Source organism: Rhipicephalus sanguineus, chromosome 11 (assembly GCF_013339695.2).
Source record: "Rhipicephalus sanguineus isolate Rsan-2018 chromosome 11, BIME_Rsan_1.4, whole genome shotgun sequence".
NCBI lineage: Eukaryota > Metazoa > Arthropoda > Arachnida > Ixodida > Ixodidae > Rhipicephalus > Rhipicephalus sanguineus.
The window spans coordinates 74,770,439-74,842,527 of NC_051186.1; the positions used below are offsets into that span (position 1 = coordinate 74,770,439).

General features: G+C 45.7%; 1 protein-coding gene and 1 long non-coding RNA gene across 2 annotated transcripts; one reads left to right on the plus strand and one right to left on the minus strand.

Moving 5' to 3' along the window:
- Positions 1–2,554: 2,554 nt before the first annotated feature.
- Positions 2,555–28,599, plus strand: LOC119373954 (uncharacterized). The gene is made up of 4 exons (XR_005180031.1): positions 2,555–2,633; positions 10,210–10,314; positions 16,127–16,483; positions 27,913–28,599. It is a non-coding gene; the product is annotated as an uncharacterized LOC119373954 (long non-coding RNA).
- Positions 28,600–33,540: 4,941 nt separating this feature from the next.
- On the minus strand, positions 33,541–47,072 carry LOC119375155 (uncharacterized). The gene is made up of 4 exons (XM_037645347.2): positions 46,902–47,072; positions 45,970–46,254; positions 34,829–34,967; positions 33,541–33,722 (listed from the first exon to the last, which is right to left on the minus strand). Exons 1-4 carry the CDS (start codon positions 47,070–47,072, stop codon positions 33,541–33,543), a joined length of 777 nt encoding a protein of 258 aa, XP_037501275.2.
- Between the last annotated feature and the right edge of the window lie 25,017 nt (positions 47,073–72,089).

The window sequence follows — 72,089 nt, forward strand, 5'->3', positions numbered from 1 at the left end:
ATAACGTTAGGTATATGAATCATGTTAGATCGGCTGGCTCCTGGCCACACCGGCAATGCACTTATCGAATGTTGCGTATCTTGAATATGGTTACGTCAGAGTTACATGAGACATTAAATCTATTAAATAGCTCATTTTCATTATAAGTTAAGACTCACTGGTCAATGTATCGCTTGCGCGTATATCCACTAGCCAGGCACGCGAACGCTAAGGGCGTTATCTGCGTGTCATGCATTGCTGGCACACATTCAATGGAATCCAACTAACAGTATACGCCAAGAAAAGCATGGGTGCATTAATTGTTGTCTTGAACTGTAGTGTAGTAATTACGACGTAAAGTGAAATAAATTAAATCGGACGAAAAACACTTTACGTCGGTTGCATCCGAACTCACAACCTTAAAATTGCGCGCAAATCGAAGGTTGTGGGTTTGATCTCACTGACGAAAAGGGATTTCTTTCGGCCACGTTAATTCATTTACTTTTACGTAATATTTACTACACTACAGTTAGAGACAGCAATTAATGTCCTCTATGCTTTCATTAGCCTAACTGTCAGTTGTAATCACTTGGTTGTGTCTAACGAAGAAACGAGCCTTACGAAAAAATTCCCCTTCTTTCGTTCATTCACTGTTGGGAGGAAAGCAGCAGGCTCTGATTTTACGAGAGTGAAACGCTAGTAAGAAAGATGCAACAAATATTGTTGTGGAAGCGATACGCGCCAAAGTGATGCGCAGTATTTAAAGTGCTGAGATCGCTTCCGCGGCTATTCTCTTTAAATTTAAATCCTGGTTTGCTCTCTTCTGGAGGATAGCATACTCTCCAATAGCGACAAAGCTAAAACAATGACGCATTTATTTTTACTTTACCAGTTCGCCACCTTTTGTTGCATGTATCAGAAATGGCTACGTCTCGTGACTAGGCAAAATCGTGATAAGACACAAAACGTACATAACATGCATGTTTTCGTGTTGTTAGTAAGGTAAGGAAGCAAAAACGTGCGTTGACATTTTGTATTAAATACGCAAGGCCACGCAAGGCCACAATAAAAATATTGTGCTCTACGCTAGAGCTCTTTCAAGATGTGAAGTTAACGTGGCACTTCAGCTTACATTGCTATTTTTGTGACGTACACAGCACGAAAGTAAGTACGTCACGCATTTAACGAGGCAGCGCAACTTGCCCTGCGTATTTTGTGTGGTTTTTGTAGCGTGAGCAACGTAGACGCTTGGGGGCATGGCGGCGTCTGCACTCATACATTTGCAAATGCAAGAACACGCGAAATTTTCCAGAATAACAGTTCGCCCTTAATTTATAACATGGAAGCTTTGGTGCATGACCGTTGGTGGCGGAGCAAGATATAGCAAGAAAGCAGAAAATTGCTCATCGTGAACGCCAGGGTTAGGCGAATGTTATCGAGAAGAAAAGATAGTTTACCGTAGATGTGGTGAGTAACTGAGTGCCATAGCCCGCAAATCGCCATTACAGATATGTGCAGAAGTCTAATATCGATAAAAGTTTTCTTAGAACGACTGCTCTTCTGCTCCAGCTACAAATCAAGAGAACACCTGGTTCCGCGAATGTGAGCTTCATGCTTAGTCAAGGTCAACGCCGGCGAAAGAGCTTCGGCGAAATGGTTGTGCGGCGCTTTCGCGAAAACGAGCAGTGGCTCAAGTTTAGTCCTTCGTGTTGTCAACGCCAGAGACGCTGGCTGCATCCGAATTCACTGCGCGTTCGTGCCGAGAGCGCCGTCGGCGCCGCGCAACGTCTGTGTGTTGTTTTGTGGCGCAACACGTTGGCTCCCTGGTCGCGGCGTGTAGTCGAAGCAGGTAAACTTCTCCCCTTCCTTGCCTAAGCGAAGACACGCAATAAAGTTAAATTCCTGCAAACCAGTGGCCTCGTCCTTTCCCAAAGCGAGCAAAACTGAGCTATATCGCTCAACAAACTTGGCTTAACCGCGTTCAACCACGTCAAAATTTTGCAACTATGTTGAAGGGATCTTTCATGTAATCACCTCAGCGGCCTTCTTTCAACTTCCGTGTATCTCTTCCTGCTTGCCCAAGGAGTAGATTGTATTCATTAAGGGAATGGATATGGTGTAACTTAGCACATTTTCTTTCAGACTAATCGAACTCTACTATTGGTTAACTGCGAGCGTAGACGAAAGAGGTATGAGGAATTAGTTGACAGGCACTGAAGACAAAATCTGACGCGTATAGAGGTAGCTCGGGTTTGTTGACTTGAGAAATGGTATTAAAAGTGCACTCTGGTACTTCGACTGACGGAGGAGGCCTTTAACTCGGGACTTTAACCCTTAAAATGTTGGGCGTCTAATCGAATTAATACTTTCCAAGGAAAGTAGCCACAAGAAGAGTGTGAAGTAGCTACATGTCAGCAGCGGTCGCTGGTCTGGAAGCAAAAGTGCACAGAACCTACACCTTGGCGCTTGAGTACAAGAGGGAAGTCAAAGCAGAAAAAGGTTGAAAAAGAGCTACGAAACAATCACAGTGATGAGTTTGCTATTCAATTCAAAAGTTTTCAGAGCTGAAAGCTTGGATGTTCTGAATGAATGCAATTAAAAAACTAAGGCAGCTTCACACTAGGGGTGCCTAGCAGGGATGCAGAACTATAGATGTAAGTACGTCGCGCATTTAACGAGGCAGCGCAACTTGCCCTGCGTATTTTGTGCGGTGTTTGTAGCGTGAGCAACGTAGATATTTGGGATACTTGGGGTACTAGTGCGTAGGTACTATCGAACTATCGATGGTGAGAACGAACTATCGATAGTGCTATCGATAGTAAATTCGATAGCACTATCAATAGTATACGATCAACCACGCGAACTCATTGAAGCATACACTTGGTTCCCCGAGTGCGTAGTATATAGTTGAGCGGGAGGAGCAGGCCGAAGGGCAAGAAAGTTTACATGTTTGCGTTGTTTTACCTGAATGCTTGGCTGACATATGATAATTAGGTTAAAACTGCTCAGCTGTAGCGGAAAGGAAGCCGTTACATGTGGCGGAACTGCGTGGCTTCAAATTTATATAGCGTTTTATTATTTCAAAATAACAAAAAATATCAAGAACTAAGTTTGTTATTCTAAGGTGCAACTGCTTGTTATTGAATATGAATTTATTGATCGACATCATCCGCCATTTTCACTCCGGAAAAAATTTTTTCTCGCAAAAAATTGCTCACAAATTAAGCGAACTGAGTATTGCTGATAGTACTGATAGTAAGCTGTCGCAAATGTTTTGGCAATATCGCCGGCCAGCCACAGCATTCATTATTCACAACCACTATCGATATCGCACTCATAGAAAAAAAAGGCAAGCATATTCACTAATAGTGAGATGCAGGTTAGTGAAATTCGCTGTCTTGTCAGTTAATGAATTGTACTAACTGTAATGGTTAGTTCGTTATTAAATCGTTAGTAACCGCACCAGCAACTTAGTTACCGTACAAACTCTAGCGGGCTACAATTAGCCAACTAGAGGTTTACGCCTATTTCGTTTATATGTGCCTGTCCAAATTGCCATATCAAGTTGATTGTTCCGCAAAAACATGTATAAGGTGAAATAAAATAATGGCATGGCTTGGCATGGTACCAATTAACAACCGCTAATTTATTTAATTAAAACCACGGTTAGTATGCATCATAACAGCGTAGATTGAGTCATGAACGGATTGTAAGCGAGAACACACACAAGTGCACAATATCAAGGCTTCAGTGCACGCGCCATCTACTCTAATGACAGCTTGACGGCTATCTATGTACCTACAAAGGAATAGTACACACTGTACCAGTTAGCAGTCATAGAATTTAGAGAAAGTGAGTGAGTGAGTGAATAAACTTTATTACTAGATCCCGCATGTTTGTGGTCCGGGCTAGTCCGCACAGGTAGACACCAGGAGACCTTGTCTCCCTATAGCCGCCCTGGCCTGCTGGATAGGCTCTCCAAGCATCGCTTAGTGGCGCTGCTGCTCTTGACAGGCAGCGCCATCTCTAGCATAAAAATGCAAACTGGGTGCAAGCAACTTTTATTTATTCTACTTTCCGTAATATGAGCCATGCTGATATTGGTATTATTGATACACTTAGCATTTCTTTCAGCCAGTTTGAAGCGATGAGTATTTCTGAAGATATCGATCCTTAACTTAATTATTGAGTAATCTTTTTACAATGTGGATCACGCGTTTTGTGCCGTTAAAAAAAAAAGAAGAATACAGAGCTGCCTTGGATCACACGGAAAAATTTGCACCTTTCACGACGACTTGGGCGTTTGCGGCGTGCTAAACGCACTGGTGATGCTGTTGTTGCTGCTCTCTTTCCTCTCCATCTTTAAATCTCCCCCACCCTGTCCCCATGTGTAGGGTAGCAAACCGGTTGTCCTATACTGGTTAACCACCCTGCCTTTCCTTCTCTACTATTTCTTCTCTCTCTGTTGTTGCTGCACAATTTATTGCTCTAAAGGAGGAACTTCGAAGCAAAACTAATGATGCTCGAGATTTTTACTTTCAATTTACACTTCCGGGTTCGCTCAGAAATAATCCACGTAAATTTTGGAGGTCTGTCATACCAATGAAATCTACCACTGGCACATTTGAAATAGATGACACAGTACTGCTCTGATTGCAAATGCATTTAATGATTACTTTAAATCTGTTTTTACACTTTATACCTCCGTTGTTCCTCTGTTTATAGGGCAGACTCGTAGTTTTGTTGACGACATTATTGTTTCCAAACCAGGGTGTGCTGAATCTCATATTAAAACTCAATCCGAAGAAGATAGGTAGTCCGGATAATATAGACAATGCATTCCTCATTAGATACTCCTCCTGGAATAGTCGATATTTAACCATTATCTTTCATAAAGCGCTCTCGACGTCTGTTGTCCCAGCATGGAAATTGGCTAAAATTCTTCCGTTATTCAAATTCGGAAACAAGCAGTCCTTATTGAACTATAGACCCATATCTATCACATCCCATTCTTGTGAAATACTCGAACACATAGTTTTCAAACATATCATAGAATTTTTAGACTGCAATAGTATTTTATCTGATGCCCAGCACGGTTTTCGACGCGGGTACCCAGCTCAGTGAATTCACTCATGACATCATCCAGAGCCTTGATGCAGGTGATCATATTGACCCAATATTCATAGATTTTTCCAGAACTTTCGACACTGTGTCACATGCAAAACTGCTAAAAAAAGATCCCTGTTATTCTTAAAAACAAAACATTAGTAAACTGGATTTCTTTTTTCCTATCCATTAGATCTCTTTACTAGGCTTCAGGTCTTCTCATTCCTCCACTTGCACTGTAACGTCTAACGTCCCCCAAGGTTCGATGTTAGGCCCACTCCCCTTTCTGATTTTCATTAATTATCTGCCAAGTAATATTCCTGGTAAAAATCCGCGTATGCTGATGATTGTGTTTTGTATCATACGATTAAACTCCTCATGAACAGATCATACTTAATGGTTCATTTGCATAATTTCAATTATGGTTTGACACTTCGCAAATGCAAATCAACTTCCGGAAAACGGTATCCATGCCATTTACCAAGTGTTCTTCCCCCTTCCATTTACCTTTTCGTTTAATGGTTGCCCTCTCGGAAATGTTTCACAATACAAATATCTAGATCTGCTTTTCCCTCAGGATTTATCTTGGTCTCATCACATCGAACTCATGTTCAACCGTGCGCTCAGAAATTTAGGCTACCTGCGACGCACATTACGTTCAGCACCTCTCAGCATACGACTCCTCGCTTATAAAACTCTGGTTCGTCCAATACTGGAATATGGGTAAAACCCATACAAAATTTTTTATATCAACAAAATAGAATCTGTTCGGAAGAAAGCTGTACGCTTCATTTATCGTCGCTTTGACTGGTATTTTTCAGCTAGTTACCATCTTCCTATTCTTCCGCTTACCAGTCCCTCTTCTTGTCGTCACGTTGAATGTTTGAAGTTCCTTTATACCTTAACTCCCCACGATTCCCCCTACTCGTCAAATACATCGCACCCGCTATACCAAGAACCACCAGAAATTACCATGAGTTAACATGTCTACTTTTATCCATCGTACAGTGGCGTTTAAATACAGTTTTTGTTCATTCTACAGAATTGTGGAATGGTCTGCCTCGTTATATGTTCGACCTTCATCATTCGATGACTCCTTATTGTATATTACTAATCATTGATGTTCAGCGCACTTTTTATGCTCTTTTATGTATTGTATTTGCCCACTCTGCGATAGCCCTTCGGGGCTACAGTATGTTGAAATAAACAAATAAATAATAAATAAAGGGAAGTGAGGGTGAGGAGGAGGAAAAGGAGGTGGGAGAGTGTAATGCGTAGCATAGACAAAGTTAGCAAGAGAGAAAGTGAAAGAGAGAAAACAAATGTAGAAAGAGAAAGAAAGAGTGAAAGAGAGAGAATCAAAGAATGAGAGAGCGAGAAATAGAGAGAGAAAAAAAAGATAGAAATAAAGAGTAAGCACGCGAGAAATAGAGAGAGCAAAAAAAGGAAGAAATAGGAATAAACATAGAAAGAGCAAGAAAGAGAAAGAAATAGATAGAGAGAAAAGGAAATAAATAGAAATAAAGAAATGAAAAAGACAGAAAAAACAGAAAGAGAAAAAAATAGAGGAGCGAACGAAGAGAAAACTGAAGAGAAGCAAAGAAAGCCGCCCATCTCCACACTTCCTTCAGGTTGGCGCCACTAGCGCGAAGCTGCCTTAATTTTTTTTTTGTCTCTGAAACTTATTTCGCTCTTGTGCTTCACACATTCGCAACCGTTCGCTCACTGTTTTTCATGTTTGTCTTCGATTACAATGATAGCAATGAAATGTGGGTGCAAGGAAACTCTTCCCACACACTCAAACGTAATACGACGGTAAGAAATCTTAGCCTACATATGTATGCTAAATATTATGTGAAGAAGGCGCTTCAAATGTTATGACATATCAACATATCTTCTGTGTAGATATATCATATAGGAACATCATAAGGTTGTGCAGTCGTGAAGTCGATATGTATAATTTAATATCCTGCACCCTTTCTGATATGAAGACCAACGTACTCAATACACGAATCAAGGTAAAGGTAACTGGTCGTTATCTTTCTTTAGCACACCATTATCCTCGGGAAATAAAGCTGAGATGTTCTTGTTATCGGCCAAATCAAGATCAAGGAAGTACATCAATGGACACTTTTTTTTTATTCTAAAGGGTGCTCTCTTCATGGGCATGTTCATCAGCGGGAAGTGATTCTCCCTCAAGAAAATTATGTTTGAATGTGTATTCATACAATACATACGGCGAACGCTCTTTCAGAGAAAGGGCGTATTTCCGCTTAACATCCATTTGGTGTTTCGCTATGTATTTCGGGTTCAAGGAAAAGTTTATGACATGGTAATAAAACACACCCAACCATAATTTGTCCCACGTTTCAAATTTCGATGAGTTGGATACAAAACGCTCCTGTATGTACTTTGAGCAAGTAGTTTATTAAAGGCAAAAATATTAGTAAACAGTTATGGTAAAGGTTACTTCAGTGCCATTATAACTCTAACACTTTTATTACCCTTTGGCGAAATTTTCAATCATGGGCTTCGCGGCATAAAAACCAGAGAGCACCCGTTTCAAGCGTCACTACTCACATTTTGACCTGGGACGTCTCGGAGCGGCTGGGGTTGATGCCACTTTTCGATCGAGCATTCGTGGCTTATCAGTTTATTAAGGACATCGGACTCCAGGTATTAGAATGTCACTGCTGTTTCTTTTATCAGCGAAGCTGTTTAGCAAATCGTTCCTTGTGCGGGGAACCAAAAAAGTAACATAATCATAAACGGGCATCTGCCACAGAAATTGGGTAAATCCCACTACTCACCACAAGTCCACTAAACATGAAGAAGGCAATAGTTAGCCGAACAAATGGCTGCGAAGCGACGGCGGCGAGCCGAAGACCCCGAGTACGTAGAACGAGAGAATACTAGGAAACGGCAAAGCAACGGCGGCTACGAGAAGACCCCGAAGCGATGGAAGGCCTACGCTTGGTTTCAGCGCGAGTTTCTGCATCTGGAGTTTGGACATCCGTGTCGTGTCTGTGACTCTCTGTGGTTTAACTCGAACCTCTAATCGCTGAGAATAAACGTATAAACAACCTAGCATTACCTAGCTAAGGCCAAGCAACGACCGAGAAGCAACCTAAAAACAACCTGCATCAGCTAAGGCCAAGAAACTATCTAAAAACAACGAGATTAGTCAACGAGATTAGTCTTCGGAATCGTCCAGTTTCGCTGTTCCAAGCCTTGCGCGTCTTAGCGTAAGCTGCGCCAATTTTTTTTCTTTCTGCAGATTCGTGTAAATGTTTTTCGGCGATACTTGGTGTAACTTTCTCGCGTCATTTGTCGCGCACGTATTGCTTTTTATGCTGATGTCTAAAAGCTGATGTCTTACGCTTATTGCGGAAATCTCACGATGAAGGATATTTGCTAATATATTACAAGTTATTCCATGAAAAAAATTGAGCTCTGCTGTTATACTTGATTTTAGCCTATACTTAAGTACCGGCCTAACAGTCTTCGCGCTGGAAATTGGTTATAAATTTGTCGAAATATTTCACTTGGCGGTGCCTTACCATGATTCTCTCATCCCGCTTTTCGATTTTGCAGCGAAAGCTGTTATGAGATCACAACAGCCAATTTTGGCGCGGTAGTTGTCCGCCGCCGCCGGCGCCGCTGCCGGTGTCCATAATCGCTATCGCGCGAATTAAGAAAAACATATCCAGGATGTAACGGGATTGGAACCTGGGCCGTCTGCGTGGCAGCCCAGTATTCTACCACTGAACCATGCCGGTGCTTGGAGTTGCTTTGCAAAAAGACCCTATACAGGCTTCATGTCGGGAAGGAACGATACTAACATATGTAATATAGCGTGGTAGAAGAGCAAAATGAAGTTCTCTCCCTCTCTCTTTCTCTTTGTCACGTTAAGATATGTAATATTGTATGATAGGTGAGTAAAATAACGACCGGGCGTCACACAATGCGAATAGTTACGTAACTAGTGGGTCGTTTAAAGCTTACAGCCCGCTACGAAGGGCTCAGCCAAAATTCTTCATCGTCATCAGATGCCGCATCATCAAAGTGGCCATAATGTCTTACATATGTGTAGCGGGTACCTCGCTTCTTCGCATAATGACGAATAATGGCGTAGTGGGTGCCTGCCAACTTCACAAAAATTATGATTTATGATGTAGTGGATACCTTGCAAGTGTACTTGCATTAGTAGCGCCAAGAGAGTTTACAGCGGACTCTAGAAATGCCGCTGTTCCAGCCGCTGCTACGAAATACGTCATTATGTTTTACGTAATATATTTTGCAGTGCATAGTAATTGATAACTTTATAAAACGTTATTACTATACTCATTTGTGGTTTTGTGAGACGTGTGAAGCGTGCAAGTGACCCAGAAGTGTACAAGTCGTCAGTCTGTATAACATATGATTTAGGCATCCATTTCTTAGCTTGTACGTAATCATACGATCATCTGGGAGCCCTGGAACCTCTGGGCCCAAAGACGGCGTGATTTGATTTCGTTTTAATTTTAGCAATTGGTTTCTTGTGCTCAGCAGTTCATTTCGTAGCTAAACAAATTTCTAAACTGGAATATAATGTGGCTGAATTTCCACATCCATTCTATGTGTAACATTTCATGTACTGCCCGTAATAATTGGAATCAACAGCAACATGCGCAATTTATAGTCCTTAAAAATCACGTTCATTAGCGATCTCACGAAAGATTGCTGTATAATGTCATAGCTGAAGGAATAAATAATGCTCTTGAGGAACGTTTCTTGGATGTACGGGCCATGTGGAAGCATGCATAACAGAAGCTCCGGGAGTGTAAATGTTACTAACAGCATATTCAGGGCATTGTGGCGGTTCGGCTGCTGTACAGCGACTAATTGGCAACCTGTTGCCCTTTCACAGATATTTTGGAGCCGCTCAAAGGGCACTCTTCTTACCACGATGATCAGAAGAGTGTACTTGCCTTAATCCGCAAATATACAACTTCCCAAATGATCACTTGTTACTTGCCCGTTCGCTGCTCTTTTACACACTTCTACAATAGCAAAAAATCTGGAAAGTATTTCTTTTTCCTCACGAAGCATCACGTGTGTTTTTCTATTCCTTTTTAAACGTAGGTACTCAATGAATTCGGAGCCCTCAGACGAACACACTGAAGCGCACAATGAAGGAGATCCCAGCAGCTTTTGCGGTTTGGCTGCTATGTGCGACTATGGCACAAGGTAACGTAAATTACGTTCACGAGGGCTTGTTGATTAGTTCTGTAAACAACTCTTCATGCAGGATATAATCGTCTAGTGAATTGATCTTTTATTTCAATGTTATCTTGACACTCTCTCTTTGTTAAGAATGTTTAATAATATTACGTCCTACGTACGCACTGATGCTTGTCTGGAGAGGATATATTAGTATAACATATGTAACAAACCAGGTATAATGCACAAATAATGTAAGCAGCCTTTACTTTCTAGCTACCCGCCGAGTAAGATTAGCAGGCAGAGGTGTTACGCTGCTAAGCGCGAGATCGCGAGTGCGAATCCTGGTAACGGTGGTGCATTTCGGCAGGGGCGAAATGCAATAACACCCGTGCACTTAGATTCAGGCGCAAGTTAAACAACCCCGGTGGTCGAAATCGACCCGGAGTCTCTCTCGCTGCGGCGCGCCTCATAACCATATCGTAGATTTGGCGCGTGTAAACTCGAGCAATGATTATTGTTTTCTTTTAGATGCGAAGCATCTTATGGCGGTGTTCAAACCGGTGGTGGTGGTGGTGTGCGGCGTGACCACCCTCACTGAGCATGCGCGAACCCTCTCCACACATCCCCTCTCCACTTCCACTCTCCCACTTCCCCCCTCTCCCCTCCCTCTCTTCGCTTCCCCTCTCCCCTCCCTCTCTTCACTACCCCTCTCCACTTTCCCTCTCCCTTCTCCCTCTCCACTTCTCCTCTGAAACGCCGGCTCGTCATGCCGAAACTCTGCTTCGCATCGCGTCATGGTCCCCTTTAGCGGGAAATGGTGTGATTTTTCTAGCTGTCACCTTGTTTCGCGTGCTCTGAATGAGAGTAGGCGAATAGCTTAACTGCTTTTAGAACGCACCACCCTCTTTTCTGGAGCTCTTTCTGGGCTGTAGTTCAAATTATTATACAGAACTTTCATGTCCAAGATTTTGAAGGCTCCACGGGTTGGTAACATGACAGCAAGAAACTTCAAGAACATTTATGCTATTCTGTCACTTGGTGTTATGCTCTCTTGTGTCTGCCCTGGAACACTAAATGACTACTTTAAATCACTCCGAAATGTCTTTTTTTTCTTCTCATAAGCACGCGTTGCACAGTAACAAAGATATGAAGGCAATTAGTACATACAAAAACGAAGGTTAGTGTTATTACCTGTTGTTTTTATTGAGAGGAATATTTATTCATAAATTTAAGTGTAACTCGCTGAATAGGTTCTGGACTGTGTTCACAAAAGGCTCTCACGCTTGAATTGAAAGATGAAATTTCAGTCCGTGTTTATAACGAACGGGCACTTAGTGAAATTGGCTACCCAATGGCGAGACAACAGTTTTGACGAGGTCTTTTACTACCAACTGAGCTCTGATCTCGGCTTTATGCTGAGGTTGGGCGATCGGATCCTGCCGGACGCCGGTTGAATTCCTCTTCCGCTAATTGCATCTGATGCGCACCCCCCTTTTCGCGCAACCGCGGTAACCTCACTTTTCGAAATTATACATTGAGAAAAGATGTTACCGATAAGAAGCCTTAGTTTATATCTTATGAGGTAGGATATTGTTACGTAGCTAGCACAATCCAACAGAGACCTTCTGCCTACAGAATACGACAAAGAGGACTGGCCTGTCCGGTGTGTGTGCTGTCCCCCAGCTTGGTCGATGCTGTTACCCTCAGTTTATTTTAAATACACTTTTATGAAATCACGCCTCGTGCTATTTTTACGTAACAATATAACAAATATAGAGATCCATTACTGTAAGAGAAGCATGAATGTGCGTTCCTTAATAAAAAGTAAGAACAACAACAACCAATGCAAGTATTTTCCTTACTAAATAGATAAAATATGTAGATTTTTTCGATAGCGTAGAACAAAGGGCACTTTTAGGTATTATCCAGATCCCCTTGCATATTCATGAAATATATTGTCGTATTCGGTGTGCGTTTACTAACTTCGCCCCCACAATATCAAAGCTTTTGTGTGCAGTTTCAACAGCGGAGCTGTTAAAGCGTTTCGTTCAGCGTGCGGCATTCGCAAAAACTCGGTTGGTATGCGCCACTGAAAGCGGATATGCGCCAAACAGCTCCTATCATATCATAGCCATGCATAATATTCACGCATAGTAGTCATGCAAGAGGCTGGGAAAGGGAAGTGAGGGTGAAGAGGATTGATGTGAGCGTGAGGAGGAAGGAAAGGAGAAGGAGAGAGTAAAGTGGGTATGAGCCACGTGAAAGCGGCTCTGTGACAAGGAGCTCCTAGGATAGCGTGGCCGACATAATATAGTAGAGCAGGGGTTTGGGAAAAGGAATTGAGAGTGACGAGGAGGGAAAGAAAGATGTGAGACGGCAAAGCATATCAGAGTCCTGTATACTATAGTAATGTAACGGGAGGGAAAAGAAGGTGAGCGAGAGGAGGAGTGTTGTGAGGGTGAAGAGGAGATGAAGAAGGGGGTTAAAGCTTTGTACAGTCATGTATAGTATACATATTATAGCAAGTAGCCAGAAGTGGGAAAGGGAAGTGAGAGTGAGGATGAGGGGAAAAAGGAGGGGAATGTTACCAGCTCTGATGTATCCTCAGTCTTCGCAACACTAGTGCGTAGCTGCCCCATTTTTATCATATGATAGTCCTACCACATGGAAATATACACGGTTCGTGAAGTGATTTTGTCTAATTGACGCACATCAGCCGCGGGGATCTTATTGCGAGAGCAATTATATGGACAGTCTCGACGGGTTTTTGCCGTCGCCGTCGCCGTCATGTCCCTTCCGTATGAAGTCCAAATTGATAAGATCTCCCAGCGCATCCTATGTACTACCGCGGTTAAAAGCGCGCGAGCGGGGGCGAAGAACGCGGCCGAAGCAGAGATTCCGTCGCTCGGAGGGTGCATGCGATAACATCACCCCGCTCGCGAGGCCTGCCGTCGAAGCAGACAGGAAACGCCCCGCCCATCTTTAACGACCACGAAAAGACGTGAGGGGGGGGGGGGGGCAAGTGTCGCGCGAGCAGCGACTTTGAACTTTGAATCTAAGGGCGCAGTCGCGATCGCTGGCGCGCGCGCTATCTCGACAGCCATCACAGCGGGCAGCTCGTATACCCGTCTACGTGCTGCGCTCTCAACGCGAAGTGACTATGCGGAGAGCATCTCTCCTTGGAGCGGCCGTATTAGATGCGAAGTATCTTAAGGCCGAGCTCAATCCGGTGGTGGTGGTGGTGGTGGTGTGCGGCGTGACCACCCTTACTGCGCATGCGCATACTCTCTCCACACACCTCCTCTCCACTCCCCCTCATCATTCCCCATGTCATCTACCCCTCTCCCCTTTCCCTCTCCACTCACCCTCTCCCCTTCCTCTCTCCCCTCCCCCTCTCCCCTTTCCCTCTCCACTCACCCACTCCCCTCTCCACTTTCCCTCTCCTCTCCCCTCTCCACTTACCCTCTCCACTTTCCATCTCCCCTCCCCCTCTCCACTTTCCATCTCCCTCCCCCTTTCCACTTCCCCTCTCCACTTCCCCTCTCCCCTCCCCCTTTCCACTCTTCCTCTGAAACGCGGGCTAGACATGCCGAAATCCTCTCCTGCGCAACGCCGCGATGAGCTCGAGCGCATGCGCGTCCCCTCCCCTTCTCTCTCCTCTCCTACGCTGCTCCCCTCTCACCCGCCTGTCGACCGCGTTCCCCGCTCGCCCTGTGAGAATTAACGGCCAGGCTAGATGGAAGATACGACGCGCGTAGCGTCCCTCTTCGCGTTCCACAACGCGAGGTCGGTAGTATGCCCAACGAACGCCAACGGAACGCGATCGTGCAAGTGCTCCGGCTTCGCATCGCCTCATGGTCCCCTTTAGCGGGAGATGGTGTAATTTTCTCTTACACCAGCGTTTTGTAGTTACGCCAGATTGAGTACAAAGCAGTTACTAGCTGCCAGCCTCACTTCGTATAACACTACAATTTGTTGCTATCGCATTCATTGCCTCGCCCTTGCGGTGAAACTGACTCTTTTGTGTACAGTGAATAAGTGCTCCTCTGAATACAGTCGAACCCCCTCATTGCGAAGCAGCACGGGGACCATAAATGAGATCGTTATATGGGATATTCGTTGTAAAAGTGGAGATAGAAATTGGCATAACGAATTGGCAGCCTGGCTCGCGCGACAATCTTAGATACAAAAAAGAATTATTCTGGGCTTCAAGCTCACTGCAAACGAGGTAATCCTTACCTGGCTCCTTGTGGCACTTTAAAATAAGCAGACCGAAACATAAAAAGGTGAAATTACAACGGAACAAAGTTCGTTTGACAAAACGGGCCTGCGTTTACATTTATTTGAAAAAGGGTGTGACCGCATCTGTAAGCAAAGTTTTAGTGTCAAAACCATATTTTAAATAAATGCCGTTGTGAACTGTCTTTCAATATTTATTTTGCTTTTTATGCTACCTTGCCACGTTTGAGCCTTCAGCAAAGCAAACATTTTTTTTCGTTATAGTCCATATCGTAGCGGCGCTCGCGTTTTTGGTTTCGTATACAAATAATAAATGTCATTGAAATGAAGCGTGGCCAACCAAATCTCGTATTCAGTCCGCTAAAAGAGATAATTCACTATATTTGTGTTTGTTATAACGACGTTCAACTGTACTGATATCTTCGCTAACAATAACTTAAAAGTGCAATGCAAAAAAATACGTGTTGTAGTATCAGCGTGTTTTCTTTGTTCACGCTCCGAAGCACCTTATCAGTGTGTCCGGCCTCTCATTCATTGAGTGAAGCATAAAGCATGAGGTCAACATTTACATCGAGAGCTGCTGAAGTCACGAAGCTGAGGCATCACGTTAGACAAGCAAATGATCTATAACATTTGAAACCCCGCTACGAATGATCAGCTAACGGCTGTCAACGGGACCGTGAGGTAACCTGTATGTGAATTTTACCAGCGGTCCCCACGTGTGACTGTCCTCATGTATGAGTGAACCGGGTGCACGAACCCGTCGCTTTCCGCAAGAAGTTATTTTCAATTCGATTCAATCAAAGATTAGGTTTCATAATCGAAAAGAAAAGGCGGCTTTTCGCAATAATTGTTCACAATACCTAATAAAAAGAAACGCGGATAGCAGTAATTATACGATGACCTCAGTCTAGCTATTCTTAAGTTGTAAACATGATGGTGGGGTTAGGAACGACTAGAATTTCCTTATAAAGAATAAATTATTCTACGATTTTCAAAATTTCAAAAAGTGGAAACTGAACAGCAAGTTTTCAGAAGCCTAGTTCACAAAGATTTCTTTTTATATTACTTTGTCATTGGTCAGCCGCCTTCGCTCATATAGTATAATGTGTCATGACTTGTTGGCATCTGCTTTTTAGAACAGCGCTAGCCTGATAAATGTTTAGTGAACACAAGCCTAAGATTTTTATCTACTCGCAAAGATTAATGATGCAGAAATTAAGCACTTACAAGCCTTACAGTCTTGTTCATTTCCTGCTTTTTGTTTATATTCGCAGCCCCTCACTTATGAACATGGATTGTCATACCCTTTACGTTCCTTTAACTCAGCGGTATTATAACGGCCGTTAATTTCTTAATTAAAAGTTGCAACTAAGAAACAAATGGCGGTCTCACTGCATCATTTTCATTAGGATGCGGTTATTTATGCTAAATATTTATATGTTGTGTCTCTTACATATCAGGTTGAGCTTATCAGTTACTGTTACTATTTCTTTAAACGAGTATTACCGCATTTTACTTTTATGAAGGAAGGTGCCTGACATTTCATGTAGCTCTAGAGCTCCACGATTATGAATTGCTTTCTTTCCTACCACAGGTCGGTATTACTTTGACACAGATGTCAATGATTATGTTGACGCGTCACTGGGGAAGCTCGCAAAAACTATCGAAGAGAAGACAACAAAAAATTCCGTCATAATTAAAGATTTTGTGCGACCTTCCAATGACTCAGGCCGTACAATCGTTGTACCACAAATTTCTCTTGGGGTCGTGAGAGGACTACATACTCTGCAAAGAGCCCGGGACTGCAAGATTACGGAGAAAACCATGCGCTACAATGTACGATGCCCTGTTAAGTTTCTGGATCTTGAGTGTGTGCTTCCAAGACTGAACAAGATAAAATATACCTTAAAAGTGGAAGTGGACGGAATACTCTCCTTCAGTCTTTACAAGGGTAAGTAAAATATTCGTGCTCTTTACACATTGTACAATTTTTCGAGACCTCGGAACCATTTTGCAGTTTTCACAAACTTGACTTTCATGAATAATCAGGCTGGGCCACAAAATAAATTGCAATAATTACGTCATTGAACTTTAAGCCATTGTCTTCATATTGCCAAATTGCTTCGTATGAATGACTAAAGCTCAAGCCCCCAGTAGACCACCAAAATTATTTTTCTCTCCCAATTTCTCTATCTTCGTGTCGCGTGATAGAGAGAGAGAGAGAGAGAGAGAGAAAGAGAGAGAGTACAACTTTATTGAGAGTCCAGTGCAGACGCAGAGGTTGCCCCGCGCCACCCGGCTACTCCCACGTTCGGACCGGCAGGTCTAGCCTAACGGCCCTGTCACGGGCGCACTGGACGGCCAGGATTTGGTCCTGTAGGTATGGCCTGCGCAAAAGCGCATCCATTGATTTATCTAGTGCAGGGGTGGGTAACCCTTTGAGGTGGAGGGCAGAGTTGCATGAAACGGCAGGGGCCGCCCGCACGGCAAAGCACGGAGGACGGGGGGAAGTGGGCTTTGCTGGCAAAGAGGAAAAATTCGGCGTATCGATAAAGACGTAAAAAAAACTGGAATAGAAATATAGCTATTACGGTTATTTTCAGCACGCATGTCACAACGTTGCAATTTAGAGACATAAGTTACAAGTAAAAACCACATTTCACGTCGAAACTGCGATGTCAGCCTTCAGATAAGAAGTTACAAGGGGAGGGGGGAAGAGCTCTGACGTCATGCCGGGGGCCGCATAATACTGCCCCGCGGGCCGCATGTGGCCAGCGGGCCGCAGCTTTCTGATCCCTGATCTAGTGATTCAAGTGGAGAAGCGTAAAACACGCACTTCTACTTGACAAGGAAATAGTGATGCAGAACTATCGGTAAATTGACTATCAATAGTATCGACAGTTTTTTTCAAAGTATCGATAGTGTAGACAAACTATCGGTAGTGCTACTATCGACAAACTATCGATAGTGCAATAGGTAGTACCATCATAATATTACTAGCGATATTACTGCCACGCGGGTTTATTGATTAGTTTTGACTTATTCGGGTTTCACCCACAAAGAGTGCTGGCAACGTTTGACGCAGACCGCGCCGTAACGTTTGAGAAGCTTCACAATTGTTTGAGATCATGCTGTTAAGATTACGCGCCGGACGCGAATAGTCAAGTTTATTAGAGAGCTTACGCGAGCGCCAGCGATAACGCTGGAAGGTTTGATGACTGATGTATAAAGGACGACGCGTTCCACCGATGATCAGATTACTCGACGGCTGACGACTGCTCTCGCCGCTATCAGTGCGCAGCACATATCGCTTGTATCTTGAGCTTTGATTTTCTGGGCACAAGTTCGCCCAAAGAGCTCCGTATTTCCCAGTCTTGCTGCAGCATTCTCAACCGTCACAACCACGTGACAATACTATCGATAGTGGTGTGAATAACTATGCGGTTGTTGGCCGGCCATATTGCGAAGATATTGCCACGTGCGTTTCTTATTACCACTTTTGCTGTATTCAGTTTTCGCCCCAAAGACTGTCAGCAACGCTCAGCGCAAACCGCGCCTCATTGTTCGAGAAGCTTCGTTATTATTGTAGATCGTTTTGTTAAGATTTCGCGCAAGACGCGAACACTCGAGCTTATTATATAGTTTGCGCGATAACCAGCGATAGCGCTGTAATATTCGACGGCACGTGTATAAATGCCGACGCGCTTCACCGCTAGTCAGTTGATCGATCGGTCGACGCTCTGTTTGCCGCTATCAGTGCATACCATGTGTATTGCTGTAAATTAACTTTCCGTTTCTCGGCCACAAGTTCGGCCAAATAAAGAGTTTCATCTTGGACACCTCGCCTGCGGTCTTCGTCGACGTCACAACCACGTGACAACATTTGCGATAGCCTACTACCAGCTTCGCTTAATTTATGAGCAATTTTTGGCAGAGAAATTAATTATTTCCGTAGTGGGAATGGCTGAAAATATTAATCAATAAATTCGTATTCAAAAGCAATCAGTTCGACCTTACAATTAACTTCTTGATATTTTTTTATTTTGAAATCATAAAACGCAATATCAATTTGAAGCAGCGCAGTCCCACCACATGTAAAGGCTTCCTTTCTGCTACAGCTGAACAGTTTGTCTTTATAATCATGTGTCAGCACAGCACTCTGGTGAAGAACTCAATCATGTCAACTTTCTTGCCCCTCAGCCTGCTCCCCCGGCCGGCTTCCCTATGTACCACGAGAGCGGGGAACCAAGTTTACTCTGCAGTGAGTCCGCGCTGTTGATTTTATACTATCGATAGTACCATCGAATTTTTCACTATCGATAGCGCTATCGATAGTATTTTTCACCATCGATAGTTCGATAGTGACTCAGCTATCGATAGTATCGACAGTACCATCGATAGTTCTGCATCACTACAAGGAAAACGTTTTTTAGTGCACTGAAAAAGTTTTCATTTTCAAGTATGTTGTACCGACATGACAAAGCAGCCATCTTGGCGCACTTGCTACAACTCGTGGCTTTAAATTCGCATTCGAAACGTATGTCATAAAATTTAATGGACTTAAAACTTGTCAGTGAACATGTTTAATTAGCAGCAGTGAAACTGTTAGTTCTCGTACAGCTCGAGGCTATCATCTCCACTTTTATAAATCCCACTGAAAAAGTAGAAAACCACTGCAGTTACAGACGATGTCTTAAGATTATGTTTCAACTAAAGATAAGACTGGTGGCGTAACGCGGCGATTAGAGGTGGCCTACGAATTAAAGTTAGACGAAAAATTATTCTTCGTTATTTATTTTTTCGACAACGCTCCCTTTAGAAAAGGAAGGTTGTCGTAAGTTGAAACTGTAAAACAGATTTCGCTAAGACTTTGGAATGGCGCTTTGTCAGAGTAAGGAAGGCCAACAGGGCATTTGTCTTGTTTTGGAAGTGACTGAGACCGACGCCTTTCTGGGGCGTTTCCTCTACGATCCGACATAACCAGGGGCTATATCGAATTCCAGTGGATTTGTACAGAATTTGTTTGCTATTTTAAATACTCGCTGGGTCCGTGCGCTCTGAGTCGTTAATAACACATGGCCTTCCTCTCCTGATTACCTTAGGTTGTAGGGTGCCCTCCCCTTAGAGACACTGGTCCCGCTGGATGGAAACGCACACGTTTCCATCCAGCGGCCGTGTTCTAACCAAGATAAAGATCACTTCAAAGGGGAAACTCCCTTTCTGAAAAATTGGCATGATTTTCCTTTTTACGTTCATGGACTATGTACTCAAAGAGTGGATGACTAACGTTTCTATTTGTGAGGCAGACTCTATCTTGCGAAGACTTGCAGAATAAACTTGACGTACTCGAACTCTTTGTACATTAGAGCATGGCAGGTGGTCGAACTTTATGAAGGACCTTCCAAAACGGTGTCTAATAACCAGTGTTACAATGGAACGTTTTACTGAGGGTGTGAATGAGACATTTACGCAGATGAGTCGCCGACGATTTACAGTGCAGTCGACTTCAACAAAATCTTCCAAATGCGCTTTGTAAACAGTAATTAAAACTTTTTTTCCTTATTTGATTTATTTGTAGGTTAAATATCGTAGTCGTGTAGGTTGCAATTGCATATTTTTATAGCATATATGACTTTAGGAAGCGTGAAATAAAATAAGGGTATTTAGCCGGCTTCCTTACGTAGCATGCCAGATCATGTAATTTACTTTACTAATTACGGTGCTTTCTTAGTTATGGAGAAAAAGGATCAGAGCTATGACCGGTTTCAGGGAACAAGCTTCACTGTATTACATTTAGGAATATAGCAGTTCAGAACCCTTTTTCTTACTTTTTGTAAGTAAATTATACCACGGTGTTTGCCAGTAAGGCTAACAATTCTTGTCAATGACAAACGTTATGCAGTGTATCTCATGCAGGTGAAGCCGTTAAATCATAGTGCAGCGCAATGGTGTAGCTCACGTGACTTGAGCTTGCGGAATAGCAAAGATTTGTTTTTATTGATATATTCTAAAGTCAATACACGAATTTTTGGATCGCGGTTAAGTCATAAAGATTACATACAGAGAGAGATAATAAACTTCATGAAGAACACATGAGTAAGCGAGCATAGCCAGCTTCTACGTTCTACCGTGACTTGTTCCCTCTGTCGTGGAATCCAGCGGCGTTATCTGCCCCTCTAGTTCCGCAGGGCAGTTTCTTCGTTGCTTAGTCGAGTTCGCAATGGATATCGCTGCGTCCCATTGCCGTGTGGTGGCATATCTAATTATTGTGAGCTGTTACGTATTTATTAACAGCGAAGCTGTTAAGACTAGCCTTAATTTATGCAGCCTACGGGTTTGTGGCGTGGGGCCTACGCGAAAACTATCATCATCATAAAAGGGTATGTGCCACAGAAATTGGGTAAATCCCACTACTCACCACTGGTCCACTAAAAATGAAAAAGGCAACAGTTAGCCCAACAACAAATGGCTGCGGAGCGACGGCGGCGAGCCGAAGACCCCGAGTATGTACAACGAGATAATACTAGGTAACGAGAAAGGCAACGGCGGCTGCGAGGAAACCCCGAAGCGATGAAAGACCTACGCCAACGACTACGTGCCCGCACATTTGAGAGGTGCGAACGCTTGGTTTCCGCGCGAGGTTCTGTCTCTGGAGCTGGACATCCGTGTCATGTCTGTGACTGTCTGTGGTTTAATTCGAACCTCTCTGCGCTGTGAATCAACGTAGAAACAACCTAGCATCACTTAGCTAAAGCCTAGCAACGACCTATAAGCAACCTAAAAACAAGCACATTAGTCTTCAGATTACGTGCAGTTTCGCTGTTTCAAGCCACGCCCGGCTTAGTGCAAGCCTCGCAATTTATTTATTTATTTATTTATTTACACATACTGCAACCCTTCATAGGGCAACAGCCCACAGCCGGAGTGGGGGAATACAAAATTAAGAATGTCATTAAAAGGAACACCCAATGGCAATCACAAGTTTTTTCTTTGTCAAGGACGGGAAGTACCAACAGAATCTTCCAGAATTCAATAGTCCTGAGGAAGAAACTGTATTTGAAAGTGTTAGTGCGAGGGAAAACGACCGATAAGTTTAGCTCTATACTGCTCGTCGTGACTGGGGTGTGCACTTGATAGATATATATATAAGAAGATGAGCAATGTGAGTGAAACAGTGAGTGCAAGAGTTTCAGAAAGTCAATTTGACGACAGTGAGGAAGAAGAGTTAAACCAAGCAGAGCCAATTAAGTGACATGACGGTGAAAAAGATTTTATCATAGCGGCAATATATAGTCACGGGGTTGTGACACCGACGAAGGCACCGGTCGGCGTGTCCAAGATGAAATTCTTTATTTGGCCGAACTTGTGGCCGGGAAGCGGAAAGCCAAACTACAGCAATGCACAGAGTGAACAGAGCGCCGGCCATCGATAATCTGATCTGCGGTAAGGCGCGTCGGTATTTATACAAGCGGCATCGAAGCTTCTAGCGTTATCGCTGGCGCTTAAGCTCTCGAAAAAACTGGACTATTCGCGTCCTGCGCGTAATCTTGACAGAATGATCTCAGACAACCGTCAAGCTTCACGAACATTGCGGCGCGGTCTGTGCCGAGCGTTGCTAACAGCTTTTGTGGGTGAGACACGAATACGTGAAAATAAAACAAGAAGCGGGCGTGGCAATGCCACCCTCGAAAACGCATAGTCCCGATGCGTAAACCAGAACATGAAAGCAAAAAAAAAATGCATGTAACTCGAAAGAAAAACAATAAAGCAAGCAAAAGCAGAGCCCTCAGGTTCCTCAACGCGCATAAAACGGCTCGAGGCGCACGACGTGAACGACCTAAGGTCGTGCGCTGCGCCGCTGAGATTTTGTGATGCCGTCCGGAACAACCTCGTAGTTCAGTGCACCGAGACGTCGTACCACGTTGTATGGCCGGAAGTATCGCTGAAGAAGCTTTTCACCGAGTCCACGCCGGCGTATCGGTGTCCAGACCCGCACACGGTCACAGGGCTGGTATTCAATGTGGCGTTGCCGAAGATTATAGTGACGGCGTCGATCCTCCGCTGGTTCTTGATACGCAAACGGGTGAGCTGTGGAGCTTCTTCGGCACGTTACAAATAAGTGGCGACGTCAAGATTGTCTTCTGCGCTGGTAGCTGGTAGCATTGCGTCGAGATTCCTTTCCGGACTGCTTCCGTAGACCAACATGTACGGCAGCTGCGCCGTTTCTTGTACAGCCGTGTTGCATGCGGAAGTCACGTAAGGAAGGATGGCATCCCACGTCTTGTGCTCGACGTCGACGTAAGTGGCCAGCTTGTCGGCGATGGTCTTGTTTAGACTCTCGATGAGGCCATTGGTCTATGGGTGGTAGACGGTGGTCCGGCGGTGGCTTGTCTGGCTGTATCTCAAGATCACCTGAGCTAGCTCCGCAGTAAAGGCCGTACCTCTGTCGTTGATGAGGACCTCTGGGGCGCCACGTCAGAAGACGATGTCTTCAACGAAGAACTTCGCTACCTCGGCGGCACTGCCTCTAGGTAAGGCCCCTGTTTCGGTGTAGCGGGTGAGGTAGTCGGTTGCTATGACGATCCATTTACTTCCGCAAGTCGACGTAGAGAGCGGCCCCAGTAGGTCCATACGAATTTGCTGGAACGGTCGGCGAGGTGATTAATCGGCTGAAGAAAGCCTGCTGGCCTTGTCGGCGGTGCCTTGCGTCGCTAACAGTCTCGGCATGTCCTTAAGGCCGAACCATATAGAGCGCTTTTGCCGGCGTTTTCCCGGCGTTTCGTACGCCGGCGTCCCTCGACGTCGACGCTACCGGTGACGGTGGCCGAACCGTCCACCTCTGGACGGTCCAGACATCACGGGCGGCAGCGTCGACGCCGGAAGCAGTTCGATGGACGCAGAACCAATCAGCGTGCGGCTGGCAGCAACTTCCGCTACGTAACGGCGTCGTCGGTGCTGCCAAAATGGCTGCCGCCCGCCTCGGATCTAATAAGTCGTCGCCGTGCACTGTGTGGCCCTTAAGTTCTCAACTGATGCTTGTATTTGACTTAGCTTGTTCCCTAGAAGCTTCGACAGCAAAGGGATTGTGATATCTTTGAAGTCTTTCCGAGTGCCGTACTCAAGTTCATCGGTAGGCTTAGCAGGAATGAGTGTATTGGCCAAATACGTGGCCTCAAAGATATACGGCAGCTTCAAGCTCACAGGCCATATATTACAAGTTTGTGCTTCTTCTTAATGCCAATAGCTGGCGCTACAAGTCAAATAAAAAAAATAGACTTTTCGGTGGCGTTGTGTCACTGTGACTCGTTTTCTGCACCACAGAACTGCTAATGAGACATAAAAGCTATAATCAGGAATATATCTTGTTGGTCCATTGACGGAAACTGTACACTGCTTTACAAGGTGTCAGATTCATTCCCTCTGGTCACACTGTGTGACGCTGAGCTAACGCTCTTCATATGGTTTGCCGCCATCTCTGACGGCGTTGATGCGACGACGCCGAGGGACGCAACGCCAGGAAACGCCGGCAAAAACGCTCTATATGGTTCGGCCTTTACGTAGCGAGCGGCGTCGGCGGCAAGGCGCGGCCAGTAGTACTTTTCTTGTATTCTCGCGAGTGTGCGGTAAACACCGAGATGTTCAGCCGTCGGGTCGTCGCGTAGGGCCTGGAGGTGTTTTGGTCTCAATGCTGAAGGTACCACGAGAAGGAAAATGGCTCCAAGGGGCGAGAAGTTCTTCATTTGAAGGACGCCGTTTCGCAAGAAATACGACGCCTGTCCTCGCTTGAATACATTCGGAACAGCGGCGACTGCCCTCGAGGTATTTCACAAGGCCCCTGAGTTTCTGGTCGGCTCGCTGTCGTTCGAAGTCGTCGGCACTTATGGTTGCCAAAAAAACAGTCATCCTCCAGGTCGTCCTGCGGCGGTGGGTCGACGGGGGCGCGAGACAGGCATTGAGCGTCGGAGTGTTTTCTTCCGGACTTGTATACGACGGTAATGTCGAATTCTTGAAGTCTTAGGCTCCACCGTGCGAGGCGACCCTGAAGGGTTCTTCAAGTTAGCTATCCAACACAAGGCATGGTGGTCGCTCACAACTTTGAGGGGCCTGCCGTAGAGGTAGAGGCGAAACTTGGATGTAACCCATATCGGCCTCGCTGATGCCTTCAAGGTCGGAGGGTTCTTCGGCACCGACGAAAATGATGACGCTGGAGAGAGGCGGAGCCGTGACGTGCTCTTCTATCACATTCAATGTGTGGTTCCCTGGCACCGTGTGCGACGGCAGCGCTTTTTCTGATGTTAGTGTTATTGATTCAGAGCTCAGATTGACGACGGCGCCGTGGTGACTAGGGAAGTTCATCCCAAGTATCACATCCATGGAGCAATGTTGTGAGATTGCAAAACTGGCAGAATAAGTTTGGTTATTTGGAATAAGTTTAGACTCCAGCCGGCGTTATTAGATGGCCTCTAGCGGTCCGGATGTCGGGACCTTGCCAAGCAGTCCTAACTTTCTTCAATTTTTTCGTGAACGGTCCATTGCCGACGGAATAGTCGGCTCCAGTGTGGACGAGAGTGGTGACGTTGTGGCCGTCGAATAGTACGTCGAGGTCGCTAGTCCGTCGTCTTTCGTTGCGGTCAAGTCGCGGCGTCGGGTCATGGCTAGGTCGGCTTGTCCCGCTGCTTCTACATCGCGTCAACAGGTCTTTTTTAGGACCCGAGGTTTCGTCTTCAGGGCTCAGTCTGGTTTGCGTCGTGTTCTTAAGATTTCGTGGCGGTGTCGTCGCCGGCGGTGGAGGATCTTCGGGAGTTCGTCGTACAGCACCTTCATCGGTTGCTGCTCTTAGTTTTGCGGATATGGGCTCACGGAAAGGCCCCGCTTAGGACCCCTGCACTGCTGTTCTCGCTGAGGTAACCGGTAGCGTCCAGGCGACGGCGAACGTGACGGACTTCAAGGTGTCCATTCAGTGGTGGCCAAGTAGTCGGCGATGTCGCGTGGCCGCTCACCGCGCTGTGGATGCGGTGCGTTGACGGCGAAGCCGCGTAGGCGCATCTAGCGGTACTGACCGCAGCGGTAGTTGTGGCCGGTTTCCCCACAGTGGTAGCAGAGCGGGCGGTTGTCATGGGAGCGCCAAATGTCTCTTTTTCTTGGCGCGTAGCGCTGGCCACCAGGCGGATGGTATGGCGGCGGCGTCGTCGTCTGGCGACAGCGTTTTGACGTGGGCACGGAGGGGAAGTGTCGCGTCGGGCTACAGCAGCGTTCCTCATGGCTTGTGGAGGGGGGGGGGGGTCAAGGATGCCCAGCGACGGCTTAATCTCTTCTCGAGTGATGTCTGTAATCGAGTCCACCTAAGGCTGCGATTCGGGAAACGTCTTACGCAGCTCTTCCCAGAAGACCGCTCGGGTGGTCTCGCGCAGGTCGTCGTTGCTGAGGGCTTGAGCGTTGGCGTAGCTGGTTGTCGATGACCGGTGGTTGTACTGACTTGTCTGCATCTCAAGTGTCCTCTCAACAGTTGTTGCCTCGTTGAGGAATTCGGCGGTCGTCTTGAGGGGGTTTCGGGCAAGTCCTGCGAACAGCTCTTGTTTCACACCCCGCATAAGCAGGCGAACTTTCTTGTCTTCGGGCATAGCAGCGTCGGCCTGGCGGAAAAGTTACGTCACCTCTTCCGTGAAGATCTTGACGTTTTCATTCGGTAGCTGCACCCCTGTCTCGAGCAACGAAGCGGCCCTTTCCTTGTGGACGACGCTCGTGAACGTGTCCAGGAACGCGCTGCTGAAGCGATCCAAGGTTTGAAGTGAGGACTCCCGATTCTCATACCAGGTCCTTGCCGTGTCTTCCAGGTAGAAGTAGGCGTGGCGCAGCTTGTCTTCGGAATTCGAGTTGTCAAAAGGCGGCGACACGGTCATATGTTTCAAGCCAGGTTTTCTAGTTTTCCAGCGATGAACCACGAAAAGTTGGCGGCTCCCTGGGTTGCTGGAGCCCGATTGATGCAGGCGGCACAGGGGCTGTCATCGTCGCTGTGGTTAAAGTCAAACTCTTGGTTTGCTTGGTGTTTTTCGGCAGGAGCCCGTGCTCTGGCTTTAGTCCCTTCTGCCTGCGGCTAGTTCGACGATCAGGGTTGTCCTTTGCGTCATTTTCTTCGTGGCTTGGGCTTGGGTCAGCGCCTCGCGAAGGCGTCCGGATCATGAACGAACCAGCATCTCCACCAGATGTCACGGGGTCATGACGTTGACGAAGGCAGTTGTCGGTGTGTCCAAGATGAAACTTTTTATTTGGCCGAACTTGTGGCCGGGAAGCGGAAAGCCAAACTGCAACAATGCACTGAGTGAAGACAGTGTCGGCTGTCGATAATCTGATCTGCGGTAAAGCGCGTCGGTATTTATGCATGCGGCACCGAAGCTTCTAGCGTTATCGCTGGCGCTTGCTAAAGCTCTAAAAAAAAACTTGACTATTCGCGTCCTGCACGTAATCTTGACAGAATAGACAAGCGTCAAGCTTCACGAACATTGCGGCGCGAGCAGTGCCGAGCGTTGCTAACAGCCTTTGTGGGTGAAACACAAATACATAAAAATAAAACAAGAAGCGGACATGGCAATATAAAAACGATGCGCGTGTTCCTCCCATACAACGGTAATAATAATAATAATAATATCTGGTGTTTAACGTCCCAAAACCAAGATATGATTATGAGAGACGCCGTAGTGGAGGGCTCCGGAAATTTCGACCACCTGGGGTTCTTTAACGTGCACCTAAATCTAAGTACACGGGCCTCAAACATTTTCGCCTCCATCGAAAATGCAGCCGCCGCGGCCGGGATTCGATCCCGCGACCCTCGGGTCAGCAGTCGAGCGCCATAACCACTAGACCACCGTGGCGGGGCCATACAACGGTAGAGCGTTGTGTATTACTCGCATTAAGGACAATTGTAAGAACAGGGTAATAGCGTAATTCAGACGCCAGTGTGGATATATGTTTGTAGTTTGCGCTGTACTACAGCTCCCTTTCAGCTGAAAGAGTTGTATGGGAGCGGTAATCTCATCTGCAACAAAGATAGTGTTCGAGGTTGTGTGCAGATTAATGGTATAGACTCGCAATAGAATTACTGTGTCGCGTCCATCTCGCGACTCCTGATATACGTGCGCTCGGTCGCGAGAGCCTGTGTGCTTGTTGAAATGGCGCCTATCTGCTCTCTCCCTTATCTTCCACCCTCCCCCTTTTCAATTTGACCCAACAATCAACTCACTTTGGAATGTACATTAATCTCGTGCTTTATTCATAACGCAATTGGTAAGAAATCAGCTATAATTTGTATGAAAGCAAGAAAAAGTTTGTTTATTCGCTAATGAAAGGCAAGACACTTTATCGGCTCTTGCTTATTCTGTGCAGGTCCTGAAGGGAATGTCCAACGAATATTACTAATTATAAAAAAATTTACATTTTCACTCGACCAAGAGCTCTATTCTCCAAACGGGGATGCCGTCGCCACGTTTCCAACAGTGCCTAGTGCTTACGATCTTGATGGGACAAATATTGGAGGACCGTACAGCGAAGCCTTGCGGTACTATTTAACACAAAAATTATTAATTACTTCTGTAAAGAAAGCCCTCACTGAAACATTTCCCAGAATTAAGAACAAAATTAAATGAGTACGCCGCCGGGGCAATACTGTACATGAATGTCTTATTATAAATACTTGCCACGGAAATTTTTGTGACGACGGCCGACCGAATAAACTTCGTAGAACTGAAAGACGACTCCTGCGCGATTCAACACTTGCGTCGCCGAAAAAAATGGACAAAACTTGTAGAATTGTTCAAAGAACGAGGAAGTGTTACTGATAGTTGCCGTGTTGTTGGACCATAAATCAATATGCATAAACAGCCAGGGCGGTCATTCGTGATATTTAGAGCGAGAGCTAAAAACATCAAAAAGCGTAAAGTGTCAGAATCCAGCAGTAATAAGTTAACACGCAGAAGTAAACGCCTTCACGAAGTGTTCTCACAAGATTTGGCTATAGCTTGGGCAAAAAATCACAGGGTCATTCAGCCTGTAAACATGCTCGATGATTGGAAGGGTGGGTAAAGAGAGATAATAAACGTTTATTATAAAGCAAGCGAAGTTTTGGGTCCAATGAATGCAGCTTCTTTAGTTCAGGAAGCCATGGATTCTAGCCATTTTCGGAGCCTTGCCTTATGCACCAGCTATTAGCTATTCTTCGTAACGTGGGCAGAACAGATGGATATCTCACTGCTCTTCGTCTAGGTATATGGGTCGGGGGTGCTGATGGCACTGTTCTTTTTCAGAATATACCATGTGCTGCAGGGCGTTGGGTGCATCACAAAAAGTGCACAAGTAGGATAACTGGATGGTTGAGATGGGCTGTAAGAGGATGCTGTGCGCAAATTAGTTTGTAGCTTTCGTAGGGTTCATAATTCTTTTTGTCACTTTATGGTGTAGTGGTAAGTATGTCCTTCATTTCAGTCTGTAGTATTGCAGGATGTCTGTACATTTCTTGCAGGTATTTCATTTTTTGCAGATATTTCCTACATATTGCGGGAATCGAATTCTTTCTGAGCAGTCAGCGACTAGCTGCCTCTACCGCATTCTTGTTTTTTTGGATTTGAGTCAAGTTTTACGAGATGGGTCATCGTATTTGTCTCAGTTGAATGCGTGTGTGTATGTTATGAGCATACCAGGAACGCAGAATACACCGGGGCGTAAAGGACAGCTTATGGCTCGGCGTAACGTCGGCACTCACCTTGCACCACAGACGTCGCTTTTGTCATAACGAAGTGTAAGCAATGATCGTTGGCGTATCATTAGGGGTCGAGGAACACTAGACTAGGGCTTGCTGATTCATAAGAGTGCACGTGTAATGTTTATTAAATTATTATAAAGTGGGCAACTAACACTGCAAGTCGCTATCACAAATGACTCTAGACAAGCAACACCGCCACAACAGATGTTTGGCAACCGCATATGTAATGCACATTTTGCCGATTTATTCCGCGTGGTTGGTGGCTAAGCATCGTTGCAGCACGTATGTCAGCGTTTATCTGCTACATTAACATAACCGACTATAACGAACGGTATGTCTTTCTCTCATTTAACCCACGCAAGGTGTCTTATAAAGTTTGCAATGCCTATTTCTGCAGCTCCTGAGTTGACATAGAATGCAAATCACGTGTGGCGCATAACGGCATACCACAATGCTTTGTAGTGTCGTTACAGGCTCTTTCCTTCTCTTTCATTCTTTTGTATCCCCTTGCCCCTCCCCAGTACAGGGTAGCCAACCGGAGTATATTCCAGGTTAACCTCCCTGTCTTTCCTCTAGCTTTCTCTCTCTCTCTGGCCATGGTATGCGGGTAATCGCCACATGACGGGGCGAAAGGGTTTCATGACTTACGCGATAGCATGTCATGCTAGGGACGAAGCATTTTAGGGTCTCGGCTCGTCGGCGTGTGATGTCGTCGTCACGTCGTCGGCGTTTCATGTCGTCATCACGGTCCATCATCAACGGGTATGCGCCAGAAAAATTGGCTAAATCCCGCTACTCGCCACGAGTCCATACTAAGCATATTATGAGTTAAATGTTCGTGGTTACTGCCTAAAACATTATGTTTGGCTTAGCAGCGCTGTAAGAATCCCCGACGAAATTTACCAAGGCGCTCAAGTTTCTTATCTAAAACCAGAGGCACAAACGTGGATCTCTACGGTAAAATCATCTATTTGAAACGCTACTTCTTGAAACATATATGCAAAGTGATGATGCCTTACTCGCCAGAAGAAGAAGAAGAAGAAGAAGAAGAAGAAGAAGAAGAAGGAGCACCACCTTAGGGTAAGCTGCATTCCGACGCAGTTTTCCAACAACGTTACTGGAGCTGAAGCACCCTTCCCTACATGCCCGGTTTCAGGCTTGGCAGCATTAGTGCCTCATCAAAGAAATCTCTCTCAAAAGAGTGTGCCAAAGTACCTCGGTCAGGCCCTTCATCTTCTCTCTTTTCTTCTTCTGTCTCTCATTGCCCATTAGGAGCGATTTTGCAATACCCGCGCACACTGCATGCTTCGCTCCCCTCCCAGGTTTCATGTCGGTGTAGCTGAAACACCCTTCTCTAATGCTTCGCCCCTCCCCAGTTTTTATTTATGTCATGAGCTGGCAGTCATTCTTCATACACTCATCCTCCTACGCAAATATTCTACACCAATTGAAGGAGGTGACTGTGAGAGCAGCCGGACGTAGGCGGATAGATAGATAGATAGATAGATAGATAGATAGATAGATAGATAGATAGATAGATAGATAGATAGATAGATAGATAGATAGATAGATAGATAGATAGATAGATAGATAGATAGATAGATAGATAGATAGATAGATAGATAGATAGATAGATAGATAGATAGATAGATAGACACGTCTAGGAATGCCGTTGGGTGGATTTGAAAAGGAGCCAGCTAGAACTAAAGTCTAAGGTAGCCTAAGTAGCCATTCCATTTAGGTTTTGCGCCAAATTTTTAGCCAGATAATACAGACGCGGTATTACATAATACCATTTTGAATAAGCATGACCATAGTGCCACACGCGCTCCTTTCTTTCTGTGTTTTATGTTACCGCCCCCTTAGAAGTGTTACAACTGCCTTGCGCAAGCCGCGTCAGAATGTCCAGGAACATTCAAAATTGTAGTAGATCATTTTGTTAAGATTGCGCACATGACGCGAAATACTCAAGATCATTCCAGTTTGCGCAACCACCAGTGATAAGGCTGGATAGTTGGATGCGTGATGTATAAAAGATGGCGCGTCCCAGCGATGAGCAGTTTTATCGACGGCCGACGCTCTGTTCGCCGCTCTCAGTGTACAGTGTGTATTCCTGTAGACTGACTTTCCGTTTCCCGGCCACAAGTTCGGCCAAATAAAGAGTTTCATCTTCGACACGCCGACTGCTGCCTTCGTCGACGTCACGACCCCGTGACAATAGGAACAATACTTTCCATCTTGCTTTGTCTTCAAGGTACAGATAAGTTTCAAAGAAGTCAATAAATTATAATAAATTCAGTGCGCCAGCATACAGCTTGTGTAGAATAGAGTTTTTGCCAAATGCAGAGTAATCTTGAACCACTCCCGTGAGGAAGTCATTAGGAACATTAAATGTTAAAGCGGCTTTTTTTTTAAGTCGCAGACCGAATTTGATTGGTAGAGTTTACATAATACCAGTCCAGCCTCAAGTAGTAAAATATGGTTGAAGGTGAACAGCCCAGCTTCATTTTGTTGCGGATCACTGTTTTTATCTAGTTCACACGCAAACACGCGCTGTGCATAAGTACTATAAACTTGCGCGTAGCACCAGAATAGCTGGCGGGTAATGTAAGCAGTGTGCTAGCCGTGCGTTTGCCAACGTGCGCGCAACTTTTCCACGCGGTATTTCCAGACGCGCTGCGCTTTGCATTTGTGTGTCTCGATGCGCATAAGCCTGCTGCTGGGGGGCGGACGCTCGCGCACATCGGCTCACACGACAGGAAAGCTTGGAAACAGTGTATTTTTTTTTGCAAATAAGAAGAAAATTGGCTACTTATTGCGCCAAAATAGAAGATCAAAGTAGCCAGAAAGTAGCCATGGAGCCAACCTAAAATTTTCGTCGCCGGGTGGAATCGTAAAGTAGTCGATTTGGCACAAAGTGGCCATCAGCGGCAACCCTGGCTGCGTCGTAGGGTACGGGTAGTCATCAGGTCAGATATGATGTAAAATAAACACGATAAAATATACAAAATTAGCTTACTTCGCGATGCAGTTCTCACAATTCTATGTTCAAGATGCCACGCCAAACGAAAAGTGCGGTTGACAAGACATCAGCTGCCATATCGCAGCACACTCATTTTTTACTCTATTCCTGATGTTAAGACGTTCAGCATTCAGGGATATTAGAAAGAGCCGCGCATGAGAAGCAAGTGTGAGCACTTCATGCCTGTTATACCTATTCCACTTAGATTCTTCTGGACCTTTTGTTACAAACAAATAAATAACGAAACAACTATTAAATAATAAATATTATTTACTAATTATTTATTCAATAATTAATACTGCCGCCTACTGCTTCTGTAATAGAAATCGCTATATATACGTAAAAATAACTTTAATGAAAGGTTCTGCGAGTTTGTGGGACGGGCAAAAGGTCCCGCCTAGGTGACGGCCAAGGAGTTCTTGAGTCCTGGCGTCTTCCTCTGCCCGCTGGACAGCCCAAAGTTGGTCGTCAAGGGCAGAGCTGTGCAACACAGTCTCCCAGCGCGCGGAGGCGGTCGCTAGAGGCTGCGTCCCCAGTATTGTTCGTCGTCTCTCGACATAAGTTCGATGAATTCTTATTTGCCGACAGAAATGAAACACGAGCACTTGAAAGCCATGCTCAAATCTCGTTTCCAATGCACCCTTAATTAATTAATTGAATAATTAATAAATAAATAATTGGCTGCTGTCATTTGTGGCGTAGTTCGTTTTTATGCTTGTTAACGAGAAAGGATGGATGGGGGATGGGCGCGACGCAAACTTCTCCAGCCCCTTTACGCCGGTTTCAAGTTGTAGCCAACTATAGAAATGGCCAAATAAGGATAAAATAAAATGATAATATCAAGCACGCGACATTTGAATGGCACTGTTTTAGCTTCCAATAAAATACTTCATACACTTTTGTAAACCTCTCACCCAAACCTTGCAACATGTGATTGATGCCAGACAATGCACATTTATACTACAGATAGCGAAATGGTGAATACACATACTGACCTCGCCTTCATATTGTCACCTTACTCATTTACCCCTGTAATGATAAGTTATGCCCTTAAGAAACGTACTTCACGGATGGGCATGACATAAATCACTATGGACACTTTCGTCTCCTAGAAGTTATACAAGAAAGCTGCGTGTGTCATTCTTACATTTGAATCAAATTACGCGTTTATTGTGAAATAAATAAGCAAGTTGTCTGCGTTGCGGCAGTGCAGCGTTCGATTCTCGACGCTTGTCTAGATGGCGTTGACCTTCCTTGGCTTGGTGACTCCAAAACGCTTTGGTACAGCGTTGGCCCCCAGAGGACCGCGCAGGCCGAAGCGGTGCCCGATGGCGACGTCGGCGCAGTTGCGGTACGTCTCCTGTGGTCCGCAGCCCAGTGCCATCTTGCCATCGCCACAGTCTCCCCAGTTGTTCGCTGCAGCGAGATTATAAAAGCCTGCTGAACGGAAGCTTAGTTTCATAACAAAATAGACCGACATGTATTCATCACCTAAACACAAGGAATTAAATGGTTTGCTTGTTCTTCTCTCTTCCTTTTTCCAGGCGAACGCTTTAGATGCCTCATCAAACGCGAAAATTGACCGTGGACCGTAGTCCCGCGGCGTCGGCGTCAACACGAGTGATGAAAAAAATCATCGTCACTTGATGACATCACCACATGACGTTATAATGACCTCATAGATTGACAAAACTTGTGACGTCACCAGTCAATATGACGTCACATGATGACGTCTTCACATGACATCGTGGGTTGGTCATAGGTGGGCCGACCACGGAGGCAGTGCAAAAGAACGTCAGCTGCAGAAAGTTTTCAGAGGGGGCGGGAGAGGATAAATCCACCGACTGAGAAGAAAAAGAACATGGCTTTCGCCGTGGAGGCGTGTTAGGCGAACGCATAGGTGACCATGCGGGTTTTCTTTTTATTTTAGCTTTACATGCATGGCCCAAATGATAACACATGGCCCAGATTATACATGGCTCAGATAATAATTATACTTGGTCCAGATAACAATTAATTGAAACTGGAAGCCCGATGGTCACCTATTATGTATTTAAAGCTATAGATAACGAATGATGTGTAGAAACAGTCAGATTAAATATTCGAGGTGTGTACGCACCGAAAGCATGACATGAGTCTGAGGTACATCGTGGTAGTGGACCTCGGAATAATAATGATAAAATCTTTGTTGGACTGTTTACTGCACATTTTCTAAGCCTACTTGTCATTTTCGATACAACTAATTTTCTTATGTCGCTCTACGAGTAGATGAGAAGCACGTGCATGATCTATCGATATAGACGCAATACACACACACCTGACAATGCGGTGCACTGCGCACTGCGCACTACGGCAAAATTTGTCGGTTTATATAAATCCTCGCTGTCGCACGCCATAAGCGCAACGCGGTTAGTTTTCATTATCTCGGACACGACATAGGAGTCGCCGTAACATCGATGAGGCTCTGCTTATGGATGGAAACAACTTTATTGTGGAAACAACTTTATTGAGGCTCTGCTTACCAGATCTCCAGTGCCAGCGCAGGACGCAGTACTCGCAGGTGAGCTTCTCCGGCAGCCGGACCTGAATCATGTAGAGGCCGTTGGTTGCAGTCGGCAGCCGGTAGCGGGTCGGTGGTTCGTCCGTGTAAAAGTGAGACTTCTGCAAAGCACGGCGCCAAAGTGTAGAGTAAGTGTCATGAGAATGTATTGGAGGCACATTCAGGAAATCTATGACGTAACTTCTCTGGACTTGAAAAGTGAATCAAAATGTTCTTCTTCAGGGTCTCACTATCACATGTTCTTTTTATGCACCTATCTTCCAAACACAATCGAGACCAGAGTTTGCGATTCGTCATATTCTCAAGCTTGGTCTAAATACATGACCTGCGTTTAAGCTGACTTAAAAAATCACAGCATATCCACGGATAATGATAATATTGCGCACGCAACACATAGTCTGCGCTGGTCCTTGTGAACTTTCCGTCTGTGTCTTTGTGTTGCGTGCGCAATATTATCATTATGCAACCAAACCAACTAGCCCGCCTTTCCGTTTTATATCCAGGGAGTGAATGATGATGAGTGGGCAGGTTCATCGGTAAACCGTGAATCTTCCATGAATTCTGCCCAGTACATCATCACCGACGTGAGATCGGGCGCGTTTACACTAAAGGTTCGATAAGTTATGACGACTTGCAGCTCACTTTAATTTTACATGTACGCTGTGAATTTTCATTGTTTAGAAAACCATTGCTTTAGAAAACATCTGGCATTTTTCGTTAAGCAGCTGGCGTCTTTTCGTTTTGCTTTAGAAACATCTGGCGTTCTTTCGTTTTGCTTTTAGAAAACATCTGGCGTCTTTCGCTGGTTTATTTCATCAATCAACGGCGTTTTGAACAAAATTTTTATTGTTTAATCACGCACAGGAGAAATCTCACCAGGCACTACCTTGGAGGTAAACAATGGCTGCTAATGGGAATGAGAGACAGAAGAAGTCGGCTTTTAGCTAACACTTACACTTCTACTTCTACTAACGTTTCCTACTGGAACATGCTAGTGGCTGCTAATGGGGAATGAGAGACAGAAGAATTCGGCTTTTAGTTAACGCGCACGCTGCGAATTTTTTATTGTTCAACAACGCACAGGAAAAATCTCCCACCGGCACCACCTTGGACGTCAAGATCTGGTACTAGCGTTACGACTGGTTACGCACTACTACGACTACGAGGGACGAACGGGTGCCGCCTTAAGGAGCTTCGCCCCTAAAAAATGTATATTTATTTATTCACTAGCGGGCCCCTGATAAATCAACATTCTTTTACTTTCTCTCTCTCTGGAATAATGTCCCACAAAAATAATTTGGCTGTGAGAGATAGCGTGTGGAAAGCTGAGGATTAATAGGGACACTTGGCATGCTTTAACTTCCTAAATTTTGCTTTTCACCATGACATAGCATGGATCACAATGTAGCATACACAAGGACTCAAGAAGGAAAGACAAACGGACACACGAACTAGCACTCGACAGGTTGTTGAAAGGTAGCGCTTGTGTCTGCTTGTCGTTTCTTCTTTCGTTCTAGTTTCGTGCAGCACCACGATGCAAGCCGTCCCATGGTAATAAACCAACACGCCCACATTTGCATCCTCATCGACTTCATATGCACCTCACGTCCCAAAACTGCACAGTTGGTTCTGAGGGACGCCATAAGGGCCCAGGATTAAAATTTACATCCTCAGTGTTTATAGGTAGACCTCACTCTAAGTGCATGCGTTTTCACGTTTCTTCACCACCGCGGTGCGTGGTCGGGAGTCAAATTCGCGATCCTATGCCCATTCGCATGACGCTAAAGCCGCTGAATTAACCCTTTCAGACCTGGATTTTTTATTTTGGTCAGGGACTCCTTTTGTGTGTGTTTTCCTATTAGTTATGGTCTCAAAAGACCACAAACGAAAAATTGAGCCAGTGGTGCAAGTATTAATGGATTTAAGACATGACATCAAATTAGGTCATCAGGGCTCAGCGGTTGTGAAATGAGAAAAGTGGCATATTTTTTTTTCTGCTATTCACTAGAGTACACAAAATGTGAACCACGTGTCATTTTTCAGTGTGATACTCATTGAAACAACTTCGGTACGTCGACCCGAAAATGGCGCTTACCCGCCTCAGCTGACCCGCCTCAGCGTCGTCGTCGTTGTTGTTGTTGTTGTTGTTGTTGTTGTTGTTGTTGTTGTTGTTGTTGTTGTTGTTGTTGTTGTTGACCTCTCGTCATGGCACATACCCAATGGAGGGGATCGGCCGAGTAGATGGTGAATTCATCCTATATTTTCTGTATGTTGTGACTCCTTATTACGCTATTTGTTTTGAATTAAAGTGCCAATTATGAGTAATGAAAAATTTTAATGCTCATGGAATTTAGCAAGATATTCTTCTAGTCGCAATGATGTATTCCTGAACAGCAAAGAAAACATCCCTGTGGCTATACCCCGGGTAGTGGCCCCAAAAGAAAGAACAATGGATTCCGATAATTCCAGACCTAGTTTTCGAAGAGGTGGTACACGTATTCGTTTCCTGAATGTGTTGAACACGCGACATGATAGGAAAAAATGACTAATCGTTTCTTCCTCATTACAGAAGGGGCACAGAGAGGAGTTTACAAAACCTGAACGATGGAAGTAAAAATTCAGGGAAGTAACGCGGCAACGAATTTTTGTTAGGGCAACTTCCATCAACCTTGAATTAGCTAAATCGCTGTGCCAAGGGAATAGAAGAAACTTGTACGCTGGAGACGCTGTCAATGCCGAGTCTAATAAGCTTTTTTTAATTGTAAGTGTCCGGAAACGCGCCGTCGTGATGTAAGCTGTTGGCGGGAAAACAGGAATTATCGGTGCAGTCAGCGACGTCTTTGCAAGGCTGTCCGCCATTTCATTGCGAAACAAACCCTTGTGGGCAGGTACCCAAATTAAATGAATATATTGTAGATGCGCGGGGACCAGTATTTTAAACAGATTTGTTATAGGTGTGTCACCGGATGTGGAAAGCGAAAAGCACACAGACAATGAATCGGTCATTACTGCCGCTACTGGAATTGAAGTACTTAGCTTACGTAAAGCCAGAATTATTGCCATAAATACAGCAAGGAAAACGGGAATAAAATCCGGCAATCGCAATGAAAAAGACCAATCAAGTTCAGGGCAAAATATTCCGATACCAGATTTTTCCTCCGACTGCGATGCATCCGTTGCAATAAAAACATTCGCTGACATAGTTTGTATATGTTCTTGCAACAAACCATTTAAAATGCCGGAAGGTAACAATTTCGCGTGGTTCGGAAAAATATCATGATACACAATTTCGAGATAGTTATCTTGTGTAGTCAGAGGAAGTAAATCACGAATTTGTACCTTTAGTGGATAGAGTAATGACTGAACATATACAATTTGTGGTTTATGAAATTTGGGCCAATGCGCTGAGAAAAAGAAGTCAGGGTCCGAGATAAAAATGATCTGATCGCGGATAGAGGGTGATTTGTGTAATCTTAAGAAAGTTTGCACCGTTAGAAGGTTAAATCGGCATAAAAGGGGTGGCGTGCGCGCTTCTAGGTATAACACTGCATTTGCAACATATTTAGGAAGGCCTAAGCACAGCCGTAGAGCTTCTCTCTCAAGTAGAACCAGCGGCCGAAGCTTGTACGCTGGCGCACCAGAAAATAGAACACAACCAAATTCTAACACCGGCCGGCCATACATTTTATATATCATCAAAAGTGCCTTTCTTCTCATCCTGGATCTACGGCTGCTCACCCTGCGCAAAACACCCATAGCGCGTACTCCTTTTGTCGCGACGTATTCAATATGGGGACCCCAATTGAGATGTTCATTATAAATAACTCCAAGGTACTTTAATGATTCGACTTGCGGGATATCTTGGAGCTTATAATTAATAGATATGTGCACAGCGTCTTGAACAGGAAAAACGAGAATAGCACACTTATTAGCATTCAGGTTCAACTGTAAACCATCTAGCCAAATTTCGAGTGTCTTTAAGTATGCTTGCAGTGTACTGTATAGACAATGAATGTCAGGGGCCATCGCAAAGAAAGAAATGTCGTCTGCATAAACATACGTTTTCACATCTGGATGTAGGGGGATAGCACTCAGCAAGATTTTAAACAGAACTGGGGATAGTACGGACCCCTGAGGTACACCCCGAGTTTGTGTTTAGAAGAGGAGAAGCCGTCTTGAAAACAGTAAAACTCTCTGCCACTTAAAAATTCCGTCACCCAGGCTACTATATAAGCAGGAAACCCGTGACTCCACAAACGAATAATTAGAATGGGATGCTCTACACTGCCATATGCTTTACATATGTCTAATGTAACTAATGCCGCATACTGTTTTTTTTTTGGCGGGCAATGTGAATACGGCTTTCTAGGTCCACATGCGCGTGCCATATTGAATAACCAGATCTAAAACCTATTTGACACGAACTCAATAATTGTTTGTCGCTAATAAATTTTAATATATGGGCATGGAGGACCTTTTCGATAAGTTTTACTACATTGGATGTTAATGCTATTGGTCTTATGCTATCGAGATTATACCCTGCCCCTTGCTTCTTAAGCAATGGTATAATTTTGGCAATCTTCCATTCATAAGGTATCCATGCTTTTGTAAGGGAATAGTTTACCAAGCCTAAAAGATCATCCAGGTATTCCTGGTACAGTATCTTTAGCATTGTATTTGTTATTGCATCAGGACCTGGTGCAGCTTTTGGCAATCTTTCCATGACTTGAGCTAATTCGAAAGTCGATACTTCTGAGTATTCTGAGAATACTGGTGAAGAAACGGAATTCGAAAGCCGCGTTGCGAACCTGTTTTCTAGTCCTAAAGCCAATTGATCTAATGATTCCTGCAGTTCTTGTGAGGTGTAAACTATCGAGTCCGCATTTCCTGGCACTTGTATCCTCTTTCTGCACCGAAGGAAATTGAATAACGCGCGTTTGTTATTCGATTTAGACAGGTAGTCGAATTGTTTTTTATCAAATTCCTCTTTGGCACGTGAAACTGTACGTTTGAATGTCGCTGCAATGAATTGGTAATCCTTCCAATCTTGTGGACTCTGATTACATATAAGTCTTTTCCATGCAGCTTTCCTTCTTCTATAATCCCGTGTGCACTCATGGTTCCGCCACCTGCTAGGCGGGGCATTCTTGGTTGACGCCGAAGAAATTACAAATTCTGATGCTTTTTTGCAGGCTTCTAAAGCTGAACAAAGGTTCACTCCGAGGTCTTCGTTTCTGCCACTGGACACTGTGTTAATATTAGTACTCAAGCAGACTTTAAACTTTTTACAATTGACTGATGTTCTCTGTTTTCTGTCGAGTGATTTTATGGGACAGGCGATTTCAAAATACACAGGAAGGTGGTCGCTATTTGAAGCAAAATCGATTGTTCTCCAAGCCTTCACTGAAACACTGGAGCTACAAAATGAAAGATCTAACACTGATCGTGCCCGACCGCGAACGAATGTAGGCTGCCTCATGTTTAGGCATGTTAGGTTTTCATGACTGGCCCAGTCCCACAGAAGTGTGCCAGAGGAGTCTGTTCTAAATCCCCATGAAACATGATGAGAGATGAAGTCGCCGGTAAGAAGGAATTCATTCTTGCAACTGGCTAGGGCACTATCTAATTGTTGTGTACTGTGCACACCCATAGGAAAATATGCATTTATAATAGAAAAAGGTCGATGTCCTGGAATACTGAGATCTATCGCCAAAATTTCACAGTCCGATGACATTAGCCGATAGACAATGCTCGCTGTATGACAAAATTTATTCGATAATAGTATCATTATACCACCACCTAGTGATGGACGATCTAACCGTAATGCACGAAAATTTTTAACATGATAATTTTTAGCAGAATTAAGCCAGGTTTCTTGTAATAATATTATGTCAGGATTTAATTGATTAACTAAACAAAGTAAATCCGTTGAAGAAATGCAAAGGACGACAATTCCACTGTAAAACTTTTAAAGTACCTATGTTGATGAACGGATTACTTCAGCAACTACTATTTCCAAGATACTTTCTTTAATAACTGACTTTGAATTTGAATTTGTTTTCTTGGTTTTTGTGCTTGGGCAGGGAGAATTTACTGGAGACCCAGTTCGCTTCTGGCGCCTAGCCTCATGGCTTATGTCCATTTCATCCTGGGCCTCAGCTTGCTCTGAGGTGGAGGGTTCAGATGGAATTGCCATTTGGTTTTCTCGGGGTGTCCGCTGTGGGACTGAATTAGACGACACTGCCGCTGCACAAGATGCAGGTTTGGCCATTGGTACTACGGCTGTTGAGAATAGCTGTGTCATTTGCGAACAAAACACTTGCGAGATATACTCACTTACACTCGTAATGATGTGCTCCATCGCCTTCGACATTGCTTTCTCGACCGCTGACTCAATAAAATTCAAAAGTTTTGTGTCAGTTAGAGGATCTTGCCTCGCAGCTACACCAGAATATCCAAAGGCTCTATCCTTAACAACTGTTATAGCTTCTTCGGTCAAGCTTCTTTTTCTTTGCGGCTCACAGCTCCGCAAGCACGTCACCATTTTGGTGTCAATCGCAGTGGGTATCATTGAAGAAGTATTCCCCCAAGAGTGGGCAGTTTTGGTTTCATTTCCGAAGTGCTAGGGGAAATGTTGCGTGATGGTGTCAATTGACACCGCCAGCGCCGAAAGGGTTAACGCAACGCTTTGAATAGGCTTCTTCTGTATGCAGCGACCTGTATTTAATGGCTTGCAACGCTTTAAACAAGCAGATTGAAATATAAACCTCATAGTTTTCAATGTAAAACGTATGGTGATTCGTTAAGCTTAATGCCGTGTGGCATCTGCTTCTGATTGTGTCAGTCTGTAACGCTGTATATGTCAGATATCCATCAGCACTGGATGAAAAAACATTGCAATTATGGAAATGGCCACTGCTTACATTCTACTAAAGTCAAGTGACCGCGGTTCTTGTCTACATCTTCAATATTCCTTGTTCATTCTATAGAACTGTGTCATTGCGTCAGTATATAGGAACCTCACAGTAGAAAAGCAAAAACTGCTAATTGTATTTGCATGCACAGTCGCGCTCAATATGAGTTACAACACGGTGGCCGTTGTTGAAGGGACCCCGAGCCCGCACGGCGACACTGGCAAACGTTAAATTGGTTTAGAGAATGCCCGTAACAGAAACAGTGCTTACTTCACTAATTTTTGCTTTGTTGGCGCCACTTTGAGCACTGACAGCATGTTGCAACTCATATTGGACGCGATGCAATGCTGGCTCATATTGGTTAGCACGTGTGTAAATCTGCTACTTCTGTTTTTTCTTCCTTTTTTTTTCACTAGATTCATAACAGGGGACCTTTCGATTAAAGATGTCTGAGTCCGAATTTGAAGGGCATGTTACCAAACGAATTAAAATTTAATGCCGGCCTTTTATGTATGATTTCTACATGATTGAAATATTCAACGTATTGTTGATTGGTTTATTATTGAATTGTTTATTATAGGGGCGTTTATTTATGCGCCAGTTTAGGCTGCAGCTCAAGCCAATACTTTGTTTCTTAAACGTTTAGTGTCAGCTTTTTGTGCAGCGTTCGTGGTGCTGTTGGCGTTGGCATTCCACTTTTTCATGCCATAAATATTGTATAATAGTGCATAAAAACATACACGTTAATGCGTTAGTATCTTAAAGAGCGAAGCTCTTCAAGCTTTTCGTTGCGCCGGGTAGTGCGAAGAGTAATTGTCATCACCATGAACCGGTGCGCGCTCGTTTCGCCCTTTTCAACTTCTGCCTCGCTCCCAAAACACGTGCACCGATTTCTCCGGCGCGGCCTGTAATGACCCTGACGGATGAGAGGAAATAACGAGTACAGAGAGAGAGAGAGAGAGAGAGAGAGGAGGAAAGAGAGAAAAAAGAAAGATATAAAGAAAGAGAAAATCATGAAGAAAAAATTTCTGATGAGGCGGCGGGATTCGAACCCTCGTACCCACGATCCGAAGGCAAGCGTCCTAACCACTCGGCTATCCAGGCACGCTGGCAGAGCATGGCATAGACTTGTACAGTATAGTAGAGCAAAGTGCCGGGAAAGGAATATGAGGGTGACGAGGAGAGAAACGGGGAGGGGAGAGAGTAAAACATAGCATTGAAACAAAGAGAAATAGAGAGGAAGAAAGGGAAGAAAGACAGAAAGAGAGACTCAGATATAAAGAGAGAGGTAGAAAAAAGAAGCAACAAATAGAAAGAGAGAGAAAGAAAGAAAGAAGGGCAAGAAGGAGAAAGATAGAAAGAGGAGAAAGACAAAGAAATACATTGGCAGAAAAACAAAGAAATAGACACAAAAAGACATAGAATATACAGAGAGATGAAAGCAAGAGAAATAGTGGAAGAAAGAAATAGAAAACTAAAGAGAAAAAATAAGGTCGCCCAGCTCCGCACTCCCTTCAGGCTTGGCACCACTAGTGCGAAGCGTCACGTAATAACTAATCACGTTACAGAAATCGCGTAACATCCAGGCACGTGCCTGATATCACGTAACACTCACGTGACTAAAATCATGTAACATCATGTAACTACTCGCGTGACTAAAAATCACCTAACATCACGCAACATCTAGTCACGTGATGAAAAATCACGTAGCATTTTGCCATGCGACTAAAATCACGCAACACCGCGTAGTAGCTAGTCACGTGACATGTCCCGCCATAAACCCCGTAACAGCTAGCCACGTGACATGTTCCCACCAAAAATCACATAAGAGCTAGTCACATGACTAAAATAACATCGTCACGTAGCAGGTAGTCACGTGACATGTCTAGCCAAGTCTAGGCATACTTAGTACTGCTAGCAAAAACTTACCTACTTAGCAAAAGCTTGGAAATACTAGCAATACTTAGCTATAGACCTTTTTTTCGTGGGCGCGGCCATATTGCCTAGCGGGCGGCGCCGTCTCTGGTCTGGCAACACACTGGCATGTGCGAAGCTCCGCGTTTGTATGGAAGGTATGCGCGCGGCTGCGGTTGCAGTCGGTTTTCTTCGTTCTGGCGTGCTGAATTTCGTATCAAGAGATGCGGTCTACGTAGGAAATGAGTCTGTGAGACGTCCTGAAAAGGTTTGATTCATTGAGGGTCAATGATGTTAATATACGGCAGCGCGAACGTGTCCGCAAGTGGTCGATGTCATATATTTTCGGCATTGTCTGTTGGAAAACCACGCAAATATTTCGACTCGTTCTAGCAGGGCAAGCAAGTTCCGCCACTCGTACGGGATACAATGAATTTTTTTCTTGGACTGTAAACCTTTAGTTAGATTTTTTCATACACGGTGTGTTTATGCTGTCGCACCGACTACCGCTCGTACATGCGGTCGCGCGTGAACACGCAGTCTCGATTTCATGGCGCAGCATCTGTTTGTTACTCACAAACAGTTGCCTATCTTGTTTCTGAACTTCTAAGTGACCGCTTATTACTCATTTGTTTATTGCCCACCGGTGTGGACGAAGTTAGAGCTGTTTACATGGATGTGCTGGCACATAAAAACGATGCTGATGTTGACATGTCGGCGCGCTTCTTTTTCTTTTTTTCTTTTAAGAGTCGTGATATTTCATTGGATTTCGGCGGCGATAAGATGAGAATGCTGATAGAGTTTCTTCTGCCGGTGAAGGCACGAAGCGCGCCCGGGCTCGAGCCTTTGATCGGCATCGGATGTGATTCGCGTTTTCTTGTTTGTTTTTGTTTTTTTATAACTTCGTATATCAGATGTACTGTTCTTGCGGAATTCTTGCTGTCATTCGCAAAGCTAAGCAGCAAAATTGTCAGTTCAATAAACACTAGATAAGCGTAACAACGTGGTTTTTGTATCGCGCTTGGAAGAGAATTAACTATGTTATATATCATTGCGCGACTTGTCGGACACGGTTCTCAACCACGTAAAAATTTGTCTTCCTGAGGTAGTTGTTCTACACGGAGCGGCAGAAGTCTTTTCTTTTGCTTTTTTTTTACTTTTTGGCTTTCATATCACTCATCGTATACGATACACCCCGCTGTCTTACGGAAGTTGCTACCTCACGACAGAGATCTCGCCACGTCCTTTTTGTTTAGTGTTCATTGAATGTTCGGGTTTTACAAGGCTGGTACGGAGCAATAATAAATGTATGATGCCGGTTACCCCGCTGCGAAGTGAGAGATTTCTCGTCCATGCTTATACCGGTATACATCAGCTGCAGCGATCACCGTGTTGAGCCGGCCTGCGAAGCTAATTGTGAGACCAACACATCATATTAAAATATAATAATAAAACGAAGCGAAAACAACTCAGGTGGCTACTCGAGTGGTGCTTAGATGTTTTGGACTTTACCGGACAGGACCGTAAATGACCGCTTGTGTTTGTTCGCAAATCTGGCCATATACGATTGACACTTGACTGCGTGGAACACTGCGAATTCCAGATATATTGCGGCACTTGCCGATTTAGAACCTGTAACGCAACACAAATGATGTACCTTGAAGAGTGCGCACAAGCACGACACTCCGCGTTTGGTGATTCACGTCGCATACTTTTCCAGACAGCGGTTTCCTTTTTTCTCTAGTTGTTAGAACAACCAAAAACGGCACAGTGGTTTCCCGTTGACCTTTCGCTGGCTGACATTGCATTAAAAGAGAACAAAATCCGCAGGTCGACCTAAAACACGCAAAAATTGCTCGAAAACCCCACTCATCCAAGCATTAGCCCGCACACTCCGCGCCGTCGCGCACGAGCCAGAAAGGAGGAAAGCGCTGGTTGCCAGTCCGGTCCTCCTCGCCCGATGCAACGGTCTATAGTCGGATACAACTTAAGAAGTCCGGAGAGGCCCCGCCCAGACTACCGAAGAACGGCAGCGATCGCCTCCGCGACACTGAAGAAGTAGTCCCGCTCACTCACTCGGGGATGTTCTCCGAAGGCGGAGCCACCGGTAGTTGACGTCAGTCGGAGAGCGCGTCCCATTGGTGCAGGCTTGTGTGCACCCGCTTTGAGGAGAAAATCTTGCGGACTTCTAAAGTTGTATCCGACTATAGGTCGAACACTAGCTCACGTGATGGTTCCGGTATTGCGCCTCTAGTCCTTCACATATTCGACGTACCTTACGTGTGGGTCCGCTAGCAGTGACTACGGCGAGCGGGTGCATGTCGAAGCACTCCTCACTCTCGGCCACTTCCCACGATGCCCTGGGGCAGAGGGCAAACTCGAAGTGTCCCAGGTGGTTGGTCTCGACGTCAACCACTAGGTCGACGAGCTGTCCGGGCGCGTAGCGCCGCACCGTCACGTTGCGCGCGTACACGTTGCCGGTCTCGTGACGTCGTGGCCGCGGCAGCGCGTAGTTGTCGCCGCACACGCCACACCGGCCGCCGTTGTCCTCCCACTGGACCTGCGGTTCGCGACAAGCAGCCGCGCCGCCGCTCAACAGTAAAAATGTGCCGCACGCCGCGTATGTCCACTTAATGTTCAATGTTCTCACGCTATAATCCAACACAAATGTTCTTTTGTAAATTGCACTTCGATTCAAGCAGCATATAGGCTTACTCGATACGTACATATTAAACACGCAAGCACTGGTGTACGTAGGTATTTCAACGCGCACTCATGCATACATATACGAACACGCGCATGCACACACGTAAGAAAACGTAGTGAGAACCTTTCTATAATAGAATGTAATTAATCGCTGGTTAGCAGATATGCTTTCGCCATTCTTTGTTAACGCTTTCGTTTAATTGTTATAGAAATATACTCGCATGGAGGTATGTTAGGCACGCTGCGCGCGTCTTATTTCTTTCCTGTTCTTTCCCAATCTACTCCATGCGGTTTATTCAGAATTTTTAGTAATGTCCTTTTGTGAACTCTAAATGTCTGCTTATCGTAAAAACGTTTTTTCATGGCATCAAAATAATTGAACTAACTTCTATATAGTTAATATTTGTTGGCTGGTTTAATGGTGTATCCAAGAAGGCTAATGTACTTACGACAAATGGTACATTCTGAAGGTTTTGCCGCTCTGCGTATCAAGTGGCTCACCTTTATGCCTCCGCAAAAGAGCTCGGTGTCTTCGAAGTTAGGGGGCGTGTCGTAGCTTATCCGCCACATGGAGTTTCTCGCCGGTGGTTCGATGAGCCTACCATGACCTTCTGTTCCAGGAACGTGAAGTACGACGAATATTGTCGCAAAAAGGCCAAGCATCGCAGGCATCCTTGTCCACGAACAGAATGCGTTGTAAGACATCTTCAAGACGTCTTCTGACTGTGGAAACGGCATTGAGGTCACCTGTGTTCATTCCCGCCATCTACAACGACCGCTAACTCCAAGTATTAAAGACCGTTTACATACATTATATATCGTTCCAAGACCTAGCTTCAACTTCAAATAAATAAACAAGTTTTGGCGGCCTCAATTTAATCGCAGTTCTGCACACTCATGCCAGTAACAGTGATAGTCGCATCCATCGGAACAAGTGCCACTTTTCACAGCTAAGCGCAAGCTTGATTTTTTTTTTTGGTTTGAGGCCCGTGTACGTATATTTATGTGCACGTTAAAGAACCCCACGTGGTCAGAATTTCCGGAGCCCTCCACTACGGCGTCTCTCATAATCATATCGTGGTTTTGGGAAGTTAAACCCGATATATAATAATAATAATAATAATAATAATAATAATAATAATAATAATAATAATAATAATAATAATAATAATAATAATAATAATAATAATAATAATAAATTTTATTATTATTATTATTATTACTATTATTATTCCTGGGCACGTTAAATAAATGATTGATTGATTGATTGATTATTTGACTTTTTTGTCAGTGCTGCTTGTAAGCAACTACCCTTCAGTATCATGAACATGCCACTTTATAATCAGGTCCGCTACTCTACATGATTATACCTGAGGAGGCTCCTGTTAAGATGACTGCAACCTGTGTATGAATACTTTAGCATATGGGTATTAGTGGTAATACAGGGAGATCTCTATAACAGTGAGACGCATTTGCATTTTCACTCGAGATTCGCCCTAAGCGTATATTAGCCCTGAACGTTACTAGACCTCTCGATTATCGTTCTCGGTTCTTTGGTAAAGTGTCCAACTTTCCAAGTTTAAAGCAGCTTACGTCATGTGGCCTCATTTTGTCCCCCAACAATATTCTAGCCTACTTGAATGCATCTCCTTCTTTAGCTGGGCGCTTTAACAAGAAAGAGCGTATTTCGGTCGTCTTTCTGCCCACAGCACAAATCGTCATCTTTCTCGCCTGCCCTTCCTCGCGTTATCGCCACGATTCCAGTAGTTTTAAATTACGAACGGCGTGCGCGCTCCCAGCCTGACATAGCATTCTTGAGCGAAATTGGCGAGCGCAGAGTAACCAACAAAGGAAACTAAAGAAAGTCAGATGATGATTATTGTCGTGGAACAAAATCACTCCCCTAAGGGTGCAAACTGTTTTTAGGGCGTTTGCGTTCTGCTCACTGTCAGACCATGAACAGCATGCGCTTATCAGAATGGCATAGCTCTTCTGAAATTGACGTAGCATGTTAAGAGTGCTATGGGATTTTTTTTCTTTTTCAGGGCGATATTAGAGCGTTAGGACCGCTCTAAAAATGTTATGAAAGACAATTGTCGGGATTTAATGTCCCAAAACCACGATATGATTACGACGGACGCCGTAGAAGAGGGCTCCGGTAATTCAAACAATCTGGTGTTCTTTAACATGCACCTAAATCTAAGTACACGGGTCTCTAGCATTTCGCCTTCATCGAAACGCGGCCGCCGCGACCAGGATTCGATCCCGCGACCTCCGGGTCAGCCGTCCAGCCCCGTAACCTCTAGACCACCGTGGCAGGTGGTCTAGAGGTTACGGGGCTAACCACCGTGGCAGGTGGTTATTAAAGGCAGAAGCAGAGCTTTCGCGCAAACATAACCGCTAGTTCTGATGACATTAGTGAGCATTAGCAGCACTTTACATAGTTAAGTCATACGGCTTCAAAGCTGTCGTCAATGGCTTCGGCAGCTCAACCAAGGTGATATGACCGGCATAGTGTTTAAATAAATAAACAAAAAGCAAGCAAGGTTCATGATGATGGTTTTTAAATACATAATGCAAGTCCGCCAAGGCTGTAAAAACATTGGAAGTGTGCCCGCGCATTCTCCCAAACGAGTCCCACGTTATTGTTTTTCTGGAATGCTTACGTAACGCCTGCTTTCTAGTTTGATTGCTCCTCTCACGTGCTTCATGACGACGACTCGTGCCTACTATACCCCTGATATGTCGTATCAACTTACCCCAATAGGAACCAAAGGGCCCCGCGGTTATTCACTTGAGAGGATACGGCACCGTAAAACGGAGGTGGCCCGGGCTGGGAGATGTGTACTGGCGGCGGTTTTCTGAGAACTGTAAACGGGACGACCCGCCACCCGTCTGGTGGAACGCTCCTCAGACGCACGTGATGCGTCGAGCACAACAAGAACGGGTTGTTGCGGGCAACAGGAAAGGGGTTGCCTCGAAGCCATCCACGTGCCACAGTGACCAACACACGGAAGCCACACGCCAGGGGAGAGAAATAAGTAATGTGTAAGAAATAACAGAAGGCTCGGAGTTTCCGTTCCGCGAGAACTGTGCAGCGGTTCTGCATGTTATCGCAGACGTTGGCTCTCGTATAATGCCGACATGTTCTGGGCCTATGGCAAAGCAGCACCTGCGCGCTACGTGCCACGAAAGCGCTGTTGACTTTCTTGCGGGCCACGAGCCTGAACGAAACGTTCTAAAGTTGTGTGGCTGTATGTGTTATGCGTTTATAAGTGTATATATCATATCATATCATATCATATCATATCATATCATATCATATCATATCACCCAGCACCTGGAGTAGCATGTCAGGCGAATAGCCAGGCAAACATCTCCAGCTTTTCATTAAAATGTTTCTCTATCTGGTGGTGTCTCAAGCTCGCGTTCAGTAGGAAGGCCTGGGCGCGATGCTTGTCAAGATGAGGAAGATCCGGACGCGTACTTGCTCCACCTCGTCTTGCTCGCTGTTTTTACACCGCAGCGTTGTCATTGCAAAATTTGCTACAGTAGGCCTATAGCATGTACGATGAATAAATTTCATGATATACACTCAAACCATGATATAACGAACACGGATATAAAAAATTATCGGTTATAACGAAGCAAGTGGAGAATAGTCTTGTCATACATAGTGTTACAAATAAAGGTTTATAATGAATTTTCGGATATAACGAAGTTATTCTCATGGTAGATGTGACTTTGTTATAATGAGGTTTGAGTGTAGAACTGACTTGACTGGGGAGGTTTCTTGGCCTCTTCTAATCTTGTCCCTCAGGATTCTAATAAAGTTCTTTGTATGTATGTATGTATGTATGTATGTATGTATGTATGTATGTATGTATGTATGTATGTATGTATGTATGTATGTATGTATGTATGTATGTATGTATGTATGTATGTATGTATGTATGTATGTATGTATGTATGTATGTATGTATGTATGTATAGCACCAGCTGGCACGAAATAGGGGTCATTAGAGATCGCGTTCGTCCTGCAGTGAACATATATAAGTTGATGATGATTTTAAAAAGCGACGCTTTAGTGCCAGCTGGTGTTATACATTCATAAAAGCGACTAGGCGTCGCTTTTTAAAAGCTATAATTAAAATCGATTTACGAAGGCACCTCGAAACAATCACGATACGTAAGCAAGAATATTACCGGCAACTTATTTACATGGACAATTACCTAAAAACGAGTGTCGTGTGAATTGAGGTTGCTAACTTTGCTGCCAACGTTATCGCAAACACGGTGCCGGCTAGAAAGATTACTTTTCTTCTCTACCTGAGAGCAAATACATAAGCTAAGTAAAGAGAGCAAGGACCCAGCCACCCAACATGCCAAAAGATTTCGAAGTTTAACAGAATCGTTGAATTTAAGTGCGTTTTATGGGCGTCATGCCAGATCTTAAAACACGTGGATACGACAGCTGGCCGACCGTCTATTCTGTTACGCAAGCCGCTATGTCTGAGCGAACCCACTCGACACCACGGACATCGCACTCATCGTAGCATTTCACGTACTGCACGGCTTTCCGCAAACACAGATCAGCGTGCACATGTAAAGGACGTAATTTACGGGCGAGGGCGAAGCAGCAAGAGACCAAAACTTAGGCAAAGAGCGGCGATGTCAGATGTTATTTCGCCACACGACTGGCGTAGATCTTGTTTTTATGGCCGCGTAGCGGAAGCGACCGCTAGCTGACTCAAACCCTTTTTGCAGACGGCTCGTCTACCGCAACCGCTGGTGTCACGCGGGGCGGCACGATAAAAAAAAAAGAACGAAGAAAACACGTTCTGGAAAGAGTAAAGAAATCGGCTTGCTCCAACTTTGTGAAGGTCGGGGTCATCGCGCTGCCGATATGCTCTCTGCTCGTAAAACGGGTTTTCCGAATGTTATTTTTTTGTCATTGACATTACATCTCTGAGAGGAAGCTCAAGCCAGCCAAAGAAAAAGAAAACGGCACGGCCGTGCGACAGGGATTGTAGGCCACCGTATATTTCCCTGGGAGTCGTTGTCCTGACGTTTCCTGGAGCAAGGAAGTACCGGCGCGAGCAGACACCGAGAAGAGAAACGACGACGCGTACACACAAGCGCTCCGATAAGTGCTGCTCAATTAATCCGCGGAGGCAAGAAAGAAACTGGGAGGGAACACTTCTTCACTCCCACAGTGATCCACTTCGCAAGCTTGTGTGTACGCGTCGTTTCTCTTGTGTGTGTGTGTTCACACTGGTACTTCCTTCCTCCATAATGAACCAACTCGCCCAAAAAGAAGTATTGATGACGTTTCCTGGTTCTTGCCCGCAGCGGCCGTTGTGGTTTAAAGGGGCCATGACACCATGACACGGCCACCCAACAATCGCCGGTTTTCAGTGAAAAATAAAAGTAGAGGGTCTATTGTGCCTACACGTATGCAAAAAATGGACCGTAAATTAATATTTCAGCGCGAAACAAGCGCTGCAAGTCGTCAGCTGTAAGCTCCGCCCACCGCCGGCGACCGCCATTTCGCCGTGACATGTGTGACGTCATGTGCTGCATGGAGCGGAGCTGTCGTCTTCTGCCAAAGTTTCAGCAGCTGCTTAGCGTTCAATTTCGATGCCAAGCTGAAAAAAAAAGCGTAAATAGCTCCATATTGCATGCGCAGCTGAGCACGGAACAACATCGTTCGCCGAAATACAGACGCTCGCGTAGCAAGCAGCTTCTTACGCACGGTTCGCGAGTGCACCACTGTTGGCCTACTCTTGGGCCACTCGCGTGTTTATAAAAATATTGAATTATAATTTAAGTGTTCGACCGAACTCGCTAACATTTCGCCAGCTTGTTTGTGAACGCACAAGGAATAATCCACATAACACAGATTGCGACCGAAAGTTGGGTGTCATGACCACTTTAATGCCTAATGTCTTGCGCTGCTCAGCTCGAGGACGCGGGTTCGATTTGCGGTCGTGGCGGTCGCATTTATGTGAGGACGATATGCAAGCACGCTCCGTATACTTGGGTATCTAAATACACGGGTGAGGTGTATTGCGTTATTTTTTAGCCTCTTCAATACCAAACAAAAATGTAGACAAGAAGGAGAGGCACTTTGTAAAATATTATGTCACGCGGTTCCGCAAGTGCAAAAGAAATAAAAAAAAGTCACAGTTTCGCCGCAAGGCCGAAGCAATGAATGCGATAGCAAGAAACTAATGCTATATGAAGTGAGGCTCGCCAACGGATATTCTCAGTTTGAACAGCGCTCCTGTTGCAAAGGCGGCCGAGGCAGCGAAGGAAACTGGCGTGCTTCAAGTGTCGAGCTGTGACACTTGATATTCGCGCTCATCTGTTTGTTCGTTTAGCTGCGTCCCTTGAGCTCGAGTGGCTTTCGTACGCTCCGTAACATGAGCGCGGACATCACGATGAAAGCGTGAAACATCCCTCTTCCCCTCAGCACAAGAAAACCGCGCGAGCAGACAGCGGAAGGGCAAGGTTCTCCCTGCGCAAGTATAAGAAGAAGCGAGCGAGCGAGCTGACGACTTTTAAATGCGCCTGTCTCGCTCCTAACGCCATCTCGCTGGTAATGAAGAAACGCTTATAAGCGCAGCCGTCTCTGAGTCCGTCCAGCGGTAAAGGGTGTGTATATAACGCTCGCCGTTACCTACGTGGAGGATCTGCGTTTCGTGGCGTAGTGGCTAGCGCCATTCGCTGCGGAGGAAGAGGTCCCTGGTTCGATTCCGCGCTTCGGAAGCATTTTTCTGAATTATTTTTCTTTGGGGCTTATATATATATATATATATATATATATATATATATATATATACTTATACATATACGGTGCATGACGGCGGCGACGGCGACGGCAAAATCCAGCCGAAACTGTCCATATAATTGCTATAGCAATAAAACATTGAGACCTGCCATGGTGGTCTTGTGGTTACGGTGCTCGACTGCTGACCCGAAGGTCGCGGGATCGAATCCCAGCCGCGGCGACCGCATTTCGATGGACACCCATGTACTTAGATTTAGGTGCACTTTAAAGAACACCAGATAGGGGGTTCAACTCTCTCCTTCCAAAATTTTCAATTTTGCATTTGTATGTATACACGCACACATACAAACGCACGCTCGAACATACATAATGTATAGTTGAAACTACCCCTTGAATGGGTGAGTGAGTGAGTGAAACAACTTTATTCAGTCCTCAATATACGCGAGTAAACTCAACGTCACCTGGCTAGGCCCATTCGGGGACCATCAGGTTAAACCTGCTGAAAAAATTTCTGGCTACACTCCTGCGGCTAGCCTTCTCAGATGCGTTTCTACAACTATTACATTTTTTAAAAATTGTTTTATGACAATAAATTGAAGTCAATACAATTCAATACTCCGGATACTCACTTAATTTCTCTGTTTTTCGGAAAACCCCGTCGAGTGGTCGTGAAAACCAATGAAAAATTGCCTTAAATTAAAAAAGAAACAGGAAAAGGCGTTGATTTTCACTTTATTTCATTATTATAATTTCTCTGCAGTATAACCGTTTAGGTGTCGGGTTTGAATGCACAAGTAAATAATTATTGCGCCCTTTGTTTAATATGTATGCTTTTCTTTTCTGTTTATTCTTTAGTTAACAATATTCAGATTTAAAACTTCATGTCAACAATTCTTGGCCAATCCCCCAGTGTGAGTAAGAGCCATAGGTGAGGGAACAACAACAGCACCAGCAACAAGAAACATCAACAACAAGCTCTCTTAGTTTGATTTGTTTTGTATTGTTGCCTTGGAAAAAATGGCTCATACCCCCAAGGAGTATTGGCCCCACTGCAAATTATAAAACGAAATGTGAAGGCTATGCAACATTAAAAATAAAGCGATACAGGAAACGCGATCTAAATAAAAAGTGAAAGAGGTAAAAAGATTAGAAAAGCCATAGATGAACAATAGAAAAAAAAACGAAGAAAAAGTGTCCAGCGGTCGGTAGTACTAGCAGCGCAACATTCCGGTCGCTTGAATGAATTTACGTAGCGCAGTTAGAATAGCACTGTGGCTTGCAGCAAACTGATCGGCTCCAAACGACAACAGGTTAGAAGTAGTAAATGGTAAACCCAGCCTACCAGTCAGCATTTCAAGAAACCTTCTGCGGAGTGAGGCAAAACGGCGGCATGAGAGAAAAAAAGTGATCTAGGGTTTCCGGTTCATTGCAAACTGCACAGAGATTAGTTAATGAGAAGCCAGATTTGCGAAGGTAATAATTTAACCTGGGAACTGCACAATCTCGGTTTTCGCCAGATACCAGCGCTTATAATGCGGCAAAGTCGAGGACGACGAAGCTCCGGCCTCTCTCATGCCCCGCGAGGCACGTGATTCCCAGCAAAGGCTTCTTCAGCGACGGTGTCGTTCATTTCGTTGTCCGCCAGCTCCTTCCAGCAGGTTCGAGCTTCTCGTCTACGTGATTCAACCTTGAAGAAGACATGGCTGGTAAGAGGTTGTTCTTAACGTTGGCATTTCTTACTCAGGCGTACCTATGTTCAGGTGGCCTTAGCACCTGCATTATTCAGGCGTGGTTATTTCTTGCCGTAGTATCTAAGTGTTCTTTTCTTTAGCAGCGAAGCTGTTCTTAGTCGATCCTTCGCCGGCGCAAGCGGTGTACCACTGGTCACGAGGCCTTGCGGTGTGGCGAGAGGGGAGCTCGGTAGGAAGGGAAAGGGCTGCGCCGTACCGAGAAAGGCCTGGCAGAAAGGGGTGGAGGGGAGGCAGTGCTTTGCCTATAGGGGCGTGAGTAACGCTTGGTGGAAAGGGGGAACTGACGGAGGGCGTGCCAAGAAGGTTGAGAGAGAGGCTTGGCGGAAAGTGTGAACTAATGAGAGGCTTGCCAATAGGGGCGGGGTGAGGCTCCGCGGAAAGAGCTACATCTCGCGAACAGCTGTTCGCGAGATGTAGTTCAATGAGAGGTTTGGTGGAGTATAAAGGAGGGTATTGGTTCTTCCGGAGTTCGCTATTCCAATATGGCCAAGACTGCTCGTGCTCCCGAGAAAGAAGCCGCCCGAAGTAAACAATAGAAAGGCCTGAAGAACGGGGACTTCAGCTTCGCTGTTTAGACGGCTGTCACTTAGTGGAGTTGGCTGGATTCTTTTTTTTTTTCGCAGCGCGAGGCCTGTATTGCTCCAGCGTCATCCTTTTTGTTGGACATCTGAACATTAACTGCCAGACCCACTGCGTTAAGGCCGGTGGCCGTTCGCGGTGTGCCGTCTTTCGGGTTTCAATGCATGCGGGAGCTCATGTTCGGAAGTCGTTCGATACAAAATGCTGTTGGAGCGAAAGTTGCGGAAAATCCATTGGAAATCCATGTCATGTGTTTCTGAAATGGAAAATCCATGCCAGAAAGCCAGGAAAGTCACCGTTTCGGTGGCGTTTCTGTCATCCAATAGGCTGTCACAGAGTATCTGAGAGAGATCACTGCTGCTGACTTTCAGGGAGATTTGGCAGCGTCGAAATCGCGTTGTAATTGGTGTACCGACTGTGGTGTTGTGGTTTCGGTTCCGTTTTCGGAACCGGTTCTCCTGCCCCCAGGGGGCACACTTCAATTGTATATATTTCACTGTTCATATTAAACAGCGTTCGGTCTTCTGTTCGGCACCCTGCTGTGTGCCTTTCGTCTGCTTCGAGGCCGCCGTTCCGGCGTGCACCCGGCGTTCCTTCGACGTGTCGTCTGAGGCGCCCACGTCGATACCACATTGGCGACGAGGGAAATCGGGATCAATCCTGCCGAAATGCGAGCCATCCTGCCTTCTGCTTGCTTCTGCTGTACGGCTCACCTTCAAGATACCCTTGCCCACGGATGTTTCGGCTGATTGAGAAGACTGCGGGCCATTACACGTGTTTGCGGCCACTACATTCATTGCCTCTGCTTCTACTTCTACTGCTGTTCTTCCGTCGCACTTGGTCTCTTCGGCGACATGTACACCGCAATTCCACCACCTCCATTCCTGCAATGCCCTGGCGTGCCTCCGATTCCGTGGAAGAAGTGGCGCCGCGTCTTGCAAGTGTACATCGACGCGGCGGCCCCGGACGCTACGCCAGAAAGGAAGAAGGTGCTGCTTCTCAACGCGCTCGGCGTGGAGGGATTGCATACCTACTACAAGGCTGCTGACGAGCAGACGCAGCTTGACGGCGACCAGGCTACCGGAGACATCGCAGCAAGCGACGCGTACCAGCAGGCCTTAGCCGTTCTGGACGCATACTTCGCGCCGCCTGAAGAGGCTGTCTGCGTGCGCGCACAATTCCGGCGGAGGGTTCAACATCCGGACGAAAGTGTCGTTCAGTTCATACAAGCGCTGCGTCGTTCGGCCGACCACTGCAGTTTCGGCACCGCAGCAGCTACGATGCTCCGCGACCAGATCCTACAAGGCCTGCGCGACCCTAACCTCTTACGGACTTTCATCCAGATGGGAGACGCTTTCACTGTACAGCTAGCGTTGGAACACGCCAGGGAAGAGGAGCGCGTCGACCGCGCGTTGCAGCAGCTGACTGCTATTCAAGTGGACGCTGCCATGCGACGCGAGCATGGACGCCGCGGCGGTCGCCCTCCTGGACCTACACTGCAACAACGTGTCTCCACCTCTCCTGCACCGTCGGCCCCGCCGAGTGTCTGCTACCGCTGCGGTTCGCCTCAGCATTGGGCGAATTTTCCGAGCTGTCCTACACAATGTCGTACCTGCAACAGCTGTGGCAAGCAAGGACACTTCAGCGAGATGTGCCGCACAGCGGGAACCTCGGTGGCGGTTCCGGACGGTGATGCAGATCAAATGAGGGCTGCCGTGCACACAGCTGCAGTTTCCAATGGGACAAGGATTACATGTTCTTCTGAGGAAAACATGCCAGTTCTTTCGGGCCATACTTCGACTTCCCGTACTACGACGATCCCTGCTCAGACAGAGTACGTGCTTGCTTCACATTCTGTACTTGCCCGTGCTGCTGATGTACCTGCTTCCGCCGTGTTACCTGGAGATGGGCATACTCTGGCTGTGATTTCTTCGACTGGGAGTGCTTCCGTAGCTACAATGGCTGTTTCGACTGGGTCTACTGCTACTGACCATACTTCACCTGTTTGCGTCCCAGCAGCCCATACTCCGGTTGTGCCTGCTACTACCATTCCACCTGCTGCTGCACAAGCTCCGGCTGTGCTTCCTCCGACTGTTGGTGCTTTCCGGGAGACTGGTGCTGTTCTACATGCGCCGGAGGTGCATCCGCTGATCGTGCCAGCTGTGTTCCCTGTACCAGTTCCTGTTCTGCATGCTTCGGAGATGCATCCGTCGGTCGCGTCCGCGCCAACTGTGAACGTTGCCGTTTTGTGCACTGCTTCTGCGTCGGTGGCGCCGAGCCATGCCCCATCTGAGCCTCACCATCATGTGCATGTTCCGGCCCCTACACTGCACTGGAAGAAGCTTCCTCCTGAAGTGGGGGAGAGTTCACGGGCCGATTCTTTCGCTCCGCCGGACTGCTACGGGCGGCTGCAGATGAGACGGCTTTTGGGGAAATGGCACCGGTACAGGCGTCGGCGCCGTAGACTTAAATCTGACAGTGACGATGCGGACATCCTCTCTCGAGGGAGGGGATGATGTGGTGTTGTGGTTTCGGTTCCGTTTTCGGAACCGGTCCTCCTGCCCCCAGGGGGCACACTTCAATTGTATATATTTCACTGTACATATTAAACAGCGTTCGGTCTTCTGTTCGGCACCCTGCTGTGTGCCTTTCGTCTGCTTCGGGGCCGCCGTTCCGGCGTGCACCCGGCGTTCCTTCGACGTGTCGTCTTAGGCGCCCACGTCGATACCACACCGACACCCAAGGAAACTATTTTGAACAATTGAAATATGCACCGATAGGATCAATACATTCTTCGTACCAGGCCCAGTCTCATTACTTTACGGACAGACCCTGTACATATAGAACATCGCACGTTGCTGTTCACGTAGGTGTATAAAATTAAAGGTACCCTCATCAGGACCACGGCCTGTTTCTTTTTATGTAGCGGCCATGTCAGGACCAACTGAAAATTTTCATGGCTTATTGGAAGTTACCAGGCACCATCTAGGGAAACTTATATACGGAAACAATTTTTCGTATCGGTCTATTATCAGATAATTAAAATTAAATTAAACTGCGCTGTTGCAGGTCGGCGAGCGTCACTGCTAAAGCCAACACTCACTCCCATTGCCTGATATAGCGTCCGCGTGCATAGCGTATACTCCCAATTGCCGGAAGGTGTACGTAAATGAAAATTATTTATAGCTCACTTACTTACATTTAGTCAGCCTAATGTTTAGTTCTTTTGACAGCGCTCTACTGGCGTTGCTTCGAAACATTTCTTTAACTGCTTTTTCTAAAATGTACTTCTGGAAATTTCCCCTGTCCATTTACTTAGAGCGCCAAGTCAGGCTCATTATTTGAAAACTTATTGCAAAGTCTTTTAAACCGCGCTAGCAAACACGGACAAAAGAAGAGGGAAGAAGAGTCTTCTTCTGTCTTCTTTTGTCTGTGTAGCGCAGCTTAAAAGCCTGTGCACCATTATTTGCTTTGGCTTTTCTCTCGGGGCACAAACACAGCTTGTACACACACGCACACGCACACACACACACACACACACACACACACACACACACACACACACACACACACACACACACACACGCGCGAGCGCGCGCGCGCGCACTATCTCTTTTTTTTTTCTCTATCCCGGCCGCGGCGGCTGCATTTTCGATGGAGATGAAAATATTGAGGCCGTGTACTTTGATTTAGGTGGTCGAAATTTCCGGAGCACTCCACAACGGCGTTCCTCATAATCATGTCGTGGTTTTGGGACGTTAAACCAGAGATATTATTATTATTATTATTATTATTATTATTATTATTATTATTATTATTATTATTATTATTATTATTATTATTATTATTATTTTATTTTTTCTTTCTCGCCAAGCAAGTATTTATCGAGGGGGACGGCGCATGGGCTTCTGTTTTAAATTTCGACCACCGCTCCGCTTTCCCGCCATGCATGCTTGTCATGTTCTGCAGACATTATCGCCAGCGATGTCCACACGCCACACTTGTTCGTTTGTAGTGTTTAAACATGATAGTGGTTTGTAGTCAGGAAAGACGCTTATAAAAACAACCTATAGGCAATCACGACGCAGCGTCTTGTGGATAGGTGGAAGAAGAGCGAGAGATAGAAGAGATAATAATAAAATCTGAAATTTAACGCGCCGAAGCCATCATATGATTCTGAGGCGCGCCATAGAGAAGGGCTCAGGAAATTTCGACCACCTGGTGTTCTTTAACGTGCACCTGAACCTAAGCACACGGGCCTCTATCATTTCGCCTCCATAAAAATGCGACCGCCGCGGCCGGCATCCTACCCGCGACTAGACAGAAGAGAGTAGAAACGAAAAGCCACCGTCTCGAGGTAAGTACTCGTACCAACGAACGAGCTCGGAGTATACCTCTCTCTCCACCAGAAAAACCTGTGGGTGCCCGGCGGCACTGGGAATCGAACTCAGTACCTCGCGCTTTGGTTGGCGGACGCTCTACCACTGGGCCTATTTTTAGGGTGTGCGATCACGAAACGGTTACGACTTGAAACACGTGCGATGAATAGGGTTGCGCATCTCGGAGCCTTCGCTCCTATATTATGCCATTGACAGGGAGAGGAGCGAATGCCAGAACATCTTGTCGGCAGATACCGTGCTTGGCAGTTTCAAGGGCCCCTAAACCACTCCTAGTTCAGAAAAGAGAGGGCGGTTTATTTTTCGCCTTACTCTTCCTACAGGCGCTTATTTCTTCATAAAGCACGAGGACAATCAATAAGCGTTGAGCCTACCAAGATATTATGATTTTCAGCTACCCGTTGCGCAGCCGAAAATGCACACGTCGAAGTCAAATCAGTTGAGCGCGCGCGATAGGCATGCGGGACAAAGCAGAACGGACGTGAGACTCCTTGGCAAAGCAGGTTAGGAGACAATCCACAACTGATATGCCTCGTATATGGACCAACCGAGAGCTTATTTTCTCATGACGTCACGTGAACAGACTGCTGACGTCATAATTGTGCCGCTCATTTCATGCATTTTCAGAGGTGGTTCTGGGGCGCTTTAACCTTTTGAGGCGCTATGTGCACAATTGTCTGCACCACATGTTTTTGCTAATTGTATCGACTAGGGGCTAACAAGAAGCACGATATATTGAACTTTCGATGAATTGAACCTCCTGCATAAGAAAATTGTCTTAATTTAACTTCATTCTGCACTGTACTGCTGTATATGATAATTAGCTGAAAGCGCTACCATATCTGATGAGTCGTCCCGTGACCCACGCCAAAGTACAATTTTTCCTTGTTGAACGTCGACATAACCGAAAACGAATTTGCACTAACTATCTAGCCTGAGATTTCATTCCATTTATGCAAAAACAGAGCAGTAATGGCTTCATAATAAATAGATATTTAAATACAAAGTAATTAGGAAAGATTACTAGAGCATAGATAAATGAACGTATTGTGCCATTATTTTTTGTTGCAATATATTATTTTGTTCCTTGAAATAACATTGCATCAATTTGACGCATTTGCAGACAGTTTTTCATAGGTGGCGTCCGAAAGGGTTAACAAAAGACAATATTTTGCGGCTCTTCAATGGGTCGCAATTAACGCGACGTTTGATTAGCGTCCTTACTCCACTGTTGTTCTTTTGTGTGTCCAGAGGGTTACTACGGGGCGGCCACACCGTCCCCGGCGTACGGCACACCGTCCCCGTCGTACGGCACACCATCTCCAGCGTACGGCACACCTTCCCCTTCCTACTACGACCAGTACTACAACCAGCAAGGAGAGTCGCCCATCCTACCGGACGGAACATGTAAGATGCCAACGTGACCGGGAACCTACCCTTATAGAAAAATTTTATCGAGAAATTATGGAAGCACCATTGGTCACTAGCTGTTGACGTATTGTACTGAAGAGTAATTGTCTGTCCATTAAATGTCGGTGAGCTCATCGTGACACCTATTCGAAATCGGCCTCGTAGTAAATGTATTGCTGAAAGTATATTATGCGCTGAGAATTCATTGTGATCGTTCTGTTGAATTGTTATTGAGTTAAAATTGAAGCAGTATAGAAATCTCATTATGTATTTCGAATACGTTGTACGAAATATGTTTTCATAGTTGAAATTTGTTCGTGAGGGTTGTGTATACCATTGGTAGTGTCCCTTCGCGAAGGATATGTACACCTATATATTTATTGAAATAGCAATTATTGACACTCTAGGTGAGTTTGTGCCGTTGCCGTGGCCGTCATGTTCCGTATGAAGTCCAAATCAATATCATCGCCCCACACATCATATGTTCCACGACGGCGAAAAACGCGCGAGAGCTAGGGACGAATGCGGCTGAAGCAAAGATGGCTGGCCATCTCCGTCGCACGAAGGGTGACGGAGATGGCTACGTGACATCAGGTGATGACACAGAGATGACATCATTTGAGGGCCACTTAGAGCACATCAAGTGAAGTCACATAACGTGACGTGACGTGGTGACGTCACTACACGACACTGTCGCTTGGTCAAAGGGGGGTAGATTCCGGAAGCAGTGCAACACAACGTGATGTGCAGGAAACTTCTGAACCTTCCGATCCCGGAGGCAGTAGAAAACCACGTTAGGTGCAGAAAGCTGCCGGGGAGGGCGGAGATCAGTACAATCGACCGAGAAGGAAAAGAATAAGCTGATTTTCGCCTTCAAGTCGTGTTAAAATGCATAAGAAACCATGTAACTTTTCGCTACTCCTCCGTGCTACTCGGTGGCCATGGTGAGGCTTACTGCTGCGACGAATAACGGTTTACACTACCACAGCGACTTCAAGTAGTCTTGTATTCTTGTTTTCTTTTTGCAGCTACCGATATGTCGACTGGCACGACGACCGGAGGCAAGTTGGCGTGCATTAATTAACCCGCTTTAGAGTAAAGCCGAAGATGTGAGCGCCGATCACGTGCGGAAGGGAAGCCAGAATTTCGGCTTATAAAGGGGGCTATGAACCCTTAGACAAAACACGCTAAAATTGATGTTCGCAGTAAATAACTATTGATGTACTGAATAAACTCACTACGGCTTAATTGTGTCAAATGTAAAGATCAACGACAGCTTTGCCATGTGACAAGAACTGACGTCACGTTTTTGTATTCTTTTGCAGAAGAAGGTGAAGTGTAAGTGGATGTTTCGAATCACGGGGGTCGTGTTACTCCATTTGCGTAAGGAATGTGGTCAACGTTTACTTCGTAGAAATTCTGAAGCGACATCTTAACTTATTTGTATTTGACGTTTGCCGCATAGTACACGAGGTTTTTTCTCAGCGCTGAATAAAGACTCTGTGAATAATTCGTTCGTGTTACGTCAGTGGATCTAGGTAGAAGTTTCGGAAAGACATAATAAAGAAAACAATTACCTATGACCTGGCGATTATACACTAATCGTGCCTCCCTCAGTGCAGCGGCTAGATGCGATCTTAACTCATGAAAAAGGCTGACTCTAAAAGCCATTAGAGAATTTTACAGCGAAAGCTGTTATGAGATCATTTCACCGGCCGTTTTTGGTGCCGTAGTTGTCCGCCGCCGCCGCCGCCGCCGGTGTCCGTAACCAGTATCGCTCGAAATAAGAAAAAAAAACTAAATAAGAAAAAATTCCAGGATGGAACGATGTTCGAACCTGGGCCCTTTGCGTGGGAGCCCAGTATTCAACCTCTGAGCCATGCCGGTGCTTGAAACTGCTTTGCAAAAAGGTCCTATACAGGCTTCGTGTCGGGAAGGAACCACATTATCATATGCAATATAGCGTGGTAAAAGAGTAGAATAAGCACCAAGCGTCGCACAACGCGAATTCTGTAACCAGGCGTCACACAATGCGAATTGCGCAACGAGTAGGTTGTTGAATGCTTCCAACCCATTACAAAGAGCTCTGCCATAATTCTTCATCGTCATCATGCACAGCATCAACAAAGTGCGCATAATGCCTTACATGCGTTTAGCAGGTACCACGGCTGTCTGTAGAATGACGAAAAATGGCACAGTGCCTACTGCCCTACTTCTCAAAAATTACAATGATTTATAGCGTAGTGGGTTCCTCGCAAGTGCACTTCTGTTGGTTGCCAAGGAAGCCCATAAGGCTCCGATGATCCATTTCCTCAGGGTCTCAATAAAGTCAATTCTCTCTCTCTCTCGCTCTACGTTTCTCCGGTTAACGTATGTTATAAAGCGTCGTGGGACAGTTAAATAACGACCGGGCGTCACACAATATGCATTACGTAACTAGTGGGTCGTTTAAAGCTTCCAACCCATTACAAAGGGCGCAACCATGATTATTCATCGTCATCAACCGCCGCATCAACAAACTGCACATAATCGCTTACATATGGTACCTCGCTTCTCCGCAGAACAACGAATAATGTCGTGCTGGGTGCTTCCCAACTTCCCAAAAATTACGCTTTGTGGCGTAGTGGGTACGTTGCTAATGTACCTGTATTAGTAGCCACAGGAGAGTTTATAACGGGCTCTAGAAATGCCGCTCTTCCAGCTTTCGCTGTGACTGTGCTGCACTTTCCGCGCAGGCCTGGCGTTTTTTTGTGGAAACGAGGCCACTTCAACTCGTAATGAACCGGAGGCGCAATTTTCAAAACTTTGGTAAATTCTTTGCTATTGGTCAAATGCCTTTACAAATATGCATAGGCGTGCGCAGAGGGGACGGGTTGGGGCTGGGGGGGGGGGGTCATTAGTGGGGGTGGGGGCGCTACGAGGCGGGTCTACGTGTTTGTGTGAAGTGAGTAGCTGCGTGCATAGTGTGTGCTTACCAGGCATGTCGATTTCATTAGGGCCTGAAGGGCGGCCTATGCTTTCACGTAACGTCGACACTTTCGTTAGATCGCCGACGTCAAGTTTATACAAACGAAGTGCACGCTGTCAACAATTCGGCCCCTGTCTTACGCCATGTGTTTTCACTCATTTTCGCACGGCATATTAGGTCGCAGAACAGGAGATGGGCCGTGGTGTGCGGTTTCCTCATGCTCCTCGGGAGCATGCTCATCATTGTTCTGCTAGTCTTCTACTCCCTGCGAGGTGAGATTTTTTTGCACGTCTTACCATGTATGGCGCCATCTTTGAACTGACTTGTACAGCGCGAGATACAACACTTAAGTGTGAACATTTTGACAGAGGTGTGCGGAGAATTCTAGATGTCACAGCTCTTGGATTGGCCCGACGATATGGGACCCGTTCGGCCCTTCCTCAAGGGTTGACAGTGTCGTAGTAATGTGAATCTTTCGGCTAGTCGCATATGCATCGTAATGAGGAAACAGCGTGACTTCTTCAAGCAGGAATAAAACCAAAGCGGAAGACCTAAATGAAGGAAACAGTGGAAGTTAAGTACACTCACCTTTGTGCAGATGAGCGGGCCGTGTGAAGGAGCGTTCCAGAGTTCGGCGGTCGTTGTATTCGTAGTTTATCGCCAATAATTTCTTTTATGGAACCTAATATTCAAAAACCGCAGCCTTACATCTTTAGCCTACAAAACGGCCTTTCGAAGGAAGCATTTTTTTTTTCATGCCCAAGTAAACATAACGAGTAGTCGTTTTCAAAATAGAAAAATATTGACACTTATGGTCATGATTATGACTACTCTTTTCTTCATAACAGTGTTTACATAAGCGTGCATGTTCTATATATCTGTCCTTGTTTCAATCTCTGCACTAAAGAATTTCGTATTGGGGAACATAGGCGTGCGCAAAGGGGGGGGCAGGAGGGGCAGGGCCACCCCTCAAATCATCAAAGGCCGTTGCATATTGCGCCCCATATCTTCGCTCATTCGCACCTGCCATGTCATTGTTAATTAGGCAGTGTTATGACCACACAAAATTTTTTACGATAACGGCGACCGCGAACCCCTGGCGTCGCATTCCAAAAGCAGTTTGGTGCCCACCTTTAGCCCCGTGAAGCATGACACCAACGGCAGGCCATTGTGATGAGCACGTGATTGCTTCATTTTCATTTTTGCAACGATTGCGACGCTCGTTTTCGGTTGGACTCGTCCAAGGACGAGGAAGGGGGGAGGGGGGGTCACTGCGTTGAAACTTGGCCCCCTCTAATGAAGAATTCTGCGCACGCCTATGGTGTGGAATACCACCTAGCCCGAACCAACGCGCTATAGATAACCGCTTCCAGTCGTTGAGGCGAAGCTGTACGTGTAGGGATCCAAACAGCGGGGTTGTTGTACAATTGGCATGGTTTTTGTCGTTAGAACTCGGGGAATTTGAGTTCAACGAGGCTGCCTTCGCTTTTGTTCTCATTTTTTTTTTCAGACACTGATATCCAGGAAGAACCAGCTCCAGTGGAGAGAGGAGGAGGCGGTGGTGGTGGTGGTGGTGGTGGTGGTGGAGCCCCTGAGTCAATGGTGGGTGCAGGCTTGATTTTGTTTCGGTGGAACGGGGTTTATTTACGCACGTAGCACTTGAGCAGAAGGCCTGTGGGCGCGGAAAGCCAGCGGTAAACACCTACAGAAGAATCACACCATTGAAGCGGAAGGCTGGGCAAGTTGGTTCATGATGTAAACAGCGCAAAGGACAAGGGTCGGTAGAAAAGAGAACAGGATAGGCACTGACTCGCAACTAAGTTTTCTCGCAAAAACGATGGGCAAAAATATACAGTGGCGCCGAAAACACTGAAAGAAAAAAGAACAAGGGAAGAATCCGATGCACACCACACATGGTTAATTCTCTCACATCATCGGAATGTGCCGTCTAGATATGCTATTTCCTCTAAGATAGCGTAATCGAAGGCTGGATGATGCATGCCTTGCTTCAGCCGCGCTGTTTTCCCATAGTATGTGATTACACTTAGTTGCGAGTCAGCAGCCTGTCCTGTTATCTTTTCCACCGTCCCTTGTACTATGCGTTCTTTACGATCAGGGAAAGAATCACAGTGCTAGTCAGAAATTGCTTTCGGGGGGGAGGGGGCGGGTTCACCATACTTCATGTATGTTTGTGCGTGCGTTTACATGTGTGCGTGTATATATAAACACAAGCAAAATTGAAAAGCATTTTTGGGGGGGGACGGGGGGGTGACGGTGTTAGCGCAAACAGCTCTCGCTCAGCGACTTTAGCTAAGGAAGTGTCCACTGCGGCGTATATTCTTCTTCCTCCCTACATCTGCCTAAGGATCATGGGACTCGCCGTGGTAGAGCAGAAGGTGGCTGACATCTAAGGTATCCATATTAGCGCATTCACGAAGAACGATTTGGAGTAGAAATAGAAGGAAGCAATTGGTTGGGGTTTAGTGCTCCACCTGTTGCTTCCTTGTCTTTCTGCCTGAAATCTGTTTCTTCCTAGCGCTATTAAGCATCACCATGGTGGCCTAGCCGCTAAGTCGTCATCATCACCAGCCTTACTTAGCCCACCGCAGGCGCGCTTGCCTTCTCTTGGAACACAGCTGGTTACTCCTAATGACCAGCGGTTACCTTGCCTTCTCGCTACATGCCCTGCCCTTTACAGTTTCCTCTTGATTTCGACCAAGCTACCTATAAAACGCGACTGCCGGTACTTCTCACCTGCGGGTCAGAAACCAGGAGGCTTACGACGCAATGGGCAATGGAAAGTGATAGGTGTAACGCTAATGGACAAGAAGAGAGCAGTGTGGGTCAGGGGGTGGCTAAGTATTGGATGGCTGGACACGTATGATTGAAAAAGATCGTCACGTGTGCAAAAAAATTGCGACGTGATGACGTCGCTATATGGCGCCACATGACGCCGCATAGCGCCAAGACTTCTGCCGTCATCATGACGTCACGTCACGTGAGGTCACAATGGGACCTAATCGTATGACATCGTTCATTGGTGAAAGCTGGGCCGATCACGGAGGCATCGCAGACCCAGGTGATGTGCAGAAAGCATGCAATGCCTCCGATCCTGGAGGAAATGTTATGCACCTAACATGGCCTCCGATCCTGAAGGCCACGCTATGGGCAGAAAGCTCTCGGAGGGGGGCGGAAGAGGGCCAGTACGCCGAGTGGGAAGAAAAAGAAGATAGCGTTTTAAACGCATGAATTTACTCAACCGCGAAGAAAATCGACACAAAGTGATCGGTCTCGCCATAACCTCTGCCAGGTCCCAAAGGATTCCGGCATACGGTTAGGGGGATAAAGTGATGCTAAGGCTTCTCCCCTGTGATTTCTGAAGAGTGCAAATAGAAGTTATTTCTCTCTCTCTCTCTGCCACGATTTCTTTATCAGCTTTATGGAATAGTTATATTGCGATAGCACTTATATGGACAATGCCGGCGAGCTTTCGCCGTCACCGTCGCCGTTGCCAGTATGTTTCCTGTAAACTCCAATTCGATAAGATCGACCCGCACATCGTATGTTGTACGCGCTAGTAAAAGCGTGAAAGCGCTGTAGACGAACGCGGCTGGAGCATAGATGAAACAAGCCGGCCGTCTCCGTCGCACGAAGGACACATGTGATAAGATCACCCCGCTTGCGAGGCCTGCCGTCGATGTCTCCTCACGCAGACAGGTAACCGTCCGTCTTTCGCCAGTGGGGGTCATCGTTGCTCAAGCAGGAACTGCGACCTTTGATCATAAACCCTAACCACACGTACTCATTACAACGCGTAAGCGCGTGGCGTCTAGGCTCGGCGCCGAGCCCTCCATAGAGAGAGGGCGGGGCACTGAGTGTACAGTACGGTCCACTGTTAAAGGGAACACTCCAATGAGCACCTTTCATTTTGCTGGCCCTCTAACAGCAAGCGGGAAGGGAAACATTGCTCATGCTCTGCAATAGTCTGTCAAGAAGAGGCAGAACTGTCAACCACCAGGAAGCTCTATGCAAATCTAAGCCACTATGTTTTTGCAAGAGAGCGAAATCCAAATATGCCCTACACGCAAGTGTTCCCTTTAACGGCGAACCCGTCTGTACATGCCACACGCTGACGCCTTGTAACGCGTACGTGTGGCTAGTGCTTAAGGGCGCGGTCGCGAGGGCTGGCGCGCGCGTTATCTCGACAGATATCGGGTGACGGCTCGTAAACTTGCTCTGCTCTCAAAGCTTTGTGTTTAGAGGTGTGACATCACGAAAACAGCTTCTGTCCCTGGAGCGGCTGTACTCCCCAAAACCAGCGTTTTGTTGAGTTACGCGAGATCGGACCCAAAAGAGTAAGCTGCTAGCCTTACTTCGTATGACATTGCAATTTCTTTTGCTATCGCATTCATTGCTTCGCCCTTGCGGCGAGACTGTTTTTATGTTATATATCACACCAATACATTTTTTCTACAGATATATAAAGAATATATACATATATTATATATACATATTGCGAAAAAAAAGTAATTCCAATAGAACCCTGCTTACTACCTATTCAATATTTCGAATAAAATTGAAGTGGCTGGATTTTCACTGACTTAACTTGGTGGTGTGCCAGTGTTTTTAGCGCTCGATCGGTTTTAATTCGCGGGCACCGTTGCGTAAGACTTTTCCCAATGGTACGTTTGATTTTAGGGACACCATGAAGACGTTCGTTCCGGCATAAAATAAACGCCATTACGCATTTTCATTCAGGTTGTTCCATCACCACCCACGCCACGCCCGGCACCACCGATACCAAGAATTACGTTCACGCCTCGGCCCACGCCACCACCAAGTGAGTAACTAATATCTCTTCATGGGAAGGTTGCAGCGATGCCAACCTAAATCAACGTTTTATCCCCAGATTGACCTCCCAAAATTCTCTATATTACAACAAAAATCCCTAGATTGACTTTTTTATAACCGCAGAGAGCTGAGCTAGTTGGTAAGTATTCATTCTAAAAAGACAGGGCGTGCAAACACGGACACAAGAAAGAAGTCAGGACACCACAAACGCCGACTAACAACTGCAGAGACGCACAACGGCTGAAAAGAAAGAGGGCACGAAAACATATCTGCGCATGCCCATGCAACAGGCGAACCTATCAATCCGGCACGCGTGGCGGTCTACGGGGAAGATAACTGTTAAGGCATTTGATTTCATCTTTTTTCGTCGAAGCACTCGAAGGTTGTAAAAAAAACGGCATTGCCATGTCTTGCCTTCAGTCAGCCCTCACCAAGTCGTGTGAGCACAAAATGAGTGATAGCTTTAACGCACACGTTACACGGCTTTTAGATGTAGGGTATCCTCGTGATGCAGTGGCCACGGTCGCTGAACGTTTAAAGAGGTCTATTGTGTTAAGTTCAAGCATGGTTGCAGAAAGCGATAGGAAGAAACGTGTCGTAGGTATACCGTACATTCATCGCGTATCTCACAGGCTAAAGAAAGTAGGAACTAAATACGGCGTTAATGTTGTTTTCACGGCTGCCAATAAGCTAGGTAAGATTTGTGCCGCTGTGCAGAGGAAGAATGAACGAATAAAAGACAAGAAGCGGACCGATATTTGTTTCGTAAAACACACCAACAAATTCACTGATTGCCGTACGAGTGTGGTGTATAAGGTCCCTTTCAGCTGCGGCCGCTTCTACGTAGGACAGACGGGCCGATGCATTAACCAGATATTGTTGGAACATAAGAGATCGCTAACAGGAGGCTCACCTTCTAATCTATCTTTACATTGTCGCGATTGTAAGTGCACGCCAAAATTCGATGAATGCGCAGTGTTGTACCGGCTTAGAAATGAAGAAACGCGCCTGATGATTGAAGCATGGCATATCGAGAATAGTGGTAGCGCATGCGTGAACCAGCCGTCGATTAACTTGCATAAAGATCAAATCAAATGCCTTAACAGTTATCTTCCACGTAGACCGCCACGCGTGCCGGATTGATAGGTTCGCCTGTTGCATGGGCATGCGCAGATAAGTTTTCGTGCCTCCTTTCTTTTCCGCCGTTGTGCGTCTTTTCAGTTGTTAGTCGGCGTTAGTGGTGTCCTGACTTCTTTCTTGTGTCCGTGTTTGCACGCCCTGACTTTGTATGCCGTTATTCAGGCTAATTCGCCTTTATTATTTTTTAATATATGGAATTTTACTGTCCAAAACCACGATATTATTATGAGGGACGCCGTAGTGGAGGGCTCCGGAAATTTCGACCGTCTGGTGTTGTTTAACGCGCACTGACATCGCACAAGACACGGGCCTCTACCATTTCGCCTCCACCGAAATGCGGCCGCCGCGGCCGGGATCGAACCCACGACTTTCGGGTCAGTAGCCGAGCGCCGTAACCACTGATCCACTGTGGTGCGCAGGCTAATTCACCTTTAACAAAGTCAAACGCTTAGTTCGCCCTCTGGACCGTTACTTCTGAATCTCATTAGAAGTTGAAAGCAGCATATTAACAGCCACCTACAGGCGGATACAACTTTAGAAGTCTAACCCGCCAGGGTGGTCTAGTGGTTATGGTGCTCGACTGCTGACCCGAAGGTCGTAGGATCGAATCCCGGCCGCGGCGGCCGCATTTTCGATGGAGGCGGAAATGCATTGAGGACCGTGTACTTAAATTTAGGTGCACGTTAAAGAACCCCAGGATGGTCGAAAATTCCCGAGCCCTCCAGTACGGCGTCTCTTATAATCATATTGTAGTTTTGGGACGTTAAACCGCAAGAATAATAATAATTATTATAACTTTAGAAGTCTGCGGCATTTTCTCCTCAAAGGCGGATGGCTACGAGTCCGGCTATGGAGGTCTTCTTTGTACATTTTCTGTGGAGTAACTGCATATAACCTAAAGAGCTTGCAGATGGCACCAATTGGTACAGAGACAGACAGATTTATCAAGTTTAATTTGCCCACTTGTTAAAGCATAGATATGATTGTTCGGGTCGATTGCAAGTCGCCTTTCTTGCGCTTCCAGCTTGCGCGGTGGCGATAAATTTCGAATTTTCCGCATTTGCGATGAGCGTTGCGCGAATTGCAGTAGAAGTACAGTGGCTCTTTTTTTACAGGCTGATAACCGTCCTGTTGTACTTTGACCAGCTTCCCGTTTGGCCCAAATATCTGTGAGGTTAATTTCGTCCTTATGAAAACGGCGCGACGGAAAGACTGAAAACACATGAACGCTCTTTTCGTCGCGTCGTTTTCATGATAATGAATTCGTGGCAACTCGACCGATTGTCAGTCCTACTTTCACTCTCTTGTTATGCAAGTCTGCTGTTTTAGAAGTTTTGACATGCAGCACCTTTGCACGGTGAAGTACCGTTAACCTGGCACGTTCTACCGCGTACTACAAGACAACATAGCTTCTTCTTCACAGAGCAGCAATCACTCAGGACGCTCATAATGATACACGCGCGCATGCTAAACACCTACGACGACAAAGTTTCATTTTCCCCCAGTATTCAGCACATGAGAATCTCTCGTTACAGAACTGCTGTTGCCTTCACTCGGCCCAGGACGACACCAAAGCTCTCTTTAATAAAAAAAAAAAAAAAAAAGACGCGAACAGCAAGAATTATTATTTTTTATAATATTTCTAGTTAGAAAATCGTGATTACTCAGCTAGCGCCTGTCATTAGGCCGCCTAATGTAACATTTCTAGAGCTTTACAATATGCCTAGTTTCAATAAAAAGACGTCAAACTAAGGAAAAAGATAGAAAACCCTCATATCTAGGGATAAATACCTAGGGCTG

Bases quoted from the DNA above. Each gene is read 5' to 3' on its own strand.
- LOC119375155 (XM_037645347.2), bottom strand. From the start codon at position 47,072: ATGCCTGCGATGCTTGGCCTTTTTGCGACAATATTCGTCGTACTTCAC. The intron at 46,255-46,901 runs GTGAGCCACTTG...CGCGAACCGCAG, and splicing joins TCTTTTGCGGAGGCATAAAG to GTCCAGTGGGAGGACAACGG. The intron at 34,968-45,969 runs GTACGTCGAATA...CGTGCTTTGCAG, and splicing joins CTAGCGGACCCACACGTAAG to AAGTCTCACTTTTACACGGA.